The sequence below is a fragment of the Siphateles boraxobius genome, unplaced genomic scaffold (assembly GCF_051911475.1).
Source record: "Siphateles boraxobius isolate OS27281-9 unplaced genomic scaffold, OSU_SipBor_1 126, whole genome shotgun sequence".
Taxonomy (NCBI): Eukaryota; Metazoa; Chordata; class Actinopteri; order Cypriniformes; family Leuciscidae; genus Siphateles; species Siphateles boraxobius.
Window position 1 is genome coordinate 770,001 of NW_027508729.1, and position 57,500 is coordinate 827,500.

The 57,500-nt window shown below is 43.0% G+C and overlaps 3 protein-coding genes and 1 long non-coding RNA gene across 7 annotated transcripts in view; 2 read left to right on the forward strand and 2 right to left on the reverse strand.

The window, feature by feature from the left end:
* LOC143733707 (FH2 domain-containing protein 1) overlaps positions 1-1,871 on the reverse strand; it is a 19,422-nt gene extending 17,551 nt beyond the window's left edge. Inside the window, exons 1-3 of one of the 4 annotated variants that reach the window (XM_077225152.1) lie at positions 1,564-1,871; positions 1,421-1,484; positions 1-488 (exon numbers count right to left, since the gene is read on the reverse strand). The exon at positions 1-488 is cut by the window's left edge and continues 38 nt beyond it. In XM_077225152.1, the coding sequence (XP_077081267.1) occupies positions 1-406 (406 nt within the window). In that variant the 5' untranslated portion in view covers positions 407-488; positions 1,421-1,484; positions 1,564-1,871. Of the gene's footprint in view, positions 489-1,420 lie in introns of all 4 variants that reach the window. The other 3 variants (XM_077225155.1, XM_077225153.1, XM_077225156.1) reach the window with 3 other exon arrangements.
* Positions 1,872-9,279: 7,408 nt separating this feature from the next.
* On the reverse strand, positions 9,280-37,118 carry LOC143733469 (uncharacterized). The gene is made up of 4 exons (XR_013201405.1): positions 36,963-37,118; positions 34,593-34,721; positions 22,058-22,307; positions 9,280-9,413 (listed from the first exon to the last, which is right to left on the reverse strand). It is a non-coding gene; the product is annotated as an uncharacterized LOC143733469 (long non-coding RNA).
* On the forward strand, positions 12,942-25,296 carry LOC143733453 (C-type mannose receptor 2-like). Its single transcript, XM_077225133.1, has 4 exons — positions 12,942-13,064; positions 15,154-15,537; positions 16,334-16,708; positions 21,984-25,296. The coding sequence occupies exons 1-4, from the start codon at positions 13,028-13,030 to the stop codon at positions 22,337-22,339; spliced, it is 1,152 nt and encodes a 383-aa protein (XP_077081248.1). The 5' UTR covers positions 12,942-13,027; the 3' UTR covers positions 22,340-25,296.
* Positions 37,119-53,978: 16,860 nt separating the features above from the next.
* Positions 53,979-57,500, forward strand: part of LOC143733769 (C-type mannose receptor 2-like) — a 5,718-nt gene continuing 2,196 nt past the window's right edge. The window contains exons 1-3 of the mRNA XM_077225158.1: positions 53,979-54,015; positions 56,118-56,501; positions 56,719-57,093. Of these exons, the coding sequence (XP_077081273.1) occupies positions 53,979-54,015; positions 56,118-56,501; positions 56,719-57,093 (796 nt within the window). The remainder of the gene's footprint in view (positions 54,016-56,117; positions 56,502-56,718; positions 57,094-57,500) is intronic.

A 57,500-nucleotide genomic window follows, 5' to 3' on the forward strand; every position in this document is an offset into this window, starting at 1 on the left:
CGCTCTTCCCGCTGGTGGATGTGGGCGTGTCCTCGTGTTGCCCGAACAGCTCCTCGATGGCTCGGGTGTCGATGAGGAACGCGGTGTCCCCGCCGGGCCGTCCGAGGGTCCACAGGTTCGGTTCGTCACGCTGTTTGACACGGTCTTCGGGAATCGGCTTCCAATAGAAACTTCTCACCCTCCTCTTCCTTTCCACAGGGATTCCCACAGGCAGGGGCGGAGGAAGGGGAGGAGCCGGGGGCGGGGCGTTGATGGGGGCGTGGTCATGCGATAAGGGAGGAGGGGACATTAAAACACTGACCCCGCCCACTTCGTCAAAACTCTGGCTCTCATTGGCCAACGAGACACTCATTGTAGGAGATGTGGGTGTGGTCAGAAGATGATTGACAGCAGCGCTATACTGCATGACATCATCAGAGTGTTTCTTAAAGCCACGCCCCCCACAGATGTATCCTTGAATGCCATGAAGACGCCGCAATCAGAAACTTCTGTAATAGGAGAATTAACACCAAAACATTAACGGACGCAAATAAAACTGTAAATATTCAACTAGATTTTTACATGTTGGTGTTCGTGCACAATTAAACACACTTGAGTGACGATACAAACACACTGAGGACCCAATGAACAACAAACTCATCATTGTTTTATAGAACGCATCCAGTTTTTGCTAAATAATGTACGAGCGGTTACACAAGCAAGAGAAAGAGTCAATCTGTGTGCTGAAAACAGCTTTTCCAATAGTTCCTGAAACAGGATATTGAGAGATTAATTCAGATTTTCACTAATACGTCCATGTCCTGACGTCATGTGATCTTTATGAGATGACATCACAGTTTATTAAGGAACAAAATCCATTTCAGTTCTTCTACACGCAATCGGGACAATAGACGCACAACCTCACCTGTGTGTATGGAAATTATGCACAACAATCATACAAAATCTGTAAGGCAGATTCAGTGTTTCTTTGAGCATCACTCAAACTAAACAACAGGGTGAATTAAATTAAACTAATCATGAGAAAATCTTACATCAAATGACTATTCATCACAAATAATTCACCATCATCAGTGTGTTTCACTAAATCTGCTCCTGGTGATGGATATGATGTTTCAGTGTTTCATTTACGTGACAACACACAATTTCTTAATATAATAACGTTAATAAATATTTTATTATGTGTTATACATAAGCTGCTCTTATTCATTTCAGAATTAAACTGAGAAAACAAACAACAATAATCAAGCAGACAAGCTTCAGTAAACTCAACTCGTTCAACAGCTGTATAATGAAGATAACGCTTATATTTAATCTTAATCTTTAATTCAATATATTTAAGTCCCTCATAAAAACTATAATACATAACATACAATAGTATAATATATTAACAACCGATCAGTGATGAAGAAAATGAGCTTACCTTTATGTACTTATGAAAATGTTCCTAAAGATTGCTTCAGTCACAGCACTTTAACTGATCATAACTGTAAAAAATCAACCGAATTATGAGATATATTCATAACTTAATCATTAATTATATTACATCACATTACATTACATTACTTTAATTCCATTAACAATGGAGGTGAGTGAAATTTCCGTGCGTCCGGTGAGTTTGACAGGAGCTCTCACGCATGCGCACACCACACGAACACACACACACACACACACACACGCACACACACACACACACACACACACACACACACACACACACACACACACACACACACACACACACACACTTATACACAAGTAAAACACAATACAGTCATATATTTATATTAGTACAGTCATCTAAAGCAGAGTAATGGACAACAATCATGGCATAAAATGATGCGACCTGGAAATGTTGTAATATTAAAGCAGATGAAACAGTTTTGAGTGTGTGTGTGTGTGTGTGTGTGTGTGTGTGTGTGTGTGTGTGTGTGTGTGTGTGTGTGTGTGTGTGTGTGTGTGTGTGTGTGAGACTGATAACAGCTCTGCTCGTCACACCCAGCATCAGTAAACTGTCAGTCCTGATATTTTAAATTATTTGCATGATTGTTGTACACACACAATTTGCCAAAGAGAGAATAGCCTACAATAGTTATTATTAAAAATGTTGGCACCCTTGGTAAATATGAACAACGAAGCCTCTGAAACTAAATATGTATTGTTAATTGGATTTTTTCTTGAAACCCTCCCAAACAACATGTGGTGATGTAGGTGTTTACACTTCTGTGAAACAGGAAGTCATAGCTAGACAATTTCATGTTCCTAGTCACCCTGGTGTGCTAAAAATAAATAAATTAAATTAAAATTAGAAATAAAATAAAAATTTATAAATTAAGTAAAAAAAAAAAAAAGATACAATGTATTAACACATTTTACAACTTATTTTTGAAACATTATTTGAAAAAAAAAGTGTTGCTACAATTTAGTTTCAGTATCCAGTACTTTCGTTAAAGGTGCAATAAGCAATTTCTGAGAAGCACTGTTGACATTTTAAATCAACCCAATCAAGCACGCCCCTCCCTTCGTTGCTCCGCCCCCAAATGCAAGAGAGGATGTCTATTTACATAGATGAATCGATGTTTCAGGAAAAATCAAGCGAAGATGACGACAGAACAACAAGGAAGAACAAAAACTGAACACACAGTATAGATACAAGCAAGCAGTGTTGGGAAAGTTCACTTTCTACATGAACTAGTTCAAAATTCAGTTCACACATTTTAAAAGGAACTAGTTCAGTTCATACTTTAAAATTTTTAACTAGTTCATAGTTCTTTTTTTCCATTTTGCTGCAAGCTTTTATTTTTCAAAATGATTGCCACAGCCCATATAGAACTACAGACAGCAGTTATTTTATCGGCGGGCAAAGTTTGCCCAGAAATGTAAGATGTTTCCCATCCTCACCGACCTCGTCATTAAACTTGTTTAAATGAACATACGACGCCTCTTGCTGCTTTTTGTGTTGATGACGCGTGTGGCGGTGCGGCACTGGTGCTGGTGTTGCCAGATTGGGTGTTTTTCCGCTACATATTAAGGCCTGTTTACGGTGTGTTTTATCCGGGTTTTCGGCTGGAAGGCTCTAAAGAAATCTGGCACTCTATTGAACGAAGTTAAACCGAGAGCGCGTCGTTCACAGACACCAGAATGAACGAGTTCACAGTGACGATCACCAGGCAGTGATACAGTACGTTCAGTTCACGTTCGCCCAAAATATGAACGCGTTCAGGCCATAGACTGTAAAAAAAGATGGACGACGCCCCTTCGCTCTCTTCCATTGGCGAGAAGTGAAGCCACCATTGTCCCGATATGGCGCTGACATCTTGGGATGTGAGTCTGCGCAGTTGCGATTTCGGGACCAGACATGCGCAGTAGTGAGCAGGAAGTAAAGCCGCGAAATCAACGTCCCGCCCTCACTCTCGGCGAATCAATCACAAGCACACGCCTCTGCTGCAGAACAACCCATGATGTCGGTGTGAAATAATTAATTATAGAAATTTAGATATTCAATTCAAAGCTCCAATATCCTCAGTCCTCCAAAGATCCCGAAAAAAAGTCTGTTGTTGCTTCAGTGACTACTTTGCTCAGAGAACCTGTCAATCACAGCTGTCAATCATGTACGTCACAGCGCCGTTTTTATAGCATCAAATAACTAACTAAAAACAAACTTATTTTAAAAACTAACACTTGAAATTACATCCGTGCGATAATAACTACAGTAAATGACAGAAACTATCTTTGGAAAAAAGATATGTGAAGTGTAATTTAATTGTTTAGTTGGTCTCACGTCCCGTTGAATAACATGGGGAGGCGGGGTTTATGAGCTATACTAGGACCGGCCACCGGGGGGCGATCGAGACGCTTTGGCTTCACTTTTCAGGTCTTGTGCGGCACGCTTGGTTCAGGCACAACACTGCATGAGTGTGTTCGTCGCCAGCAGCTCCAGACAAACAATTACACTCAACACTGTCCTGATACTAGAGCTAACATCACAACAGCAACATTGCGTCTGTGAAACGTAGTGAAACCAATGTTACTCACATTCAAAGCAGAAACAACAAAACCTCCCTGTCCATTTCCAGGAAGTCCTGCTTCGGTCTCTCCAGTAGGGTTGTGCCGATAGACGATAGTATCGTGTATCGCCGATAGTCATTGATATCGCTGATGGCTGCTGCATTAGACGATATCAATGGGATAATTGGCTAGTTTTCCCATTAATGTATTAAATAATAATAAGTAGAATGTACATTTCCAGAAGAAAATGTGAGTGGTGCTTGCAGTGGCAAAACACGGCACCGCACAGATGGTACAATGTTGTACATGATTACATACGAGCCAACAATCATGTCTGTACGATATTGTGGAGCTGAAATATGGCTTCTATAGGTTGCAATATAATTGCTAGGTGGCTCTAAAGGGTTGCTAGGCTGTGGCTACACAGTTATTATGGTGTTTCTATAGAGCTGCAAAGGTATTCTGGGTGGCTGGTATTGTGTTGCTAGGGTGTTCAGGGCGATTGGTAAGGTATTTTGGTGGTTGCTATGGTGTTACTAGGTGGTTGGTAGTTGTCACAGATGGTTACTATGGAGTTTTTTAACTGAAAAAAAACAACTTGTTTAACAAGAATTTTTCCACTGTCATTAATGTAGGTCCACAAGAGAAATATTAAGCCAGGAAATTAAGATAGTCGCTATACGGTTATATAGAATGCGTCGTTAAGCAGCGACAGATGCCGAAAGCTCAGTCCGTTTCTGGTTTCACTTTCAGCGAATGAACGCGTTCACATGCACGTGCTTACATTTTCCTTTATCGGAGTCGACCCAGCTAGATTTTTGACCATTGTCCTGATTTCTCCCGGCATTATAAACACATTAACCCGCGATCTTTGGGCTTATTGAAGTGTGCATAACTGCATATGTGATAGGCTATATGACCGGAAAGCGTCCATACTGTGAATTTAAATGCATCCAGACAGAGAGCACTGGTAGCAGGACATATATCAAAAACACTTTCTTGACCCAAGAAATTATAAAAACGTGTTTTCATCTCAGAAGTAGGCTAGACTACAGTCAAAATGCAGCATCTGTAACGGCATGAGGATAATATGAGTCCGCTGACGTGTTGAAATACTCTTCAGTTTTTAATGCTTTATTTAACATCAAAACAGACATAATAAATTTAATACTCTGAGTCAGATAGAAGAATGATTAGGATATTTTTTTACCTCACTATACCGGGATATAACCTGATTTAGCCTATTAATAAACACTCCACCTTTTCTAGCAAAATAGAAAATATTCTCAACCTCTATGCAGCCTTCGATACAGTCTCCCATTCCAATCTTCTCACTCGCCTCTCTGAACTCATTGGCCTCACTGGTACTGTGTATTCCTGGTTTCAATCCTATCTCACCAACAGGAAACAATACACCACCCTTAAGGGCATCTGCTCTGAACTCGCGATAGTCTCACACGGTGTGCCTCAAGGATCGGTGCTTGGCCCACTACTATTTAAAGTAGCACTATGTAGTTTTTCAACCTTCATAGTATATTTCCAAGGCCCTTGAGATGGTACATCGACTTACAATAGGTTGAATGACAGGTCTGCCATAGCCTGACAGTGTCTGTATCACTTTTACTGGCACTATATAACTTCGGGTTTCGGGTAGTAACCCGAGCACAAAAATAACTACAAAATTCGACTGCTTTACGGCATACGTCACTTCCCCCACTTCCTCAAATTCTGACGTGAGAGCCCAACTAGCGTTTGTTTGCCATCTGTATGTTGTTGTCATGACCGAAGCAGCAAGTAAAAGGAAGAGGGCAAAGGTTTTGACAGTGGAGACTAAAAAAAGAAAAAGGGAGAGTGACAAAATAAAAGGCCGGACGAGGATCAGTATTGGTCCAGCGTTCGCTCGCTGCCGTGAGTAAAGGAGGCGGAGGGGTTGCCTGACCGATGCTGACCTGGCCGTCATGCTGGTGGACTAGTAAATGTATTGCTTGCATACTATCTCTATTTTTTCGAATTTGTTGTCTGCCTGGCCACGTTACAGCGTCTATCTGGTCCTCCATTTATCTTCATGATAGTCAAGTTTGTTTTGTTTTTTTTCTGGTGAAAGTGTTTTGCCTCAGGCTATAATGCAAATCGATTTTTCAAATTTGCAGATTCATCTATGGTAGCTTGATATTATTATATAGACGATATATGGCTATTACCTACCACACAAACATTGAATTGAATTAGCATATCCATTATGTAAAACAGTAGCCAATAGGCTACTATAATGATGCTGGCTTGTAAACGTGAGCTACGCGATCTTTTGACATTTGAAAAAAAAAAAATAACCCATGAGATTATATTCATATGACATGCTGAAATATATGCCAATGTACCTGGGATGAAGACATTTCACACGCAACGCTGGCAGTCTGCCCAAGACGTGAGAACGCAAGATGGTATCGGCTTGTCAACAAATGCAGTGTATCCCCTGGTGTAACCATGACAGATTTTACGACAATAGTAGAAGAAGACAATTCTGTTTCCCAACTGTAGGGGGACCCCGAGAGCCAAAAACGCAAAAACTACATAGTGCTGCTTTAATATCTATATCTTGGGATGATCATCCGGAAACATGGACTACACTTCCACTGCTACACTGATGACTCCCAGCTCTACGCCAATACTAAGCCTTCTACTCCCCTTCTACCAGTGCCACTTATCAACTGCCTGAAGGACATAAAGGCTCCTCTTTAGCATTCGGAGAACACGTAAATGGAACAGGCTAGCAAGTGCACGTCATTGCGTCATTACGTCAGTGAAAAGGTCCGCTTTTGGCGCTGCAAAAATTCAAAAAGATCAAAAAGTTGTGATGTACTCTACCGTTCAAAAGTTTGGGGCCAGTATGATTTTAAATGCTTTTAAAAGAATTCTCTTCTGCTAACCATGTTAAATTACTTTGTACAACTTAACTAGTTATTTATAAAAGAAATGCCGGTGACGGCAACCAAGCTAAATGACAGGTCCGGTTCAGTTAGCCATCAATAACGTAATTTGTATATATTTGTATAATTTGTAATATCAATACGATGGTAATTTGTACTGGCATTTAAACGTTAAACTTTACTTATATGTACAACGGTTATAACAAATGTATGGTAACTTACATGTACAAGCATATTGCCCCGTTATTGCTCCGACTCCGCTAACGTCTGCCATTTTTTATTTTTGAACAAGATAGCAAAGCTAGCGGATAGGATTGTGGGTGATTTGAGAGCGCGAAGGCTACACATATGCATCCTTTCCTGTGTATGGGATATTTTTCGAACGTAGGACTCAGTCCTTGGTTGAAATTCTGAGGATCCTCGACATTGAAACAGTCCTTCGACGGATGTAGATGACGTAGCATCCTCGAACTAACGGCTTCCGAGGATCCTTCCTTGACATTGAGAAACACCTATAGTGTTTGCCCCGCTGTCACTTCTTAAAAAGGTTGATGACATCATACTGGATGTGGATGGCTGTTCAATCTCTGCATCCCCTCAAGTACGCAACCTGGGCGTCATCATGGACTCCACCCTCTCCTTCCAGCAACACATCAAAACACTCCTAAAACTGCCTTTTACCGTCTTAAGAACATCTCCAGACTCTGACAGTGTCTCTCCAACTCCGTAGCTGAAACCCTCATCCACTCCTTCATCCCCTCCAGACTTCACTACTGTAACGCTATCCTGTTCGGTCTGCCCAGCAAGGCTCCTGACAGACTCCAGCGTGTCCAGAACTCTGCGGCTAGGATGCTCACCGCACAAAACTTGGACTTCACATCACTCCCATCCTGAAGAAGATGATGCAGCTTCCAAACAGTGTTAATTCGTTGTTTTATTTTCCTTTTACCTTTTTACTTAGTTTTAGTAATTTTGTTGTGTTTTTTAAATGAGAAATGTTGCTTTGGCAACTAGCTGAAATAAAATAAGTTTCAGATTTTTAACGTTTTATTTAAAGTAACAATGTGTTCTTTATGGGTTATAACAACAACAACAACAACAACAACCCTGTTTTGGTTTTCAGCCAGAAAAAAAACCTCACATTAACATGATTTTGCATATTACCTTAAAACCGCTCCCTGTTTCCTGTTAGATTGTGTGTGTTTTTTCCCGCATCACAATCAACGTGAGGATCAACGGCACACATTCAAATTCTGTCCTAAAGATTGTGAACCGAAACTGATACACTGAGACATTATTGTCTGCATCCAAAAAATATTTAATTAAAATTAAAAGAGGAAGAAATTCAAATGTGACACTGAAACACATGGAGATAATCATGCCAGAAGTATGAGATTAATATCAGAATCATTATAAAAATGTACTTGTGCTCTTCATTCCTCGGCAGATTCTCTTTGTCATGGAAGAATCCGCTTTATCTCAGATGTTCTGAGTCGGCCCAGTGGAGTCTCCAGTTCAGACTGGGTCTCCGTTTACTCTCTATTTCATCTCACTGTTGTTTAGGAGATACACTAACACACACACACACACACAAACACACAAACACACACACACACACACACACACACACACACACACACACACACACACACACACACACACACACACACACACACACACACACACATCTCTCTCTTTCTCTCTCTCTCTTACACACACACACTCTCTCTCTCTCTCTCACACACACACACACACACACACACACACACACACACACAAATGTGTGTGTGTGTGTGTCCTTACTTGGCCTTCACACGTCAATCACATCTTTAGTTTCTGATCCACAAATGAAGGTTTTGTCTGAGTTCAAATTTACATAAAGTTGATTAAGAATTACAAAAAAAAGTAAATTCTTGAATTCATTTAGTTTTTATGAAAGTATGCAAATGAGGCATTATCTAATTAAATACAAAACTAATTTGTAAACATTTCCAGAACAGAAATCCGAACATTAGTTATAGACATATTCATAATTCTTGTTTGATTTTCTTTTTTACAGTTTTTCACCGAGAGGGTTTCGGGTTTCTCCTTTTATCTCTCCATAAATCAGAAAATAATATCAACAGAGAGAAAAAAATTTTTTTATCATGTTTTTAGGAATAAAATGTTCTATAAATCAGGTGAATGATATATGAACAAACCTTCAGAATATAGATATGAATAAAACTGTAAAGCTGCTGAGAAAAAACTCACAGGCTTTAATGGATTGTATTAGAATTCGACATGCACAAATAAATAAAGTGCAATAAAATAAACAACTAATGTGTCTTTTGAATGTTTTCTTTCCAGTTTGAAAGAGGACACGTTACGGAAGCAAAATAGAGAAATATCCCCTCAAAAAAATATACAAATAAACCACAGCCGGGAGTTTTTCTCTAAAGCTGGGAGGAGCAGAGATGGAGAGATGATCCTGATATCAGTCTGTCCTGACAGAGAAACACACACACACACACACACACACACACACACACACACACACACACACACACACACACACACAGGTAAGAAACAGAGTTTAACACAGTCTTAACTTTACACTGATTACAATAGGATTGATTTAGCTGTTTTGTACTATGGAAGAAATGAAGCTGGTTTATTGAGACTGTTTTCTGTCTTTCACACTGACGTCTCTTCTGCTCACAGGTGAGTGAGTGTTTACCGCAGTGCTTCACTAGTTCTAGTGCTCGTAGTGTTAGTGCTGAGCTGAAAGTGTTCAAGCTGAGCATGAACGTTTGTGATGATCCTCAAATCATGTGTTATTGAGGAGATCAGACACACAACTTTACTTAAACAGTCATTTTGCACACAGAACATTTGCGACCGAAAATTATTGTGAGGGCGACTGTGAAAAAAAATTTAGGCAAGTGACCCGATCGAAGCTCACGAATACAATCGTAATCAAAAACCAGAACTCCCAGAATGCAATGCATCTACTGGATTAATGCCTTCAGTTAACAGAGCAAACGTGAAAGTTGTGTGTGACGGACACTTGATTGATTGAGCATTGTGTTTTTTGTAATTATGTTTGTGAAACAGGTCAAACTGCTAATGTTTCTATGCCGGAAAATGCTCAGGCAGTTTCGGCTAGAAGTCGTTCATCCTTGGATGCGGCGCCGCGCACGCTGTTACAAAAAAAAATTCAGGGTCATTAAATTAAATTAAAGGGTCATTTCCGCCCATCTCCTCCGCAGCTGCCCGAAGGGTCATCTCATCTCCGCCATGGCCGCCCAAAGGGTCATCTCCGCCCCGGCCTCGCGAAGGGTCATCTCCGTGGCCGCCCGGAGGGTCATCTACGCCGTGGCCTCCCGAAGGGTCATCTACGCCGTGGCCTCCCGAAGGGTCATCTACGCCGTGGCCGCCCGAAGGGTCATCTTCGCCGTGGCCGCCCGAAGGGTCGTCTCCGTCGTGGCCGCCCGAAGGGTCCTCACCGCCGTGGCCGCCCGAAGGGTCGTCTCCGTCGTGGCCGCCCGAAGGGTCGTCTCCGTCGTGGCCGCCCGAAGGGTCGTCTTCGCAGTGGCCGCCCGAAGAGTCGTCTCCGCCGTGGCCGCCCGAAGGGTCGTCTCTGTCGTGGCCGCCCGAAGGGTCGTCTCCGCCGTGGCCGCCCGAAGGGTCGTCTCCGTCGTGGCCGCCCGAAGGGTCGTCTCCGCCGTGGCCGCCCGAAGGGTCCTCACCGCCGTGGCCGCCCGAAGGGTCGTCTCCGTCGTGGCCGCCCGAAGGGTCGTCTCCGTCGTGGCCGCCCGAAGGGTCGTCTTCGCAGTGGCCGCCCGAAGAGTCGTCTCCGCCGTGGCCGCCCGAAGGGTCGTCTCTGTCGTGGCCGCCCGAAGGGTCATCTCCGTCGTGGCCGCCCGAAGGGTCATCTCCGTCGTGGCCGCCCGAAGGGTCGTCTACGACATGGCCAGCTCCGCCTTGGAGGCTTCCTACTCCGGATAGGCCACGCCCTTATCTGTTCTGTGTATTTGTGATGAACGAATCGGATACAATTGCAAGTAAAACGTTATTTATTTCAGAAGGTCAGACAAGTCACAGAAACACAGGTCGGGGACAAACACTCAGAAGAACTGTGACACAGGGACGTCGATGGGCAGCCGGAGTCTCGTGGAGATGTTGACGGAGTGCTCAAAACAGGAACAAATAAACAATCCAGACCGGGAAACAACGACGAAGATCCACGAAGACTGGAACACACGAGGAGAAGCAGAGAGCCACACAGGAAACAGGACACGACACCGGGGAAGCCACAACGATCTGACAATGTGAGATGGGAATTACTGGGCATATAAAGAAACTGGTAAGGACTTGCAGCTGGTGAACACAATCAAACGGGAATTAGTAACCACGCCCACACAGACACACATACACACACACCACATACCAAAATGAGACAGTGGATTCATGAAACGTGACAGTATTTTAACCGTGTTTCAGTCTGTTCCTTGTCTGTCATTGTCGCTATATGCTTGGCTGTTCCGTTCATGTTTCCTTTGTCAAGTCAAGTCAAGTCAAATATATTTATATAGCGCTTTTCACAATACAGATTGTATCAAAGCTGCTTCACAGTATCAATCAAAACAACTTAACAATGTTTGTTTATTACTGGAAAAAAAAGACATCCAAGTTTGGCAGAGCTAATCAATGGTATGATTGGTTAATTAATTTGAATATCCCCAACTGAGCAAGCCAAAGGCAACAGTGGCAAGGAACCGAAAAACTCCATCCAGTGACCTAATGGTGTCCTAACACCCCATCAAATGACCCAATGGAGAAAAAAAAACCTTGGGAGAACCCAGGCTCAGTCGGGGGCCAGTTCTCCTCTGGCGTTTATGAACTAGAGGTCGAATTTACAGTAACTTTAAGATAAAAATTTATATGAATGCCTGGCTAAATAGATGCGTCTTCAGTCTAGTTTTAAACTGGGAGAGCGAGTCTGAGCTACGAACAATATCAGGAAGGCTATTCCAGAGCTTCGGAGCTAAATGTGAAAATGCTCTGCCTCCTTTGGTGGATCTGGATATCCTAGGAATGACCAGAAGCCTCGAATTTAGTGATCTTAAAGAGCGCGATGGATTGTAAGGCGATAGAAGATCCGTTAAATAGACTGGAGCTAAACCATTTAGAGCTTTGTAAGTCAAAAGCAATATCTTGTATTTAATACGGAACTCTATACGTAACCAATGAAGTGATGATAAAATCGGTGTTATATGATCATATTTTCTTGATCTAGTAAGAACTCTAGCTTTGAATCCCGTCTGTGAATAACCTAGTTCGTTCCTGCTTCAACCAGCCCGTGGCAGCATCAGCTTTAGGAGCTTCACATGTGTATTTTGATGCAAAAGCTAATAAGCAACGATAAAGTAGGAATGATATCAGGGGCATGAGAAGTGGGGGTGCTGCACTGTTTTCACAGGATTGTAAATGTAACGTGAATTTTTGTTAATTTATATTTATTCATTTTTAGCAATTAGTAATTTATTTGTAATAAACACTTTAAGTATTTCTATGTTAAATTATGTTTTTTAATACATACGCGCAGAGTGTGACGTCATATTGTTTGTGGGTAATAAGAATTTCGTCAGGAGCCGCTCAAAAAAATTCAAAAACCGACCACAATCGAAGTCCATTGCCAGTGTTGTGGAAGGTAGGAACTAGGCAGGTTTTTTGTGTTCATTTCTATTTCCTGTCGCTGTGCAGCTCTTTTATAGTGTAAACAGCCCAATAACCCTTTTACGTAAAGGCTTAATGTATGTACCGTAGACCGTGGGCGTGGGAACGTTACATACATTATAATTGAAAGCAGTGTCAATAATGTGATGTGCAGTCAAGTTCGTGTGTGTGTATGAACGAGTTCAAACGAGTGTTCTCATCGATACGCTTGTTGTGAGTTTTGACGAGTTTTATAGACTTTTTCGACCTAAACCCTCTTCCCACGCCCTGAATGACATGCTCTGAAGTTCTGGATTCTGTATGAACTTCAGCTGCTGTATTTCAAAGCAAATGAAGCTGGTTTATTGAGACTGTTTTCTGTCTTTCCCTCAGGAATGGAGAGAATCACACTGACGTCTCTTCTGCTCACAGGTGAGTGAGTGTTTACCGCAGTGCTTCACTAGTTCTAGTGCTCGTAGTGTTAGTGCTGAGCTGAAAGTGTTCAAGCTGAGCATGAACGTTTGTGATGATCCTCAAATCATGTGTTATTGAGGAGATCAGACACACAACTTTACTTAAACAGTCATTTTGCACACAGAACATTTGCGACCAAAAATTATTGTGAGGGCGACTGTGAAAAAATATTTAGGCAAGTGATCCGATCGAAGCTCACGAATACAATCGTAATCAAAAACCACAACTCCCAGAATGCAATGCATCTACTGGATTAATGCCTTCAGTTAACAGAGCAAACGTGAAAGTTGTGTGTGACGGACACTTGATTGATTGAACATTGTGTTTTTTGTAATTATGTTTGTGAAACAGGTCAAACTGCTAATGTTTCTATGCCGGAAAATGCTCAGGCAGTTTCGGCTAGAAGTCGTTCATCCTCGGATGCGGCGCCGCGCACGCTGTTACAAAATAAAAAGCAGTGCACACAGCAATGCGAAATGGGGTCTTGCCGGTCCTGCGCACCCAACGCGTCATTTTTGCCGCTGGCACCTTCGCGCTCGTGCGAACCATAGACATTAAAAGAAACGGACGCGTCAAGTATAAACAAGGCTTTACTCCATGTCAGCACGCGCTCTGATCGGTAAAGGGGCAGAGACTTCTCCCGAATCATCTCCAGCAGTAGCTGAAGCACCACTAACTCCGCCTCCGTTTCCCTCGTAAGCTGATATTAGTATTTAAACATTCTCCATGATAAAAAATGTTTGTAAAAATATATTTTAATAACACGGTTTTGGCGGTTATAGAGTTCTAATGACGGTGTTCAACTATAACCGTCGGTCTCACGGTTATATAATAACCGTCACACCCCTAGTGCTTGTCTTTAGCTGCTCAAATTTCATTGGCCTCTGCCAGCCGCGTTATTCGAGATAGGCGAATGTAGGGTTGGGTGATGTCTACCAATTTGGCATCAGACGATGTCTACAGTGAAACATCGCGATGGACGATGACATCGGGAGCGGGGGTGGGGGGGTAACATTCTTATTTTCCACTAGATATTTTCCTCTACATCTCATCAGCAATTTCAGCACGCTCTGCAGCAGCTGAGCACTGAGGAGCCAATGTACAGTGACGTGACATCACTGCCAGATCCAAACTGTGCTTTCGCGCTGTGGCGAAAATTTATAGAGGTTTTTTAAACGACAAAACAAACTCACTTTCACATATTTGACAATCGGAATAGAAGATAGTTGATGACATGGTAAGAAAGTTTGTTAATATTTATAAATAAAAGCGCTGCATCTGTCATTCAGCGCTATTTTAGCTGGGGTGAATCACATGCCAAGCATGACGCATCACCCTGGAAACCAGGGGGGTTGTGATGTCTGTCAGCCATCGTACCATCGGCCCAACCCTAGGCGAATGTCCTCAAAGTCAGTCTTGGCACCTTGGACAAAGACACCGTATGCCAATTTTTAAGTCAATCAGACGTAGGGTAGCGTAGTTATAGCCATATTTATGTTTTTTTTTCTCAAGTTATAGCGCCACCAAGTGGCCAGTCGCTGCGTTAACTGCAGGATGAGCCCTTACACATGTGAAAATATCTCATTCCATTCACAAGTTATAGCCATTTTAGAAAAAGTGGCTCCTCCCACGTCGGCACTTAGAGACCATGAATCGAAATTTCAACTATTTTTTTTTTTTTAATTATTGACAATAATCAACTAATTGACAATTACAGGACAATTATTAGTGAAAACCTAGGCCTAGATCGCAAAAAATGTTTTTTTTTTTCAAAAAATTCTAATTACCTGAATGAATCAGTCGTTTGAACACATCGGTTGAATGAATGACTCATTCACTCATTAAGACTTTATTGCCGGCTTTAGTTTCATATTTAAAAGCGTAATTTCATTTCATATTTCTTCATTCAAAACCGTAAAGGTAAAAAGTGTCCCAGGAATCAATTATAGGTGGCCGTATATAAATATTGTCCCGAAATGGGAAAGTGTCTGTCATGATCAGAAGGTGAGAGTGAGTCTGAGATCTGTGTGAATGTGTCTCTTCTCAGCCGTGGTCAGTGTGTCTGCAGGAGCTTTGCGTCAGTATCACTTTGTGAATCAGAGCATGAACTGGAACGAGGCTCAGAAACACTGCAGAGAGAAATACACAGATCTGGCCACAATCACCGACACACAAGATCAGAACGACACCGAGCGGGTCATAAAGAGTGTGAACCCTAAAGCTGTACGTGTCTGGATTGGGCTGAGGACAACAAACACATGGATATGGTCTCTGAACGACCCCACGTTCTACACAGCAAACGAGTCCCCGTACAGGAACTGGTCACCAGAACACCCAGAAGGAGATGGAGACTGTGTTTTTATGAAGAAGTTTGATGGAAAATGGCATGATGCAGCCTATAGCTCCACAAGGCCATTCATCTGCTATAATGGTGAGTTCAGCTGTAAGATCACAACACACAGATATGTGCTAAAAGACCATATTGAGTATTTTCATGTACAATAATAAAACACTTTTAGTTTTGAATGATGAAACATAATTGCATTTAGTGGATTTGTCTTTTTGTCCTTATGTTTGTTTCTTTGTGCATAAATATTTTCTTATTTTTTATGCATTTCATTTCTCTAATATTTCACAATTTAATTAATTAATTTTTTTAATTTATTTATTTATTTGAACATGTAAATAAAATTTAAAAATAATCAATCAAAGAAACTAATAAAGAAAACAAAACAAATAAACAACAAAGTAAAACTCCATACTTTCAAAAACTTAAAGACTATTTACATGCACAAAAGGAAGCAGGAAGAAGTAAAACGTATATACTCCAACCCCTTTATGCCATTTCTACCATATTTAACGAAGTAACTATGAAATAATAAGTCTACAGAGATAATAATCTATAATCAATAAAAAAAATATCTTCAAAAGCTCTAATCACATACCAATATTACACATACACGACAATATTTATACATACTACAAATAATTCACCATAAGCACACTTTATTATTAGCACTGTTTCTCTCTATACCTCTGGAATATAGTTTCTTTGAACATCTTTTTAAAATGGAATAAATTTGGACATTGCTTTAATTCATTATTTAGTTTGTTTCACAATTTAACACCACTAACAGATAAACAGTGTCTTTTCCTAGTTGTACGAAAAGTGGGAGTTTTAAACAAATGTCTATTTAATTTAAGACAAGTGTCTTTCTCTTTTAAAGCCAGCAGTAAAACATTCGTCTCTGTAAATGTGACAAAGACTTGGACTGAAGCTCAGAGTTACTGTAGACAGTATCACACAGATCTGGCCAGTGTGAGGAACCAGAGTGAGAATGATAAGATGAAGAACTTCATAGAACACAACGTAACTTCAGCTGATGGAGCCTGGATCGGTCTGAGGAGACTCAACAGCCCGACTAACAGACTCTGGGTTTGGTCAGATAACAGCACCTCCACATTCACACACTGGCACACTGGTGAACCCAACAGCCAGATTAACAGCAATGATATCTGCACCTCCATTGGTATGCCAGAATTCCAAGGACGATGGGTAGATGATCCTTGTACAGGTCCTTATCCCTTTGTGTGTTACGACGGTAAGTAGAAGCTCTCACACACACAGTCATCTGAACAAATGTAACTCTACATGTGAAACAACACAAACTCTAAATCACAGAATGAGTGAACTACAACTTTAACCCAACACTAATCAGTGTTAATTTGTGGAAAAAAATAAAAAAATAAAACGAAAACTAAACGATAACTAAAAAAAACAGTTTCGAATAATGATTAACAAAAACTATGACGACAATCTATTGACATTTTCATTAACGAATAAAAACTAGATGAAAATGTTAAGTAGGGACGATGTGTTCGTGGTAGATGTGTACATTTGCTGATCAACCCGGCGGGACATGAGTTAGCATGAACATGAAGCAAAATCCGGTTTGTTCTCGTTAGTGTTTACTTAATGTGAAGTGCTCTATTCGAGACAATCATTTATAGATTCAAATAAAAGCCTAAACTGAATCTGGAGTAAACCGCTCGATTCATATGGATTAGTTTTATGGCGCAGTAATGACCGTTCTGGATCGTTTACATTTTTGTTACCTGAATTTCCAATGGAGGGACAGAAATATCTCCGGTTTCATTAAAATATCTTAGTTTGCAGGGGTTTGGAACGACACGAGTGCAAGTAAATGGTGACAGAATTTACATTTTTTGGGGAGAAGTACCGTTTAACCAGAGGTGGGTAGTTATGAAGTACATTTAGGCTACTTCGTTACATTTACTTGAGTATTTTTTTGAAAAATTTGTACTTTTAAGAGTAGATTTAAATGTGGGTACTTTTACTTTAACTCGAGAACATTTCTAATGAAAAAACTGTACTTTTACTTCGTTACGTTGGGCGAAGTTCCTCTCGTTACTTTATTTTAATGCAATACCTGTTGTTAAATGCGTAGAATATTTCAAGCTGGCTGTATCTTTTTTCTGGGGCATGAGCGATGCTCAATTCACAAATGAATCACTCTTTTGAGTCGATTCTGTTCAAAGACTTCATCAAACAAGTTGGCAGATCTGTCTAAATTGGTTCGCAAATCAGTTTGAATGATTTGTTTAGTTTCCGTCACGCACTGAATCGTCTGAAGCGGTTTCACACACGGAGTCGTAACAGGAACATTTAATAACACCAAGAGCGTTGGATAAAGTAGCCGTGGACCTACATGCAAGTGAAAGCAAATCTGCAAGTGCATGATATTGTTTGCCAGCGATGAAGATCTTCATTAGTTGAACATCTTCGTATGCTGTCTGTCTGTGAATGAATGATTCCACAGGACGATACATTTGATTTCATTTCATTCAGGTAATACATTTTACAACCAAATAGATTATTACACCACGATAGCACTACTAAAAAATATGACATTACTAGTTTTTAGGACATATACCCTTAATTTATACATTAAATAAGCTACCAATGTTCACAGTTTATGAAATGAACACCCGCCATCCCGCGGTAATGTGTGTGTATTGCGCAGCGTGCAAAATCATCTTAAAAACGAATGTCTTTGCCTGCCTTAGACAGTTAACCAGTTTAAACATGCTTGGAGAAATATACATTTGATTACATTTTGGAAAACAGACGGAAGAAGATCTATCGATGTGCATTTGATCGTTGTTTGTGTTCAGATGTTCAGCTGTCATGAGCGCGGACACACGTGAAGAGTTTTGACTCTTTCTTTTCTGTCAATGGTTTCCTGACTTTAAATGCCTTTGAATGCAAAACTCTGCATATTCACTTTATTTCGACATTGTATAATAATACAAAATGTAGTTGTATAAGTTACTATTATACAAACCAATGGACAGGCAGTGATTTTCGGGCTATACTGTAGATAGCAGAAATAATGCTTGTCTCTTTTGTTTTTGTTGCAAAGATAATTATCTAAATAATCTAAATAATATCATGTTAATATATATATATATATATATATATTAGGGGTGTAACGATACACAAAACTGACGGTTCGGTTTTCCCACGGTTTTGACGTCTCGGTTCGGTTCGGTTTAGAAAGCTAAAAAAAATTAAACAGTGGTTTAATGAAAAAATGGTGTCTTTGTCTTTAAATTAATTCAATTACAATTAAACGTTTTGCAAGGATTAAAAATCTGCTAATGTTGTAAACTATATAGGGAGCCGCACATTACTATAACATTAAGGTTAACAACAGAGCCTAGACTTCTAGCCTAAATTCAGATGCTATTTATTGTTTAGATATAATAATCAACACCCAACACATTGTATGAAAACATGTAAACTGAACATAAGGCAGTTTTTGTATTAACTTTACTCTAATTTGTTATTGAAATACAATAATTTACACAGTTGCTGTCATTTTCATGAAAGACGTACATACAAAGACGATTTTAAACATACATTAAATAATCAAGATATAATTAACAGGTTAAGTAAAATATAATATATAGGATAATATAGTGCATTTATTTAGTGCAAGAGTTCATTTCTCTAGGAACCAACAAGTTGTGGACACTGAATCACTTCCTGCTGAGGTCAATATAATGCTAGTGACAAGCTATGCAGTTTTATTGACGTCTTTCCGCTGCCGAAACACTGATTGAGCGGTTACACGAGTTATGATGCCTTTCAGTAAGTATACTGTATTTTTCAACATAACTTCAGGTGTCCATTCATGTTTATTCTGTAACTGAGGAAGAGATGATCGCGTTTACTCGCGCTCCGCGCTGCCGCTTGAAATGAGGAGCTAGTACAATGATCTCGCCACAGCAAAGAGCTCCAAAACGGCATTTATTGTTTGATTTTTGTGATCAAATAGTCAGAATTTGAAGATTACACCTCGCTTATTATCGAAAGTAACAAAACACAGAGCTTGCTATTTGGTGTTAATGGTGGTTAGGCTAAAAAACTGAATTCGTTGTGTACACATTCCAGGTCCATTGAGCCGGGCTGGGCGGGGCCGGGGTAGCAGGGGGCGGGGCGTGTTCGGTACGCCATGAGAGTATCGCGATTCGAATCGTGGGTTCTGTATCGCGGTTCTTCGGTTCGGTTCGAAAATCGTTACACCCCTAATATATATATATAGTAGGGCTGGGCGATATGGCCTTTTATAAATACCGCGATATTTTTAGGCCATGTCACGATACGCGATATATATCTCGATATTTTGCCTTAGCCTTGAATTAAAACTTTGATGCATACAATCACACCAGTATGATGATTCTATATGTCTACGTTAAAACATTCTTGTTCAAACTGTATAATCCATAAATAATAATCCGGCCGCCAACCACCCATAATCTTTGATTTAGATATCTGCATCTGATCATCACATTACAATTATTCAATTAAGCATGATAATATGGTAACATATCACACAATTAACATTTATTTAAATTAAAAGTCCTTCTTTTGGCAAAATTACATTTTCTTTATAGCCTAAACAGAGGCTTTACTCCCGTTAAACTTATTGTCAATGTTTCATTTTTGAAAACACTCTTATCAGAACAATTTTTTGTACCTTTATAAAGGGCATTTTCCCCCTAATTTTATTTAATGTATGCTCTAAATTTCATTTCAAATTCTTACATTTTATCAATGCATTCAATTAAAATAATAAGACAGGCTGTTACCAATCAAATTAAATAATTTACATTGAAAAATTATAACTGTATTAAATGAGATTATGAGATTGTTTTGAATATTTTTTGAATATACAAATAAGGAATGTTGAAAAGAATGATACTTTGAAACTAAACCGCCAGTAGGAGGCGGCAGGCGGCCGTCTTAATGAGCGAGTCATTGAGTCATTAATGTAAACGATTCGTTCAAACGGCTGATTGATTCAGAATGAGGCGGTTTAATAATGAGCAATTAAATCTTTGACTCAAGCGATTAACTGTTAGTTCAAAACGCTGAATGATTCAGTAATGAATCATGGATGAGTGTTGCTGTGAGACGCGATATGGTTCTGTTGTTTGGAACTATTTTCGCTGCTAAAACAGAACAAAAACAGTCTAAAAATGAAAGTAACTTAATTTTAACTATTTGTTTATTGAACTGTTATGAAATTAATATCTCGGTTTCAATCGTGATGGCATTCAGGAAAACAGCACTCTGGTCGTGTGTAGCCTATATATTGTTTCTTAACTATAATTAATGTTATAAATAACTGCGCGAGACTCAACAGCGCAACTTAGGGCCCTTTCACACCTACCTTGTTTGGTCCGGACTTTCGGACTTTTCAGTTTGGTCCGAATCAAAATTACAGGTGTGAAACCTCTCCCGGACCACGGTCCGCACCAAACAGAGGAAATTTGGTCCGACGAAAAGAGGTAGTCTCAGTCCGGATCAAACTGAATAAAGGTTTGGTTTGTTTCTAGTGTGAAAGCAGTCCGTACATTAGGTACCATGATGGGAGCTCCGTGTCTTTATTACACTCATTTAGCTGTCATCCACCCTCGATTGAATGGAATGTTTTTATTACTCGACCCGCGGATTATGATCCGTGCAGCACTATCGGCAAACTACACAAGCGGGAATCGCGACAGAACTGTCACGGTGGAAAAAGTGTATATGAGCACGTGACTGTCTGTCCGAGTTTTGTCGAGAGGCGGAGGCGGCACGAAATTTGACGGAGGCGGCCGCCTCATAATTGTCTATGCAGGAAAAACCCTGAAGGTAATCATTATGCTTGCGCTTTGATGCTGGACGGGACAAGAGGGGGAAAAAACAAAGGAAAAAAAATGTCCGCGAGTTTCAGGGTATAGTAATTTTCTACATCGCACGGACTACAAGCCGCGATATATCGAGTATATTCGATATATCGCCCAGCCCTAATATATAGGCCTATATGATCCGAAGTAACTAGTAACTTGCTACTTGAGTACTTTTTTCATTCGATACTTTTTTACTCTTACTCAAGTAACTATTAAGATTATTACTTTTACTTTGAGTAAATATTTCTTTAAGTACTTGTACTTTTACTTGAGTACAGTTTTTGGATACTCTACCCACCTCTGCGTTTAACTAAAAGTGTTTAATGTTTTTGTGGTAACGCTTCAGTTTAGGGTCCAATTCTCACTATTAACTAGTTGCTTATTAGCATGCATATTCCTAGGATATTGTCTGTTTATCAGCACATACTAATGCATTATTCTGCATGATCATATTCTGCATCCCTTGATCCACCCAATTCCTAAACTTAACAACTACCTTACTAACTATTAATAAGCAGTAATTAGGAGTTTATTGAAACAAAAGTCGTTAATAGTGAGAATCGAACCTAAACTAAAGCGTTTCGGTTTTTGTTTGTTGGTCTGTTTGTGTTCCAGATAAACTGGTTCTGATCAGACAGAATCTGACGTGGACAGGAGCTCTGAAACACTGCAGAGATGTAGACATGGACCTGGTGTCGGTGGACTCGCAGGAGATCCAGCTTCGGGTGGAGAACGTGATCTCGATGGCCTCCACCGCTCACGTGTGGCTGGGTCTCCGTCACACCTGCGAGCTCGGCCTCTGGTTCTGGGTCAAAGGCCAGACCCTGTGCTATGAGCGGTGGGCTCCGGGTCACGGCACCGGGGACGAGAACTGCACTACGACAGTGAGATCCGGAGCCATTCAGACCAGCAAGCAGAGCTGGATCAGCCTTCCAGAAACTGAGAAAAACAACTTCATCTGCACCAAGTGAGAGAGCGAGTCGAGTAACGGTTTATGAAGAGTCAATCAAGCCCTTTGCAGTCACATTATCTCCATTTAAAGTCTATATATGTCACGGAAAACACACAGGAGGCAGAAAATCCAAGAGCAGTAGTTTTTACTTAAAGGGCAATCCAAACTCGTAGTCATCCAGGCAGGTGTCAAAATCCAATAAGGCAATCCAAAACACAAGACAAAAACAAGAAACAGGCAGATACAGACTAGAAAGTGAGGTGACATAAACCAAGGACTCCGTAACAAACACTAACACAGACAGGGAATATATACACACAGAACTAACAAGGTGATGGGAAACAGCTGAGTGCAATATTCAGATAAGTGACAGAACAGAATGCTGGGAATTGTAGTCTAATGTGAATGACACCGTGAGAACGAGGACCTCTAGTGATAACCCAGGGAAACACAACCAGACACTGTGACAGAACCTCCCCTCTACGGAGCGGCTACCAGACGCTCCATGACAGTACACAAGACAACACAAGAGTCCAAGAGGAAGGTGGAAAATCCAAGGGAGGGATGGGAGGGCCAGGACCATGAAGGGGAACAAGAACAGGGGGTGATGGCTCAGCCGGCGACCAGGGCGAAGCAGACAGTCCATCGGGCGGCCAGGGCGAAGCAGACAGTCCATCGGGCGGCCAGGGCGAAGCAGACTGTCCATCGGGCGGCCAGGGCGAAGCAGACTGTCCATCGGGCGGCCAGGGCGAAGCAGACTGTCCATCGGGCGGCCAGGGCGAAGCAGATACCCCATCGGGCGGCCAGGGCGAAGCAGATACCCCATCGGGCGGCCAGGGCGAAGCAGACGACCCATCGGACGGCCAGGGCGAAGCAGACGACCCATCGGGCGGCCAGGGCGAAGCAGACGACCCATCGGGCGGCCAGGGCGAAGCAGACGACCCATCGGGCGGCCAGGGCGAAGCAGACAGTCCATCGGGCGGCCAGGGCGGCGGTGAAGAACCCTCGGGCGGCCAGGGCGGTGAAGACCCCTCGGGCGGCCAGGGCGGTGAAGACCCCTCGGGCGGCCAGGGCGGTGAAGAACCCTCGGGCTGCCAGGGCGGTGAATAACCCTCGGGCTGCCAGGGCGGTGAAGAACCCCCGGGCGGCCAGGGCGGTGAAGAACCCTCGGGCTGCCAGGGCGGTGAAGAACCCTCGGGCGGCCAGGGCGGTGAAGACCCCTCGGGCGGCCAGGGCGGTGAAGAACCCTCGGGCGGCCAGGGCGGTGAAGAACCCTCGGGCGGCCAGGGCGGTGAAGACCCCTCGGGCGGCCAGGGCGGTGAAGAACCCTCGGGCTGCCAGGGCGTTGAAAAACCCTCGGGCTGCCAGGGCGGTGAAGAACCCCCGGGCGGCCAGGGCGGTGAAGAACCCTCGGGCGGCCAGGGCGGTGAAGAACCCTCGGGCGGCCAGGGCGGTGAAGAACCCTCGGGCGGCCAGGGCGGTGAAGAACCCTCGGGCGGCCAGGGCGGTGAAGAACCCTCGGGCGGCCAGGGCGGTGAAGAACCGTCGGGCGGCCAGGGCGGTGAAGACCCCTCGGGCGGCCAGGGCGGTGAAGAACCCTCGGGCTGCCAGTGCGGTGAAGAACCCTCGGGCGGCCAGGGCGGTGAAGAACCCTCGGGCGGCCAGGGCGGTGAAGAACCCTCGGGTGGCCAGGGCGGTGAAGAACCCTCGGGCGGCCAGGGCGGTGAAGAACCCTCGGGCGGCCAGGGCGGTGAAGACCCCTCGGGCGGCCAGGGCGGTGAAGAACCCTCGGGCTGCCAGGGCGGTGAAGAACCCTCGGGCTGCCAGGGCGGTGAAGAACCCTCGGGCGGCCAGGGCAGTGAAGAACCCTCGGGCGGCCACGGCACAGGAACAGACATCGGCTCAGGAACAGACACCGGCTCAGGAACAGACACCGGCTCAGGAACAGACACCGGCTCAGGAACAGACACCAGAACAGTAACAACCACAAGGACAGACACAAACACAGGAACAGACACTGGCTCCGGCTCAGGAACAGACACTGGCTCCGGCTCAGGAACAGACACTGGCTCCGGCTCAGGAACAGACACTGGCTCCGGCTCAGGAACAGACACTGGCTCCGGCTCAGGAACAGCAGACACGGGCTCTTGCTCAGGAACAGCAGACACGAGCTCTTGCTCAGGAACAGCAGATACGAGCTCCGGCTCAGGAACAGAAACTGGTTCCGGCTCTGGAACCAGGGACACAAAAGGTCTGAAGGGTCCTTCCAGGATCTGTGCCAGACGCTCCAGATAGTTGCTCGGTATTCCCCCGGCTGCGAGAATGGTTATCTCCTGATCTGTCTCTGGCTCTGGAACAGACACTGGCTTCAGCTCTGGAACAGCAGACACCAGCTCCGGCTCAGGAACAGCAGACACCGGCTCCGGCTCAGGAATAGCGGACACCGGCTCAGGAACAGCGGACACTGGCTCAGGCTCTGGAACGGACACTGGCTCCAGCTCTGGAACAGCGAGCACAGGCATGTCTAGGATCCGAATCAGATGCTCCAAATAGTCCACCCGTGCCCTCGCGGCCACGCGAATGGGCATCTCCTGATCCGTCTCTGACCGGGTAGACATAGCGTGGACAGTCTCTGGCTGAGCAGACGTGACGTGAACAGTCTCTGACTGGGCAGACGGAACCTGAACAGTCTCTCGACCACCTCCTCCACTGCGACCTCCACGGGTCCCGCGAAACTTGACCAATCGAGTCCCTTTAAAATATTCCTTTCTCTCCCGCTCGGTGGCTGGGGAAGGGATGTTACGAAACATACCGCTGGATTAGGTGTGACGGAGTCCTTCTGTCACGGAAAACACACAGGAGGCAGAAAATCCAAGAGCAGTAGTTTTTACTTAAAGGGCAATCCAAACTCGTAGTCATCCAGGCAGGTGTCAAAATCCAATAAGGCAATCCAAAACACAAGACAAAAACAAGAAACAGGCAGATACAGACTAGAAAGTGAGGTGACATAAACCAAGGACTCCGTAACAAACACTAACACAGACAGGGAATATATACACACAGAACTAACAAGGTGATGGGAAACAGCTGAGTGCAATATTCAGATAAGTGACAGAACAGAATGCTGGGAATTGTAGTCTAATGTGAATGACACCGTGAGAACGAGGACCTCTAGTGATAACCCAGGGAAACACAACCAGACACTGTGACAATATAACCTTCACTTTTCTGAGATCAATTCATGTGGTGGTGGATACAAACATTTACTGTGTTTTCTTTCATTTCGCTTTATTGTTTTTATTAGTTTAGTCCATATTATCTAGTGCTTACCATAAAATTGCATGTGATTTCCCCTTATTTGTTAGTGGCTTTGGATAAAATCATCTGCATAATGAATAAATCCTTCAAACTAATCCCATTCTTCGGAAGAGATGTTGAACCGAGGCCCTGACTCTCTGTGGTCATTAAAAATCTTAGGAGGTCCTTCGGAAAAAGAGTAGAGGTGTAACCCCGGTGTCCTGGCCAAATTTGCCCAGTGGCCTCTGTCCATCATCCCCCTAATCATCCCTATATACTGATTGGCTCATTGGTCTCCTCTCCACCAATAAGCTGATGTGTGTGTGTGTGTGTGTGTGTGTGTGTGTGTGTGCGTGTGTGGGGGTGTGTTCTGGAGTAATATGGCTGCCGTCGCATCATCCAGGTGCGGATGATGCGCATCATCCGATGCGGATGATGCGCAGATCCCCATCCCCCCTCCATATGTAAAGCGCTTTGAGTGCCGAGAAAAGTGCTATATAAATGCAAATAGATAAATGTAATGATATCATATTGATTAAAATATATTATGGAATATTTGTACTTTTAAAGCACAAGCATTTAAATGAACTGGTGAAGGTTAAAAAATATGTTTACTTAAATAAAATTGTGATCTACAAATGTATACAGTGGCATCAAAAAGTATTTGGACACTTAAGAAATAATAAAAAATGACATGAGAAAAGCTCTAGCATCCACATTTGAGCACAGATGACACTTGGTTTGATATCGTATTTCATCTAGTGCAATGAAATACAGATGTTTTCAAGTGTCTTAATACCTTTTGAGGCTGCTGTACTTCTCTTCTATGTACACATTAATATTGAAATTGAAAGATACAGAACAACTTCCTGAAATCAATCGTGTCTCATGTAATCCATCAATCAGTGTTTCAACCGTGGAAAGACGTCAATAAACAGCTTTAACGTCACGTTTACCTCAGAAAAACCATTCAATGACCATAAACTCGATTGACAGCTAGAAAAATAACTCTAGAGAGGAGCATATAGATAAATATATATACACTATTCATATATTTACTGAATCCATTCTTCAATATTTAACGTTTTTTTAAATGAATAAATCCATCATGAAAACATGCTGCGTATCGGCGTCGACACTACGGGGAACGGCCTCAGTGTGACCGGTGTCTGAAGCATGTGTGAACACACCACACAATCATTGGCAGACGGCAGTCTATGATAAAAAAGTACCAAACCTGATAATTTTTAATTAATCGACATGGAGATTGGAATTGAATCAAATTGTGAAATTTATGTCAATACCCAGCCCTAGTCTGTATTTACATACATTTTGAATGTCAGTGATTTTCTTCTTTGCTGGATTTCTGTACTGGGATTTGTGTCGGTTTGTGATTCATACTCATTTCTTTCTGAGAAAATAAAGCTTTGGAAGAAATTTCATTTGTCATTGATGTCTTTTGTCTGACTTTCATCTTGTGTGAATCTGATTTATTTTGTCGCATGCTTAACATTTATTCTGACATAAAAAGCTGAGTGTTTTTTTAAGATCTTTGAGTTTTGTAGCACAGATGTATGATTTCAGAGATAAACACAAGATGTACAGCTACCCGAGGGAGAATGAATCAGGACGTCCCGTAAAGACTAGATGCGGCTGGAAGGGTCTAAAGCTTGAATGAGCTCACAATGAAGGTGAAAGTCAAGTCATGATGTTCAAAGCAAATACATTTTGGTGAATGTTTACTCTGCTCTTTGCCATATGGGACAGTTTAATATCAGTAAAGTTGAGCTATAGCCTACCATAAAATCAGCCCACAATGCTCGTAGACAAGTGAAATTACTGAAGGAAAGCACAATATACAGTCATTCACTCTTATCTTATGTCTGATATGCTGAAAACTGCTATGTTAATGCTCATCACACACAATCAGGAACTACATTGTGACAAAAAACGCAAATGACATTAAAACTCAGAAATTCAAGGTCAGTAGTATTTTACATCCCTGGATAAATGATGTCTGCCGTTTAACATTTTTTAGCATGAACAGTTGGCAAATAATAAGATGGCTTTTAATTATTGTGTAACGTTGAATGGCTATAATTATTAATTTCTTCCCTAGATATTAAGAAAGAAAAGTAAGAACAATAAAAAATGTGGGATTAGTTTACCATGTCCTTTTGTTTTGTGCAATCCTATTTACTGTATATCTTGGTTGTTTTATACTTTATTGTCAAGGCATTAACAGCAGTTTGGTGCAGTTTTTATATACAGTGCTTTATAAATAAAAGATTGATTTTATGATGATTTATGATCTTCGCTTCACTCTCTGTCCAGTAGGTGGCAGAAATGCCACATTAAATGGATTGCCAAGCCTCATTTAACAAACACCAAGTTTCACCAGTAGCTGCTATTATGGGGGGGGGGGGGGCAGGATTACTATCGATACTGCTTATCGATCCGGTACTTTAATGGTATCCATCTATATCGTCTTAATGCAAGAGTTTGAGTTGCCAAAGACTCTCCAAGGTTCACAGGGATTAGTGAGTCTTGGGGGCAGAAAGCCTTAAAATAATCAAACAACCCCTACATAACCACATGTTGTTTGGCAGGGTTTCTAGAAAAATTCTCCTCGCTCATCAAAAGACAAGCTCCAGCATATTGTGAGACAGTTGTGAGACACGACTTGCATTTCAAAAGGGACCGGATTCTGTGGTCAGATAAAACAAACAAAAAAAGCTTTTTTGGCAGCAAACCCACCAGATGGCTATGGTGCAAAAAGGGGGAAAAAACTGTTTTTCTACTGTCACTCGGTTCCGTCTACATTCTACAGTAGCTGTGAAGTACAACTGTTGCGACAGGAATTTGACGATCCTTTTTTGTTAGCGCTGGTGTATCGCCCCCCCTCACCTAGTGAAAGATTTTATAAGTGAATTTACTGCTTTTATGGGCGAATGTGTAACTAATTACAGCAATATTCTTCTGCTAGGGGATTTTAATATTCATGTGTGCTGTCAGTCAAAGCCTCTAACAATGGAGTTTTTAAATCTCATTGACTCATTTAGCATGGTCCAGCGGGTGAATGATCCCGCACATACTCATGGACATACTTTGGACCTGGTATTCTGTCATGGCATTTCCATTACTGATATTGGGGTTTTTCTCTTCTCCTACAAGATCGCACATTTCATCCATTGCACAATGGACTCCTTCCTTTTCTCCCTGTTTCCATGAGGAATTCACTAACTCCTTTAATGAGGTGTGTCTGTCTCTGTCCCTGGAGTCACTCTTACCTGACTTGGATGCTGAAGAACATCTTAGTCTGTTTAATACTGTATGCTCTGAGGTTTTAAATACCACTGCTCCTTTAAAAGCTAAGAAGTCAAAACCTAAGACTGAACCATGGCTCGATGATACCATCCACTCTCTGAGGCGAGCATGTAGACCAGCAGAACGTAAATGGAAAAGTGATAAGCTACAAGTTTCTTATGAAATGCTGAAAAACTCCCTCATAGCCTTTCAGAAAGCCATATCTGCTAAGTCTACGTATTTTTCTAATTTAATTTTAAGGCTTTAGAATTATAGTTCTAAAGCCTTGTTTTCTGTGTTAAAGTCTGCTCTCAATCCCCCTATAATTGTGATTTCAAATCCTTCAGTATCATTGTGTGAAGGTTTCTCAAGGTTTTTCTGTGAGATCTCCTCTCTAAGACCTCAGTTGCAATCATCTGCTAATGTCTCGCCTGAATTGGGTTGTTCTTCACCCATATGGAGTGTATTTGACCCTGTTTCTCTTCTATCTCTCAGAGAAATTGTTGATCATTTGAAACCTTCCTTGTGCTCTCTTGATGTTCTTGATGTCCCAAACTTTTGATTGGGTGGGAACATGTTTGGTGTCTCTTATGAATAAATTCTTGAGCACAGGGACTATCCCTGATATACTAAAACAAGCTACTGTTACACCTCTGCTCAAGAAACCTTAACCCGATGTTATGGATTTTAATAAATTTCGACCTATTTCGACCCTTCCTTTTATTACAAAAGCATTGGAGAAAATGGTTCTCAATCAACTCCAGTCTTATCTTAGCTCAAATCAAATCCTTGAAACTTTCCAGTCTGGTTTTAAGCCTCTGCACAGCACAGAGTCTGCTCTACTAAGGGTTTCTAATGATATACTGTTAGCGACTGACGCTGTGACTCTGTGATCCTAATACTGTTAGACTTAACCTCGACCTTTGATACAGTTGATCATAAAACTCTGTTATACCGACTAGAATATTATGTGGGCATCCAGGGAACTGTCCTCAGCTGGTTTAGATCTTATCTAACTATTAGAAGTTTCTCTGTTAAACTGGGTAATTTCTCTTCCTTGCCAGCCAAACTCTCCTGTGGAGTGCTGCAAGGGTCTGTTCTCACATCCATTCTTTTTTCCATATATTTACTTCCTCTGGGCTCCATTTTCAGAAAGCATGGTGTATCATTTCACTGCTATGCAGATGATACACACATTTATTTCCCTCTGAAACGCAACAATGATACTGCTCTAAAATCTCTTTTTGCATGCCTAGAAGAAGTAAAAATGTGGTTTTCTCAAAATTTCAAATTTTTAATGAATCCAAAACCGAGGTTATAGTCTTTGGCCCCCATTAAAACTATAATAGCGGTAACAGATCTGAACTATCTTTATCCAACGTCATCTTGCATTAAGAACCTAGTTGTTCTCTGGGATCAGAACCTCAAATTTGAACAACAAATCAATGCGGTAATTAGTTCTTGTTTTTTTCAGTTACGTCTTCTCTCTAAAATTAAATCCTCCCTTTCTAAGAAAAACTTAAGAGATTGCTATCCATGCGCTCATTACATCGTGTTTGGATTACCGCAACTCTCTCTACTATGGCATACCCAAACACTCTATTGCTCGTTTCCAATTAGTACAGAACGCTGCTGCAAAGTTCCTCAAAAGAAAATGCAAATTCGATCATGTTTCTCCCATTTTAAAATCACTGCATTGGCTACCTCTGCATCTTTTCTTTTATTTGTTTTTAAATCCGTAAATAACCTGCCACCAAGCTATTTGTCTGAGCTACTCTGCCCACACAATCCCATATGAAACCTGAGGTCTGGTGATTAGAGACTTCTGTCTGTCCCCAGATCACGGTTAAAGAATAGAGGGGACAGAGCGTTTGCGATTGCAGGCCCTAGGCTGTGGAACAGCCTTCCGGTTTGCATCAGAGCTGCTCAATCTTTAACTGTTTTTAAATCCTCTCTTAGAACCTATTTTTTTCTTTAGCTTTTAATTCATTGTGAGCTTCTGTCATGAATGTGTGGTTTGTCCTTGTTTTTTTTTAATCTTGTGTATTGTTCAGCACTTTGGTCAGGCCTGTTTGCTGTTTTTAAAAGTGCTATATAAATAAATGCAAACTTGAAACTTGATAAAGTCCCCTATGCCTACGGTTAAATATACTGCTGCATCTTTAATGTTGTGGGCCTATTTTTTTGCTGGAGGTCCTGGACATCTTGTTCAGATACATGGTATTATGGATTCTAGCAATTACCAACAGATGAAAAAAATCAAATCCTGATGGCCTCTGTTAGAAATCTTATAATGGACCGTGGTTGGAACTTCTATCAGGACAACGATCCAAGAACAAACATCCAAATCCACACAAAAATGTGTCACTGAGCACAAAATTAAGCTTCTGTCATGACTGTCTCAGTTGCCTGACCTGAACCCTATAGAAAATGAGTGGGCTGAACTGAAGAGAAGAAACACCAACATAAAGCTGGAAATCAGGGATAGGGAGAGGTTCTGTATGGAAGAATGATTGATCTGGAGGGATTCTATGTGGACGAATGGTCTCTGATCTCCAAACTCATCGATGAAGAACTCTGAAGATACCTCTTCGCTCCAGCTCGGCTTGTCTGCTCCGTTTTGGCTCCTTTTCAACCTTTGGCTTCACCGGACACCCTCAGACTTGTGGGCCATCCGCTGCACTCCATCCCTCCACCCCTAGAGCGGGTTCCTCCCCTCCGCATCATCCCTGTCCTCCATCACACTGGCTCCACCTCAGCCTTCGGGTAATCTGGCTCCACCTTCAATGATTCCCGCCATGGCATCCCCTTGGTCTCCAGTAACAGCGATTTCGCTGTGCACCTGTGGATCCATCGGCCTCGTCTCCATCGGTTGCCCCCCAGTTATCGTCAGCCTCGACACCATCATGGCTCCTCCCTCCCTATACTCTGCCGTGAGCTGTAGGGTCTGGGTCTGTGTCATCGTACTGCCTCGATCATTACCACCTGGGTCTCGTCGTCCCACCATCATCATCCCTTTACCTGGTCGTCCTGCCATCACCAGCCCTCATATGTGTCAGCTGTATGTGATTAATTGACCTCCTTAAAGGAGTCATAATGTGCAATTTTCACTTTTCCATGAGAATCAATGTATGTTATGATTGACTAACGATTATACATTGGCCGGGATGCCGATATTCAAAAGTGAAGCGTTTGTTTACCCCAGGGTTCTTAAACTAGCCAACGTGCACGCGCACTCAAATACGAGATTTCAATTTCTCCCCCGACTTGACGTCAAGACGGGGCCGGATATACCATATATGGACACCGCAGAGGAGGCCCGCCCTGCCCCTCTCCCCATCATATTCAGTCAAGAAAGATGCAGAAACGTAGTGCACACGTGAGTTGCTCTGTGGTTGACTGTCATAATCCACATTCTAATGTTTTTTCTTTACCCAAAACTGACCAAACTACAAGGGACAAGTGGATGAAATTTATTTTTAATGACGCTGTTCCAACAACCATCTCAACTTGCTCAACGTTAGGTGTCTGCGCTAAACATTTCACAAAAGAATCTTTTACAAATTTGGGGCAATATCAGGCGAAGTTGGCATCGAAGCAACGTTTGGAAAAAGGTGCCATTCCAGCAATCAGGGACTTGCCTGAATTTGAAACGGTAAGACTGTGTTTTTATTTCTATATATTGTGTAACAAACAGCAGCTAACTACTAATGCGGTTAATGTATGTGATGTAAACACGGGGAATGGACTCTACGAATGCTAGCCACATCTGTCCACTTTGTTTTACACTACAGTAACGTCAGTTACGGTACAGGAGTCCATGCTCAGTGCCTAAAACCGTTTGCTAAATGTAATTCTGAAAACAATATACCACAAAACATTATTAGCCAAACTAATTTAAAATCTGATACATTGTAATTATGAAGTTTTCCCTCAGTGATAAACAGACTAGAAAATGATACAGCTATTATTTAATATAATCGTATATAATATAACAATGACAACATATCATTGTATTGATTTTTTTATATAATAGATAAGGATAGATCAATTTAAAAAACAGTCAAGAATTAATAAACATAAAGAAAAACATAACGTTACATGTCTGCAGATGAAAATTATTAAATATCTAAAAAACCACAACGTCAAAAAAGGCAGAAACAACACATTATAGCAAACGTTAATCTCTATAACCACTGTAAGCTGAAAATAAAGTAGACTACATCTCCGTTAATGTAATCTACATTAAATTAAAGCTAAACTTATGTGGGAGAAAATAGCAAAAAACGTTTTAGCTCGTTACTGATGTTAATGTATGTCTCAGTCAAAAAAATTGTCTTTACCATTCAGAGACATGTTGATGTAGACGTCCTTCAATTGACTGTTGTTCCTCTTCCGTTTCCAGCTCTGGTTCAGAGTCTGGCTCAAACATATACGGTTGAATCCCGTAGGTCGCGGCCAGGTCGGGTTCATTAACAACTTGCGCCATGATCTCTTTTTGGAATGATATGCTGAAGTTACCTGCGGTGTCAAGCCCCCTCCTTCCTGCCACCAATCAACGCGCCCCTCATTTGCATTATTAAAATGACCGTCCACGACAGCCAAAACCTCGCATCAGGTCTCGCGAGACAATAATGCATTCAGAAATAAGGGTCAAACGATCTCTGTGTTTATTTTTTTCCAATTTTTCTTTTTTAGAAGGGCATGAAATGACTATAATAGAGCGTGGGTATCAAAGTTAATACTACATTATGACTCCTTTAAGTTGTTCCTTCACCTGCACTCCTTGTCCGGTATTGTTGATATCTGTACGCTGTTTGACATGTTGGCTGTTTGGATTATTCTAAAAAAACCTTGAGCTATATTCCTCATCTTCATCTTTATTGAACTTAAGCGTTACACTCTACTAATGTCTCCACTGCTAAAAAAAAAAAATGTACAACCACAACAAAATCCTTCTGATTCTTGCACACTTTTCAAAACCTTCTCCTCTCTTCTTAGTCCTCCCCTTCCTCCGTCAAACCAAACCGCTGATGAATTTGCCACATTATTTATAAGCAAAAAAACAACCATCAGCGGCCAATTTCCAACACAACAAATCGAACAGCACATCTTAACAGCGAACACTCACATTCTCTCCTCCTCCTCTCTACTCTTGGAGTCAGAAGTCTCTAAACTCATCCTTTTTCAATCACCCTACTACTGTACCTGTCCGCTTGATCCTATCCAAACTCATCTCCTTCAGGCCATTTCTTCTTCAGTTATACCCGCATTCACTCATATCATCAACACCTCTCTTCACACAGGTAACTTTCCCACAGTATTTAAGTAGGGTCTGATAACCCCACTGCTAAAGAACCCCACTCTAAATCCAGCACTTTTAGAACACTACGGACTGGTATCCCATCTTACATTCATTACTAAGACACTTGAGCGAGTTGTTTTCGACCAAATTTTCTACATGTCTTACACAGAAGAAACTCTTGGACAACAACCAGTCTGGTTTCAAAAGTGTCACTCAACTGAGACAGCCCTGCTCTCAGTTATTGAAGCTCTGAGACTCAAGAGCAGCTTCCAAATCCTCAGTACTTTGACACAATTAACCACCAGATCCTCCTGTCAATCCTCATGATATCTCAGGAGCAGCACTCCAATGGTTCAAGTCTTACCTCTCAGTAGGTCCATCAGGGTGTCGTGGAGGGGTGAGGTGTCTAAGACCCTACATCTAGATACGGGAGTGCCTCAGGGCTCAGTGCTGGGACCACATCTCTTCTCCATCTACATGTCATCAGTAGGATCTGTCATTCAGAAACATGGATTTTCCTATCACTGCTACGCTGATGGCACGCAACCTCATTCCAGCTGGATTATATGACGGTAGATGCTCTCATCTCAGCCTGCCTGATACTTTTCTTACTGGATGGAGGACCACCACCCTCAACTAAACCTCCCAAAGACAGTTTCTGTTTTCAGCCAACTGCTTCTGTTTTCAGCCAACCAATCACTACATCACAACTTCTTAAGTTCATCATCAATAACTCCATCCAGGACAGCCAGGAACCATTGAGTTGAGATTGATGATCAGTTGGACTTCACACAAGACCTTGCTAGAACTGCCGGTCTTTTTTGCCTTATACAACATTAGGAGGATCTCACCCTTCCTATTGGAGCTACACAACTCCTTCTCCAAGCTCTTGTTCTATCCAGACTGGACTATTGTTATGCTCTCTCCTTCCAGTATCACTGCAGCAAGAGTGTCTTTATTGAGCCGAAGAGACACACGTCACTCCTCTCCTCATAAACTTGCACTGGCTTCCAACAGCCGCTCGCCTCAAATTCAAGGCACTGATGTTGTCCTACAGAACAACCACTGGATCTGCACTCCTATACCTAAACTCAATACTTCAGACCGATGTGTCCCCAGAAGCTTGTGTTCTGAGAGTGAACGGCGTCTTGTTGTGCCATCATACCAAAGAGACACAGAATAACTTTCACAGACCTTTACCTGGACTGTTCCCTGCAGGAGGAATGATCTGCCGAACTCAACCTGAGCTGCTGAGTCTTTAGCCATATTCAAGAAAATAATGAAGACGCATCTTTTTCGGCAACACTTACCCAGTAATACTAACACCTTCTATACTATTTCTATTTATAGAAAATAAAATAAAAGCTTTCCACGTGTGCTGTGCTGGACTAACTGGGACTGGTCACAGCACTTGCATATTGTTGTCCTAAGGGTTGGTTTGATTGCTGCTAATGCTATTCCTCTCCTCATGTGTAAGTCGCTTTGGATAAAAGTGTCTCCTAAATGATTAATTGTAAAATGTAATGTAAATGTCAAGTCTTTTTAATAAAAAAAAAATGATCAAAATTTATCGAGTTTATGCTTAAAGCAAGAAGAAATATCTGCCAATGCGTCAATCTTGTTTTCCGTTTGATTTTTATGCCCCCATTGACAGATATTTGTTCTTGTTTTAAGCATAAACTCACTTCATTTTGATCAAAAAGACTGAACATCCTAAATAATTTTGCGTCTCAAGTAAATGGATATTTACTGTACTTTTTAACATCATCTTACTAGAAAGATTTTTCATGTAGCTCACTTAAATATAATCTGACTATAAATGATGTGCTGCAGTCTCAAATTTGCATGTTTGACAAGCTGCACAAAGACACGCTTCACTAAAACTGAATTTTATTGTGACATCATAGCAACAGTGATGCAAATAAAGCAGTTGTTTATTATACCCTTCGTTCTCCAGTCTCCAATATCCTCCATCTTCATCCCAAACACTTACTGTAATGTAAATGTCAAGTCTTTTTAATTAAAAAAACTGATCAAAATTAAGCGAGTTTATGCTTAAAGCAAGAAGAACTATCTGCCAATGCGTCAATCTTGTTTTCCCTTTGATTTTTATTACCCCATTGGCAGATATTTGTTCTTGTTTTAAGCATAAACTCACTTCATTTTGTTTAAAAAGACTGAAAATCTTAAATCATTTTGGGTCTCAAGTAAATGCATATTCACTGTACTTTTAAACGTCATCTTACTGGAAAGATTTTTCATGTAGATCACTGAAATATTATCTGACTATAAATGATGTGCTGCAGTCTCATATTTGCATGTTATAACAAGACGCACAAAGACACGCTTCACTAAAACTGAATTTTACTGTGACATCATAGCAACAGTGATGCAAATAAAGCAGTTGTTTATTATACCCTTCGTTCTCCAGTCTCCAATATTCTCCATCTTCAACCCAAAGACTTTCAGTTTACACTATTACTCTTCAGTTTAAAACTCAACGCCACCAGTGCATGCTCAGCACCATTACCTTCACATTTACTGTCCCTGTTCTCCTCAGCGCTTCCTTTCCATCAACATCAGTATTGTTCAATAAACTGTTTTGGGTTCAATTCTATCATCCTGTCTGAGTCTCCGTAACAGATATTGCATCGCTGCTTTATATTCAAATTGAACTCATTTCATAATTTGTCAGTAATAAAGAGACTTACATTAACATGATTTTGCAAATTACCTGAAAACCGCTCCTGGTTTCCTGGATAGATTGTGGTTTTTTTCCACATCACAACCATCTTGAGGATAAACAGCACACATTCAAATTCTGTCCTGAAGATTTAATCTGAACCGCATGTGAATTTTCCTGTGAGGGACAATGGGACACTCATGACTACAGTCTGCATCAAACAAATAAAGAACATATACAATTGAAAATTTAACCCAAATTCAAATGTGACACTGACTCAGCTGAATGGTGAACACTTGTTTTTTTAGAGCTGAAATGAACTCTGTTTGCATCATTATACCCATCACATTACTTTGACTCAAAAATGAAAAGAATCAGCATGTTTCTTCTGAGTCAATCCAGTAATAAATCACATGAGAAAGAGATTTTTCCAGGGTTTTTCCAAAGGTGATTTTGGATTTCTCTTTTTATTGCTCCATAAATCATTGTCAAAAAACACTGTAAACAGAAAAAAACAAACATTTTCACCAGGTTTTTAGGAATAAAATATTATTATTATTATTAGTTTTTTTAGATGCTAACCTGATGTCACGCAACACTCATTGCCATATTGTTTATGACCGCAGGTATTTTTTTTTTTTGTGTTTGTGCATATTTGTTTGAGATGACTCAATAAATATATGTGTAGTTTATATAATGGAATTAATGTATGACTCAGGGGAATTTACAATGTGGTTTTCTATTGGGAATATCTGTGATTATTTCTTTATATTTGTTTCGATTACAAATGTATGTGGTTTATCTGTATGAAAAGAGGTTAAATGTGATTAATGTGAATAGAGGCAGATCAATGCTGGATTTGACTGACTCCATGTCTACTTGAGAACAAGCCAGAACACAACGCAGAAGACAAGACGGGATACATTGGTGCCGTGACCTTTTGGATTCTTCGAGTATTGACGCCACTTTGATCGCCATGGGGACTGTATTGTTTCACCCAAGTATTGCACAATGGACTCAGTAAATACACCAGTGGGTACGGGGTTTTTGGTCGAGATGTGTATGATACTGTGGGGTTTGGGAGGGGGAGGTTATTCAAGGACGAAGTTCAGTCGCCTGATGTGGGAGGGTTGAGAACGCCTAGGGCGTGTTCCAGTCGTGTCCAGTTTCCCTGCAGTCTTTCCCCAAGTGAGCAGCGTACCACATCAGCCTCTAGTGACGATGTAAGAGCCCTTATTACAGAGTTAGCCAGCCAAATTGGTCAGTCTATTGCAGACCAGCTCCAACGTAATAGTGATGTAACAGCACACGATGGATCTGTATAAAAGGGAGGTTCACCGCCTGAACAGCAACCGACGGAGTTTAATTTGTCCGGTGTTAGGCTAGTAATGCAATCTGATGCTAAGGAGCCGCCTATTTATAGGGGTGATAGCAGTGATAAGTGTTCTGTCCGGGAGTGGGTGGAAAAGGTAGGGGCATATTTTCGTAAGAGTAATGTTTCAGTACACCAGCAGCTACAGGAGATATTAACTAAGCTAAGGGGAAAGGCTAGAGATGTAGTGCGGGTTACTCTATGACATAACTCTACTGACGCGACTTTGTCTATGACATACTGAAACAACACTTTAGTGAGTTGACCTACTCATCCATGCCAATGGCTGACTTTTACAACACCAGGCCACTGCGAGACGGAGGGGTGATGGACTACTGGATCAGGTTGAATAACGCCGTTGATATCGCTGACGAGTGCCTAAAGAGACAGAAACGAAGTGTTGAAGACCCGGGACGGGAGGTATGCATGATGTTCATCAAGTTTTGCCCAGACACCATACTCTCTAACAGACTCAGCTTCAAGGCGGCTTAGGAGTGGACCACGAGCGAGGTCCAGGAACACATTGACGCCTACCAGAGGGAACTCAGGATGCGCACGCTGACCAGTTCTCATGCTCCACAGAGACACATAGTCACTCACACCCAATCAGCCATGTCACGAGAGCCAGAGCTGTCTCAACCAGCGCCAGCAGAGCCCCAGTTTCAGCTGCCTTTTTCCCAGGGATTCGTTCTGCCTCAAGCCACTATGGTTGCTAACGCATCAGTTCAGACACCAACATCACAGTTTTCACCTTTAGCAGAACAGTTTGTGCCCAGTTCACCAGCTGTTCATTTGCCTCAACCATCCCATGCACTGTCTGTTCCACAACATGCACAGTCACCAGCATGCTTTCAGGCTCCCCAGTCCAGTCACGCCACTCCAGGCACTGCCACAGCTGTTGGTGTGAATAGCATGAATGCACTGATCAGTCTTCTAGATCACTTGGTGGTGAGTCAGAACGTCCAAGCCTCTGCACAAGAGCCATCATATGCTCCAATGCCCTTTCAGAGGAGGAGTAGTAGAGTCTGTGACGATGTCAGACACTCCACGCTCGCACATTGCAGGAGAGAAAACCTGTGTCTCGCGTGTTTTGCTCCTGGTCACTGGAAGGACTGTGACAAGTATAAACGGAAGCGGGTGGGCCAGGCTAATGCCAGACGAGGGCCACCGGCGGGAAACTAGAGAGCCCACACTTGGAGAGGGGCTGTGTGGGGGATCAACACGAAACCCTCATTGGAGACGAGGACTTGGAGCTACTTTACATTAATGCCTGTTCGGCCGTACCAGAAGGTCTTCAGGGCGTGGTTCAAGGGTCTAGAGAGGTGCCAGCTTTCAGTGAATTATTCTACGTCCAGGTTGTTGTTAATGACAAGGTGGATCTGAAGGGCATGATTGACAGAGGATCCATGGCTTGTACGATGAGTGAGGGGACTGAAGCATTACTCAAGGTGGTGGGAGTCCTTATTAAAGAGCCTGAATCAGCCAAAAGAATTGTGCTTGTGGGTTGTGGGGGAAAGCAGACACGTCCCAGAGGTGTTTATGACTTGACGCTGTCTGTGTATGGAGTGAGGTGCGCTGTTCATGTTCTGCTTGTGCCGGGCCAGCGTGATGAGCTCATCATTGGTTCAAACGTCCTCAAGGACCTTGCACGTACCATGAAGAACGATGAAAACTAGTGGAGACTCATATCAGCTGGAGGCAAGGAAGTACCGTCAGACTGTGACCTGTTCCTTGATATGCTGTCCTGCTCCACAAGATGGAAGAGTGAGGATTTCCCAGACAAGATCGGCCCTTTGAAGCTGCCTCATGCGGTCACACTGGAACCACAGCACGAACACCTAGTGTGGGGTAGGCTGTCCAGCAAGGTGCCAATGTCTCCAGGCAGCACAGTCATTGTGGAGCCATGTGGTTCCAGGTCAAGACCACGGGTTGTCCTTGTGGGTCCTGTCATCACTGCGATGTGGGCTGACAGGTGGGTCCCCTTGAAGATGACGAATCTCTCGCCGAAGCCACATCACATTGAGACGTAATGCTATCATCGGTGATGTCTTCCCGTGTCTTGCTGTGGAGGACTTCAACGTTCAGCAAGGTCTGTGTGAGATGGAGGGCTTGGATCCAGAGAGTGTTATAGTTTCAGCTGTCACGGATGCTGACCTCAAAGAACGCCTGTCCAACCTGGGGTTGAGCGATTTGGACATTGACTCATGCCAAGCCAGCTTTTGGGCGAAGAAACGTCTTGTCGAACTGGTTCGAGAGTATGAAGACATCTTCTCCAGACACTTACTTGATTATGGCGAGGCGAGAGAGTTTGTGCACAGTATTCACCTGACAGACGATCGCCCCTTTCGCATGCCATACAGGAGAGTCCTTCCTGCACATTACAAACAGCTTCGACGCGTGCTCTCAGACATGGAGGAGAGGGGGATCATCCGCAAGTCCATGAGTGAGTATGCATCTTCTCTCGTCATGGTGTAGAAGAAAGATGGGGGGCTCAGAATCTGCACAGACTTCAGGTGGCTGAATGCACGGACTTTAAAAGATGCTCACCCACTGCCTCATCAGGCCAACTGTCTAGAAGCACTGGGAGGTAATGCTGTTTTCAGCACAATGGATCTGACCTCGGGCTTCTATAATGTTCCGATGTGTGAAGACCACAAGAAGTATACAGCCTTCACGACACCTGTTGGTTTGTATGACAACAACAGGATGCCGCAAGGGCTTTGTAACAGCCCAGCATCGTTCATGCGTATGATGCTGAGCATCTTTGGTAGCCTTAACTTCACCAGCCTGCTCTACTACTTAGACGACCTACTTGTCTTTGCACCCACTGAAGAGGAAGCACTAAACCGCATTTTCCATCTTAAAAATATATCTAAATTACGTCATATGCTCTCATTGACAAATGCGGAAAAACTAGTTCATGCGTTCATGAAATCAAGGCTAGATTATTGTAATGCTCTACTGGGTGGTTGCCCTGTACGCTTAATAAACAAACTACAGCTAGTTCAAAACGCAGCCGCTAGAGTTCTTACCAGAACCAGGAAGTACGACCATATTAGCCCGGTTCTGTCAACACTGCATTGGCTCCCTATTAAACATCGTATAAATTTTAAAATATTGCTGATTACTTAGAAAGCACTAAATGGTTTAGCTCCCCAATACTTGAGCGAGCTCTTAACGCATTATAGTCCTTCACGTCTATTGCGATCTCAAAACTCCGGCCAGTTGATAATACCTAGAATATCTAAATCGACTGCTGGCGGTAGATCCTTTTCCTATTTAGCACCAAAACTCTGGAACAATCTTCCTAACATTGTCCGGGAAGCAGACACAGTCAGTCAGTTCAAAGCTAGACTAAAAACACATCTCTTTGACCTAGCATTCACATAACACTCTATAGACTTCTATAATTCAATATTAGGCTGCTTAGATTAGGTCAGCCGGAACTGGGAACACTTCCGTCAAATCCTGATGTACTCGTTACATCATAAGAAGAATGGCATCTACGCTAATTTTAGTGTCTTTGTTTATCCCGAGGTTTTCCCGCAGCCTGCTGGATCCAGGCCGTTTCCAGATCTGACGAAGGACTTTCGCCTGGACCTGATGAATGCAGTGCTGAAGTGCCAACTAGCCTCTCCCTATGGAGGATCCCTATACCACTCTACAGATAAAGCGTTGTGGAATTTTTCGGTTCGCGTACCTACCCAAAGTGATAAGATAAAATAAAAATTCTGCATCAAAATTTATAGACAAGTAGTTTGTTTAGGCATGGTTTGTAAGCAATTACAAACCTGCGCACATATATTCAAACGCACATAACTATAGAATCAATTCTTAATGCGCATGTGAACGCCATCAGCGTCTATCACAGGTTCACGTTTAAAGTCTGTTTGGAGAGAACAGTGTCGTCTTAGCGGCCCCTAATTTAATAACAAATGATCATTTAGACGGAAGTGAATCAATCAAAACTAACTTTAGCTGGAAAAAACATTTTTCAAGAGCCACTATAAAACCAAACCAATCTCGATTACCTTAAATTATATGTTTATCTCTGTAAAGCTGCTTTGAAACAATCTACATTGTTAAAAGCGCTATATAAATGAGGATGACTTGACTTGACTAAACAGGCTCCGAATGGTCTTCGGTAAGCTCAGAGACAACAACCTCAAACTGAGCCCCGAGAAATGCCACCTTATGATGAGGTCAGTGAGGTTCCTTGGTCACGTCATTGACCAAAGTGGGGTTGCGGTGGATCCCAACAAAGTTGATGTCATCTACAAGATGCCAAAGGAGGCTCTGATGGAGGAGGATGGTCATACCCCATCTGTAAAGAGGCTGAAGTCATTTCTTGGCATAGTGTTCTTCTACCAGTCTTTCATTCCTGGCTGCTCAGCCATTGCCAAGCCCGTTTGCTTTGACGGCAGGCCAGAAGAGGAGAGGCCGGACTGGTCGGAGTGGTGGAGGTGCGGGTATGTACAGGAAACTGACTGCAGCGGATTGGACTCCTGAATGCGAGAAGGCTTTCCGGAAGCTCAAGACAGATCTGCTCAACTGTGCTGTATTGGCCCATCCTGATTTCTCGAGACCATTCATCCTGTCTGTTGATGCATCCCTGGACGGGCTCGGGGCTGTGTTGTCACAATTGCCAGTAGGGGAGGACAAGGCTCGTCCCATTGCTTTTGCCAGTAAGACCCTCAGCAAATCACAGCAAAGATATTCTGCTCATCGTCTTGAGTTTATGGCACTGAAGTGGTCCGTCTCTGAGAAGTTCAGTCACTGGCTGAAAGGGCATGACTTTACTGTGTGGACGGACAACAACCCGCTGACCCATATCATGACCAAGCCCAAGCTTGATGCATACGAACAGAGGTGGGTAGCCAAACTGTCTTCATACAACTTCGACCTGAAATACATCCCAGGCCCCAAAAATGTTGTAGCAGACGCACTCAGTCGGGATCCCTTTACCACTTCAGTTAGCAGGCGTCTGATCCAAGAGCCATATGGTAGCCTAGTGCAGGAGGCTGAAGGTGCGGAGGCGGCGGAGGTGCAACAGACATTCAGACTGGGCGCCAAACACCTCCAAGCGGTTCGACAGCACAAGCCACCATTACACTGCAGGCTCCTACATTGCAGCTGAAGTCAAAGCTGCTCTAGCCTCTCACAGCTCCTGGAGGAGTGGTGTGGAGAACAGGGCTCTTTGTCTTGGCCAACTTGTCCAACAGCTGCAACCTGCAGGCCAGTGTACCCTGCCCTCACTCACTCTGCGCGAATTGGAAGATAAGCAGCTTCAGGATCCCACGATATCTTCGGTACTCCCGTTTGTGGTCCGCAGACGTCGCCCATCCAGACGAGAAAGGCACAATATGGGCCCCAGTTCGTTGGCATTACTGAAACACTGGGAGAGGCTAGTCATTCGGAATGGTGTTTTGTACCGAGAAACGAAGGACCCTGTGAGTAGGATGAGAAGATTCCAGTTGCTACTGCCAGCCAGTTTGAGAGGTGAGGTCTTGAAGGGAGTTCATGACTTGGCAGGACATCAAGGACAGGCGAGGACGCTCCATCTGGCGAGACAGCGCTTCTTCTGGCCCAGTATGGAGAGAGACACGAGAGAGCATGTGCGATGCTGTGAGAGGTGTGTACTTGCAAAATCTCCGGAGCCCTCAGCACGAGCCCCCTTGGAAAGTATTAAAACTTCCGCTGCCATGGAACTGGTCTGCATTGATTTTTGGTCGGCAGAGGATAAGAACAAGAACTCTGTTGATGTGCTGGTGGCGACTGACCACTTTACGAAAATGGCTTTTGCCTTTCCTGGCAGGAACTAGACTGCCAAGCAAGTGGCCAGAAAGTAATGGGATTGTGTCTTTTGTGTCTACGGGTTCCCTGAGAATCCACTCTGACCAGGGCCCTAGTTTTGAGAGTTAGCTGGTGTCTGAATTGCTGCAGCTGTCGGGGGTGGCAAAGTCTCATACAACGGCATATCACCCAATGGGCAACGGGGGCACAGAGTGCTTTAACCGCACACTAGGAGTCTTCCTCTGAGAGCCAAGCGAGAATGGCCACAGCAGATCCAGACGCTGACATTTGCATACAACGCGACTGCTCACGAAACAACCGGCTATGCACCCTTCCACTTGATGTTTGGCCGCGTTCCGAGGCTCCCAGTTGATGTTGTCTTTAAGTCTGTTCTGCACAACCTCACTGTGACAGACTTCAGCAGCTACTCAAGGACCCTGGTATCTTACCTGTCTGAGGCAGCCAACATCACCCAGCAGCATGCCACTAAAGAGCAGGAACAGCAGGCTCATCAGTACAATAAAAAGGTCATAGGGGTTTCCTTAAATATTGGAGCCCGAGTGCTGCCCACGAACAAGAGAGAAAAAGGAAAAAAGAAGTTAGCCGACAAGTGGGAACCTGCAGTGTATACGGTAGTGGAGCGGAACCCCAAGACTCACATTTACAAGATCAGCGATGCCTCTGGCCAGAGCAAGGTTGTGCACAGGAACCTTTTGCTTGACGTGAGCTTCCTTCTTATCCAAGACACCCTGGAGAATCGGTCTCTGGTCAGCTCGTTGGAAGTTGAAGGCTCAAGTGTCTGTGGAGATGCGGATAACCTGAGCAATCTGGAGCGAGAGTCTTCCTTGGCATGGACGTCCTCATGGGTTGTGTCAGACCCAGATCGAGCTGCTGAGGCTTCAGAACTTGAGGACTAGTCTCACACTCATGAAGACATGGCCAGTCCACCTGAAGCGACTCTGACTGACCCAGACCCTGTTCAGTCAAATGAACCTTCTGACGTTGATACGAGTCCGACTGACTCTACCCCCACTCAAGCCTGCTCACATGCTGACTCTATTGTGACTCGACCTGCTGTAGTTAATAACAGAGTTCAAGGCAGGGTTTTAACCAGAACTGGGAGGGTGGTTAGGTATGTCAATAGGCTTATTGAGAGTATGGTTCAGAGACCTGTAATATGGGGCCTCTCTTTGCATCAGAAAGTTTGATTTGGAGTGCACATCGTTAAGTTTTTCTCTTTTCAAACAGGTTTTTTTGTTTTTTTTCCATCCGTGAATGTGAAACCGTACTGTGGGGTTTTTTTGAGCCAGTGGACCAGATGTTTAGGGGTGTAAGCTGCACCTTTATGTTCCTGAGAGGATGAGGGCCTGATCAACCTTCTTTTTTCTCTTAATATGTTTTACGGATAGTTTTTACTGAACTTTGGGATTAGATCTCATTGTTATTTGGTCTGGGTACGAGTGTGTTTAAATTAATGCATCTTTGGTGTTATTATGGAATTCAGGGGTGTTGTTATTTTGGTGGAATTCAGGGGGGGTGAATGTAGTAGGTTTATTTGTATACTTATGAATTCCACCAATAAATATTTCCTTTTGTATTACTGGGAGTTCCGTTTTGGGTTCATTCTGCCTGCGCGTCAGGTTAGTGCAGTGCGTGCGTGTGACGTCATCAGACCGGAGACTTGCGCCGCGCAAGGTTGACCTCAGTCAGAGCAATGCTGGATTTGACTGAGGTGAGTTCACGTCAGGTTTCTCCGATAATAAAACGGATATATAAGTTGTTATTATCACTTATTTTTTGACTTATCACCGTGTAAGAGTGAATCTTGCAGTAGTCTTAATGAACTACGAGCCGCGATATTGTGTTTTTATATGCTAAATGCTGTTCGGTAGCTGCTGCAGCACGTGGTGAGCTAGCTGTTCGGCAGGCCATTAACATTGTATTGACGTGATGCTATTTTTTTTAGATGCTAACCTGATGTCACGCAACACTCATTCCCATATTGTTTATGACCGCAGGTATGTTTTTCTTTGTGTTAGTGCATATTTGTTTGAGATGACTCAATGAATATATGTGTAGTTTATATAATGGAATTAATGTATGACTAAGGGGAATTTACAATGTGGTTTTCTATTGGGAATATCTGTGATATTTTCTTTGTATTTGTTTTGATTACAAATGTATGTAGTTTTTCTGTATGAAAAGAGGTTAAATGTGATTAATGTGAATAGAGGCAGATCAATGCTGGATTTGACTGAGATGCAAACCTGATGTCACGCAACACTAATTGCCATATTGTTTATGACCGCAGATAATAAACTGCATTGTGACTGCCCGTGCCTCCATGTGTACTTGAGAACAACCCAGAACACAACACAGAAGACAAGACGGGTTACATATGTACTGAAATTGAAACATACATACGCGGGAAAAAAAGAACAATAAAATAAACTCTTAAATGTGTACTTTAGATATTTTTCCTCACTAGTCTGAATGAATACTTGATATATATGAAATGTATGAAAATCCAAATATTCAGAAATCTCAAAATTAACCAGTGCATTAAAAAAAAATGTTTTTGCCAATAGCATATACACACACACACTCACCCACCCACACACACACACACACACACACACACACACACACACACACACACACACACACACACACACACACACACACACAGACACACAAAAGTAAATGGACAACACACTGACCGTAGGTGTGTGTGTGTAAATCACCTTTGGCCAAGCGAGGAAACAAATAAACCATAGACGGGAGTTTGTCTCTCCAGGAAAACTAAAGCTGGGAGGAGCAGAGGGAGAGATGATCATGATATCAGTCTGTCCTGACAGAGAAACAAACACAAACACACATTCACACAGAAATCACAACATCGACAGGTAAGAAACAGAGTTTAAGATAGTTACTGTTGTTTTTACATTATACTGATTATAATAGGATTGATTTAGCTGCATTTTGTATTAAATTATGCTTGGTTGTATTATTTACTCAAAACTACTGATGATTCCATGAAGAACCTTTAACATCCATATAATCTTTTCCATTGCACAAAAGGTTCTTTAGGTTTTTAAAATGTTCTACACGCTAAGAAAACATGGTTCTTTTAAGAACTGATGAATGAAAGGCTCTTTGAGGAACCAGAAAAGGTTCTTCTGCATGATCACTGCAAAAAAAACAAAAAAAAACAAGAGCAAGAGCAAAAAAGTAAATAGAAGTAAATTGTATTAAAAATATAAAAATTGCATTTACAGTAATACACTGTAGAACAGCACAAAATTTCCAGATCTCAGTGTCTATGAGACAGTTTTATTCTGAAGGGTTTAAAGCGGAAACTGTATTTTAGTAAGTAAGTAAATTTTATTTATAAAGCACATTTAACCATAGCGAAGCTATCCAAAGTGCTGAACAAAGTAAAGTAAAATAAATAAATAAAAACACAGAAGCATAAAACCAAACAAAAACAAAACATTGAGACAGGATATCAAGTATCAAACGCCAGGCAATAGAGATATGTTTTCAATTTTAATTTAAAAGTACAAATGGAAGGTGCAAGGCGGATTGATTCCATAGACGGGGGGCGGCAACTGAGAAAGCTCTGTGTCCCTTAGTTTTTAAACGGGAGCGGGGAATTTATAATAGAGCCTTGTCTGCAGATCTTAATCTGGATGGTGGTAGAGGAGTAAGAAGATCAGTAATATAAAATGGAGCATGATTATTAAGAGCTTTAAAAACAAACAACAAAATTTTAAACTGAATTCTAAAACGGATCGGGAGCCAATGAAGGGACGCTAAAATTGGGGTGACATGATCAAATTTCTTTGTCTCGGTCAGCAGCCTTGCAGCTGCATTTTGTACCAACTGGAATCGAGCAAGTGATGACTGCGGAAGACCCAGATACAAAGAATTACAATAATCTAAGCGTGAGGTAATAAAAGCATGAATAACCTTCTCCAAGTCTTGTGCTGACAGAAACGGTTTAATATTTGAGATAATCCGCAATTGATAAAAACTATTCCTAACAACAGAATTTATTTGTTTAGTTAAGCACAATTCTGAGTCCATGATGACGCCAAGGTTCCTAACCTGGGAGGAAACAGAAGGAAAATAATTGCTTAGCTCCATAATAGTACTGCTCCTCAATTTTGGGGAACCAAAAACAATAGTTTCCATTTTGTCCTCATTAATTTGGAGAAAGTTAAGCGCTAACAATTTCTTAATGTCCCCAATGCATTCCAACAAAGGTTGAATTGAATCACCAGCTTTCAACGGCAGGTACAGCTGTAAATCTTCTGCATAAAAATGAAATGATACATTGTGCTTCCTAATAATATCCCCCAATGGACGCATATACAAATTAAAAAGAAGGGGACCCAAAATAGAGCCCTGCGGAACTCCACTAATAATAGGAGCAGAAGATGAAGAAAATTTACCCATCTCCACTGAAAAAGACCTGTTTTTAAGATAAGATCTAAACCACTGTAAGGCCGTACCCTTGATACCGAAGAAATGCTCCAAACGCCAAATACGAATACTATGGTCTACAGTATCGAAGGCAGCCGTAAGATCAAGTAGGATCAAAACGGCATTTTTACCGGCGTCAACTGCGAGTAGAATGCCATTGAACACTTTTAGCAATGCAGACTCTGTGCTATGATGGGCAGTGAAACCAGATTGAAAAGGTTCTAGTAAGTGTGCAGCATTTAAAAACGAGTGCAGTTGAGACAGGACAACTTTTTCTAAAAGTTTTGATAAAAATGATAACTTAGAGACAGGCCGAAAATTATTAAAGCAACCCTCATCCAAACCTTGTTTCTTAAGCAACGGCTGAACAACCGCATGCTTGAAACTATTGGGAACTATCCCAGTGTCCAAAGACAAATTAATCAACGCTTGGACACTGGGGCCAATTATAGGAAAAGCCGCTTTTAAAATATCAGAAGGTATTACATCAATTGTGGAGGTAGTTGTTTTTATCTTGTTAACCACTTCACAGAGTTCCGTTAAAGAGACATGCGCAAAATTATAAAAGAAAAACGGACTTAACAGCGAATTTGAAGACTGATCTGGAAGCTGTAAAGTGAAAGATGAACGAATAGCTAACACTTTATTAGCAAAAAACGTTAAAAATGTCTCACAACGTTCAGCCGAGGGTTCCCCGCGAAATTGACACCTTGGACTAATTACAGAGTTTATCGCAGAAAATAAAATCTTAGGTCTATGACAGTGTTTATCAATTAAATCAGAGAAATATTTAGATCTAGCTAACTTAGCAGCACTCTGAAACTTAACCAAGCACTCCTTGAAAATCTCAAATGATACAGTTAAACGATCATGCTTCCATTTCCTGAACAACAATGGGCTTAAGATCAGAAAAGGACTGATCTTCAATACATACATTATCGACAGAGAACCCAGATGACATAATAAGGTCTAGAGTATGACCAAGGACGTGTGTTGGTTGGTTCATATGTTGAATAAAACCAAATGAGTCCAGGACATTACAAAACTCAGCAACCAGGGGACGCCCGGGGCAGCAAACATGCACAATAAAATCACCTAATAATAGCATATAGTCATACAACGGAACAACATAAGTTAAAAAATCTGAAAAATCATTTACAAAAGCACTGCCCGAATTAGGTGGCCTGTAAATAAGAGCACAGAATAGCACAAAGGAGGCAGACTGTAATGTTACACACTGTACCTCAAACGACGAGTAGCTCCGAACAGAAACAGTGTTAATTTTAACTGTTTGTTTAAAAACCATAGCAACACCACCACCCCTACCAGCAGATCTTGGGGTACTAATAAAGCAACAGTTTGAAGGACAAAGTTCCTCAAAGACTGACAACTCACCAACGGCGGCCCAGGTCTCCGCCAGAAATAAAATATCCAAGTTACGTCTGGTGAAAAAGTCATTTATAATAAAAGTTTTGTTGCATATGGACCTAGCATTGACTAGGGCCATGTTCATAGGTGGGTGTGATGACAAAGCCGAATCCCAATGAATCCAGTCCAGTTGACGTAGATTTTGATAGTTCACTCCTCTCTGGCGAATCCGTAAACGCGGGGGAGCAGAGTAGGTAGATGAGTGAGTGAAGGCCGGGAAAAGAGGAAGATGAAAAGCATATCTATAATCCCATGAGCGTCGCATCAAATGAAGCCCCTCCAAGCTTACAGTAGCCGAGGGAAACTCCATCGTAGGTTGTCTGGAAGAAACGATCGCCCGTCTGATTCTCACCCGTACACCACCACGACTACCTCTCTTCCTGCGGCGCTTCCTTAGAGGAGGAACGCAGCAAGGTAGCCGGCGAGCGCACTCAACCACAGGATGGTTGGACGAGGATTGAGAACAAAAATGCAGAGCAGGACAAAATCCACGGAAATCTCCCATTCGGCTTTGAATGTAAAATAAGTCTTGACGATCATAAGTCAACACTGAGACTACATGATACCAGTGTAACACTGTATAAAATACAAACAGTACAAATGTCAGACGAACAGGTACCATAGGTACAACAAACTGAGACAAACGAGAGAGACGGCAAGCCGAGTGCACTGGCGCCATCTTTCAGATTTGTGTGTATACAAAGTGTGTATATTTTAACACTAAACTGACACGCATCTATCACGTTTAGTGTTTGTTATGTTTGCCTGTGACACCCAGTTTGTACCTGTGTTTCATGGATGTATCCCTGTCACCAGTTGTCTTGTTAATTAATCATTATGAGTTCATTTGTTCCAGCTGTCTCGTTGCCCTTTTCTGTTCTGAGTATTTAAACCCTGTGTTCCAGTCTGTTCCTTGTCTGTTGTTGACGCTACATGCTTGGTTGTTCCATTTATGTTTCCTTTGAATCCCGTCTGTGAGTAATCTAGTTTGTTTAAATAAACACTGCTGCAATTGTAATCCTGCTTCCGTTCCTGCTTCAACCAGCCCGTGACAGGCTGCCTGAATGGTCATCTCCACCATGGACTCCCAAAGGGTCGTCACTCCCGTGGCCGCCCAAAGGGTCATCTCCACCATGGCCTCCCAAAGGGTGATGTCTGCCATGGCCGCCCGAAGGGTCATCTTTTCCATGGCCTCCCAAAGGGTGATGTCTGCAATGGCCGCCCGAAGGGTCATCTCTTCTGCCTGAAGGGTCATCTCCGCCATGGCCTCCCGAAGGGTCATCTTCTCCATAGCCTCCCGCAGGGTGATGTCCGCCATGGCCGCCCGAAGCGTCATCTCTTCTGGCTGAAGGGTCATCTCCTCCATGGCCTCCTGAAGGGTCATCTCCTCCATGGCCTCCCGAAGGGTCATCTCCACCATGGCCTCCCGAAGGGTCATCTCCTCCATGGCCTCCTGAAGGGTCATCTCTTCTGCCTGAAGGGTCATCTCCGCCATGGCCTCCCGAAGGGTCATCTTCTCCATAGCCTCCCGCAGGGTGATGTCCGCCATGGCCGCCCGAAGCGTCATCTCTTCTGGCTGAAGGGTCATCTCCTCCATGGCCTCCTGAAGGGTCATCTCCTCCATGGCCTCCCGAAGGGTCATCTCCTCCATGGCCTCCTGAAGGGTCATCTCCACCATGGCCTCCCAAAGGGCCATCTCCACCATGGCCGCCCGAAGGGTGATGTCCGCCATGGCCACCCGAAGGGTCATCTCATCTGTCGAAGGGTCATCTCCACCATGGCCTTCCTCCCGAAGGGTCATCTCCGCCATGGCCTCCCTCCCGAAGGGTCATCTCCACCATGGCCTCCTGAAAGGTCGTCTCCACCGTGGCCCCCCGAAGGGTCATCTCCTCCATGGCCTCCCTCCCGAAGGATCATCTCCACCATGGCCTCCCTCCTGAAGGGTCATCTCCGCCATGGCCTCCCTCCCGAAGGGTCATCTCCACCATTGCCTCCCCAAGGGTCGTCTCCTCCATGGCCTCCCTCCCGAAGGGTCAACTCCTTCAAGGCCTCCGAAGGGTCATCTCCTCCATGGCCTCCCTCCCGAAGGGTCATCTCCACCATGGCCTCCCGAAGGGTCGTCTCCTCCGTGGCCGCCCGAAGGGTCATCTCCTCCATGGCCTCCCTCCCGAAGGGTCATCTCCTCCATGGCCTCTCTCCCGAAGGGTCATCTCCACCATGGCCTCCCGAAGGGTCGTCTCCTCCGTGGCCGCCCGAAGGGTCATCTCCTCCATGGCCTCCCTCCCGAAGGGTTATCGCCGCCATAGCCTCCCTCCCAAAGCGTCATCTCCGCCATGGCCTCCCTCGCAGAGGGTCATCTCACCCATGGCCTCCCGAAGGGTCGTCTCCTCCATGGCCTCCCTTCCGAAGGGTCATCTCCTTCATTGCCTCCCGAAGGGTCATCTCCTCCATGGCCTCTCTCCCGAAGGGTCATCTCCTCCATGGCCTCCCTCCCAAAGGGTCATCTCCTCCATGGCCTCCCTCCCAAAGGGTCATCTCCGCCATGGCCTCCCTCCCGAAGGGTCATCTCCACCGTGGCCTCCTGAAGGGTCGTCTCCTCCACAGCCTCCCTCCCGAAGGGTCACCTCCTTCATGGCCTCCCAAAGGGTCATCTCCTCCATGGCCTCCGTCCCGAAGGGTCATCTCCTCCATGGCCTCCCTCCCGAAGGGTCATCTCCGCCATGGCCCCCCTCCCGAAGGATCATCTCCGCCATGGCCACCCTCCCGAAGGGTCATCTCCTCCATGGCCTCCCGAAGGGTCATCTCCGCCATGGCCGCCCAAAGGGTCATCTCCGCCGTGGCCTCCCGAAGGGTCATCTCCGTGGCCGCCCGGAGGGTCATCTACACCGTGGCCTCCCGAAGGGTCATCTACGCCGTGGCCGCCCGAAGGGTCATCTACGCTGTGGCCTCCCGAAGGGTCATCTCCGCCGTGGCTGCCCGAAGGGTCATCTTCGCCGTGGCCTCCCGAAGGGTCATCTCCGTCGTGGCCGCCCGAAGGGTCGTCTACGACAAGGACAGCTCCGCCTTGGAGGCTTCCTACTCCGGATAGGCCACGCCCTTATCTGTTCTGTGTATTTTAACCGTGTTTCAGTCTGTTCCTTGTCTGTCATTGTCGCTACATGCTTGGCTGTTCCGTTCATGTTTCCTTTGTATCCCGTCTGTGAGTAACCTAGTTCGTTCCTGCTTCAACCAGCCCGTGGCAGCATCAGCTTTAGGAGCTTCACATGTGTATTTTGATGCAAAAGCTAATAAGCAACGATAAAGTAGGAATGATATCAGGGGCATGAGAAGTGGGGGTGCTGCACTGTTTTCAAAGGATTGTAAATGTAACGAGAAATTTTGTTAATTTATATTTATTCATTTTTAGCAATTAGTAATTTATTTGTAATAAACACTTTAAGTATTTCTATGTTAAATTATGTTTTTTAATACATACGTGCAGAGAGTGACGTCATATTGTTTGTGGGTAATAAGAATTTCGTCAGGAGCCGCTCAAAAAAATTCAAAAACCGACCACAATCGAAGTCCATTGCCAGTGTTGTGGAAGGTAGGAACTAGGCAGGTTTTTTGTGTTCATTTCTATTTCCTGTCGCTGTGCAGCTCTTTTATAGTGTAAACAGCCCAATAACCCTTTTACGTAAAGGCTTAATGTATTTACCGTAGACCGTGGGCGTGGGAACGTTACATACATTATAATTGAAAGCAGTGTCAATAATGTGATGTGCAGTCAAGTTCGTGTGTGTGTATGAACGAGTTCAAACGAGTGTTCTCATCGATACGCTTGTTGTGAGTTTTGACGAGTTTTATAGACTTTTTCGACCTAAACCCTCTTCCCACGCCCTGAATGACATGCTCTGAAGTTCTGGATTCTGTATGAACTTTAGCTGCTGTATTTCAAAGCAAATGAAGCTGGTTTATTGAGACTGTTTTCTGTCTTTCCCTAAGGAATGGAGAGAATCACACTGACGTCTCTTCTGCTCACAGGTGAGTGAGTGTTTACCGCAGTGCTTCACTAGTTCTAGTGCTCGTAGTGTTAGTGCTGAGCTGAAAGTGTTCAAGCTGAGCATGAACGTTTGTGATGATCCTCAAATCATGTGTTATTGAGGAGATCAGACACACAACTTTACTTAAACAGTCATTTTGCACACAGAACATTTGCGACCAAAAATTATTGTGAGGGCGACTGTGAAAAAATATTTAGGCAAGTGACCCGATCGAAGCTCACGAATACAATCGTAATCAAAAACCACAACTCCCAGAATGCAATGCATCTACTGGATTAATGCCTTCAGTTAACAGAGCAAACGTGAAAGTTGTGTGTGACGGACACTTGATTGATTGAACATTGTGTTTTTTGTAATTATGTTTGTGAAACAGGTCAAACTGCTAATGTTTCTATGCCGGAAAATGCTCAGGCAGTTTCGGCTAGAAGTCGTTCATCCTCGGATGCGGTGCCGCGCGCGCTGTTTCTAAAAAAAAAGCAGTGCACACAGCAATGCGAAATGGGGTCTTGCCGGTCCTGCGCACCCAACGCGTCATTTTTGCCGCTGGCACCTTCGCGCTCGTGCGAACCATAGACATTAAAAGAAACGGACGCGTCAAGTATAAACAAGGCTTTACTCCATGTCAGCACGCGCTCTGATCGGTAAAGGGGCAGAGACTTCTCCCGAATCATCTCCAGCAGTAGCTGAAGCACCACTAACTCCGCCTCCGTTTCCCGCGTAAGCTGATATTAGTATTTAAACATTCTCCATGATAAAAAATGTTTGTAAAAATATATTTTAATAACACGGTTTTGGCGGTTATAGAGTTCTAATGACGGTGTTCAACTATAACCGTTGGTCTCACGGTTGTTTAATAACCGTCACACCCCTAGTGCTTGTCTTTAGCTGCTCAAATTTCATTGGCCGCTGCCAGCCGCGTTATTCGAGATAGGCGAATGTAGGGTTGGGTGATGTCTACCAATTTGGCATCAGACGATGTCTACAGTGAAACATCGCGATGGACGATGACATCGGGAGCGGGGGTGGGGGGGTAACATTCTTATTTTCCACTAGATATTTTCCTCTACATCTCATCAGCAATTTCAGCACGCTCTGCAGCAGCTGAGCACTGAGGAGCCAATGTACAGTGACGTGACATCACTGCCAGATCCAAACTGTGCTTTCGCGCTGTGGAGAAAATTTATAGAGGTTTTTTAAACGACAAAACAAACTCACTTTCACATATTTGACAATCGGAATAGAAGATAGTTGATGACATGGTAAGAAAGTTTGTTAATATTTATAAATAAAAGCGCTGCATCTGTCATTCAGCGCTATTTTAGCTGGGGTTAATCACATGCCAAGCATGACGCATCACCCTGGAAACCTGGGGGGGGGGGATCGTGATGTCTGTCAGCCATCGTACCATCGGCCCAACCCTAGGCGAATGTCCTCAAAGTCAGTCTTGGCACCTTGGACAAAGACAGCGTATGCCAATTTTTAAGTCAATCAGACGTAGGGTAGCGTAGTTATAGCCATATTTATGTTTTTTTTTCTCAAGTTATAGCGCCACCAAGTGGCCACTCTCTGCGTGAACTGCAGGATGAGCCCTTACACATGTGAAAATATCTCATTCCATTCACAAGTTATAGCCATTTTAGAAAAAGTGGCTCCTCCCACTTCGGCACTTAGACACCATGAATCGAAATTTCAACTATTTTTTTTTTTTTAATTATTGACAATTACAGGACAATTATTAGTGAAAACCTAGGCCTAGTTCGCAAAAAATGTTTTTTTTCCCAAAAAATTCTGATTACTCATTATTCGCTTGCTTTGCTCCTGAATGAATCAGTCGTTTGAACACATCGGTTGGTTGAATGAATGACTCACTCACTCATTAAGACTTTATTGCCGGCTTTAGTTTCATATTTAAAAGCGTAATTTCATTTCATATTTCTTCATTCAAAACCGTAAAGGTAAAAAGTGTCCCAGGAATCAATTATAGGTGGCCGTATATAAATATTGTCCCGAAATGGGAAAGTGTCTGTTATGATCAGAAGGTGAGAGTGAGTCTGAGATCTGTGTGAATGTGTCTCTTCTCAGCCGTGGTCAGTGTGTCTGCAGGAGCTTTGCGTCAGTATCACTTTGTGAATCAGAGCATGAACTGGAACGAGGCTCAGAAACACTGCAGAGAGAAATACACAGATCTGGCCACAATCACCGACACACAAGATCAGAACGACACCGAGCGGGTCATAAAGAGTGTGAACCCTAATGCTGTACGTGTCTGGATTGGGCTGAGGACAACAAACACATGGATATGGTCTCTGAACGACCCCACGTTCTACACAGCAAACGAGTCCCCGTACAGGAACTGGTCACCAGAACACCCAGAAGGAGATGGAGACTGTGTTTTTATGAAGAAGTTTGATGGAAAATGGCATGATGCAGCCTATAGCTCCACAAGGCCATTCATCTGCTATAATGGTGAGTTCAGCTGTAAGATCACAACACACAGATATGTGCTAAAAGACCATATTGAGTATTTTCATGTACAATAATAAAACACTTTTAGTTTTGAATGATGAACCATAATTGCATTTAGTGGATTAGTTTCTTTGTCCTCAAATGTTTTCGTATTTTTTTATCCCTTTAATTTATCTTATATTTCACAATTTAAGACAAATGTCTTTCTCTTTTAAAGCCAGCAGTAAAACATTCGTCTCTGTAAATGTGACAAAGACTTGGACTGAAGCTCAGAGTTACTGTAGACAGTATCACACAGATCTGGCCAGTGTGAGGAACCAGAGTGAGAATGATAAGATGAAGAACTTCATAGCAACCAACTCAATTTCCCCTGATGACGCCTGGATCGGTCTGAGGAGACTCAACAGCCCGTCTAACAGACTCTGGGTTTGGTCAGATAACAGCACCTCCACATTCACACACTGGCACACTGGTGAACCCAATATCAATAAGAACAGAGATGATATCTGCACCTCCATTGATATCCAACACCACCAAGGACGATGGACCGATGAGGAATGTAAAGAAAATTTGCCCTTTGTGTGTTATGACGGTAAGTAGACGCTCTCACACACACAATCATCTGAACAAATGCAAATACCAATCACACATGATCCTGACTGGGTTATTAATTATTGTGTATAGTTCACCCAAAAATTCATTTCATTTACTTACCTTACTTATTTCATTTACATTTACTTACATTTAATTTACTTATTTCATTTCAAACCAAAAGACATTGAAACACAAATTAAGACCGTTCTTAATGAAACCTGAGAGGTTTCTGTTCCTCCACTGAAAGTCCAGGTAACCCAAACTTCCAGATCCAAAACAGTGTTGAAAAACAAATCCATATGAATCGAGTGGAATGTGAAGAAATATGATCACTTTATATGACGAACAGTTAATTTAGGCTTTTATACCCATATAAACACATTCATATCACATCTGGTAAATACA

Excerpts from the sequence above, each read along its gene's own strand:
- LOC143733453 (XM_077225133.1), top strand. The coding sequence starts at position 13,028 with ATGGAGAGAATCACACTGACGTCTCTTCTGCTCACAG. Across the intron at positions 13,065-15,153 it reads GACGTCTCTTCTGCTCACAG|CCGTGGTCAGTGTGTCTGCA; the intron begins GTGAGTGAGTGT and ends GTCTCTTCTCAG. Across the intron at positions 15,538-16,333 it reads GCCATTCATCTGCTATAATG|CCAGCAGTAAAACATTCGTC; the intron begins GTGAGTTCAGCT and ends TCTCTTTTAAAG.